This window comes from Embiotoca jacksoni, unplaced genomic scaffold (assembly GCF_022577435.1).
Source record: "Embiotoca jacksoni isolate LCO1_2020_lvr unplaced genomic scaffold, fEmbJac1.0.p SCAF_43, whole genome shotgun sequence".
Classification (NCBI taxonomy): Eukaryota; Metazoa; Chordata; class Actinopteri; family Embiotocidae; genus Embiotoca; species Embiotoca jacksoni.
In genome coordinates, this window is record NW_027185396.1 from 1,527,013 (window position 1) to 1,599,101 (window position 72,089).

The window sequence follows — 72,089 nt, forward strand, 5'->3', positions numbered from 1 at the left end:
TGAGGACACTGGCAAAATGCAAAAGGGACCAACAATCATCCAGAAAGGACGAGGACAGAGAAATGGTCTGTGGTCACCACCTGCAGAACCGTTCCTTTATAGGGTTGTCTTGCTAATTGCCTCATTTCCAGCCGTTGTCTGTTCCATTTGTACAACAGCAGGTGAAATTGATTCACAATCAGTGTTGCTTCCTAACTGGACAGGTTGATTTCCCAGAAGTGTGATTGACTTGGAGTTACATTGTGTTGTTTCAATGTTCTCTTTATTTTTTTGAGCAGTGCAGTTTGAGAGGTCCTGCAAAGAAGAATCGGAGAAACTGCCCAAGAATAGGTGTGCCAAGCTTGTAGCATCGTACTCAAAAAGACTTGAGGCTGTAATTTCTGCCAAAGGAGCTTCAACAAAGTATTGAGCAAAGGCTGTGAATACTTATGTACGTGTTATATTTTCATTCTTTATTTTTAATAGATTTGCAAAAATTTTAAACAAACTTTTTTCACGTTATCATTATGGGGTATTGTGTGTAGAATTAATCCATTTTGGAATAAGGCTGTACCATAATAAAATGTGGAAAAAGTCAATCGCTGTGAATACTTTCCAGATGCACTGTATATAAAGGAAATTAAATTGAACCGAATTGAAAATGTAAGATCAATTTTCTGGCAACAACCAATGAAAAGCTGAAGAAGAACTCAACACAGATCCAGTTAAATCAGTCAATTATTTCTTAGTTTTCGATAAAAAAAAGTTGAAATTGTTGCACCCCTCATCAGTTGGTCATCTTCTGGGTGTCTGTGTGAGTTGTACCTTGTGAAAAATAGGCTGGTATGTGTTGCTAAATGTGTGACTTTCTGAGCCTGACTGCGCCTCATTTCTCCATCCAACAGCTCATGTGTTTACAATAATATGCACAACTAAGCTTTAGTAAAGTTTGAGGTTTGAGCTGAGTAAAATTTGAAAATGATTTAATCAGATGGAGAGAATCTAATCTAATGACAATTGTCTCCATTATACAAATTTTATTATTGATATTTAGTAACTCATTGGAAATAAATTGTCTGTTGTTTGTAGAATATAATGTTTATATGACACAGTGCTGCTTAATTTTGAAAGGAGAAGTTGAGAATGTTCTTAAAATGTGCCCCCACATCAACACCCACCACACCTGAACTACAGATTACCATCGAAATGACTAAAATATAACAGAGCAGAACATAAATGCCTCTAACAATAACTGTATGAGAAGCTTGTAGCTACAAATATTACACTAACAGCATTCTCTTGTCTTAATTGCTGCATGATTTCAATTTGCATGATTTTTATTCCATTTTATATGTCGTATCTACTTCTATTTTTAATGTTCACTTCCTGTAAAAACTCAAAACAGGAAGCTGGAGCTGGTAACAGAGAAAAGTACTCATGTTAAAAGAAAAGCCACAATCAATATTTATATATTCAAAGTTTATTTTGTAGGATTTAGGAGGATCTATTGGCAGAAAAGGGATATAATATTTATAATTATGTCTTCATTTGTGTATAATCACCTTGAGAATTATTATTTAATCAGGAAAATCATTTGCAGACTTTGTGTTGACTTCCTAAAGTCAGTTCATTAAAAAAATTAAAGCTGCTCTGATCACATTTTTTTTAATATCAATTGTGGAGTACTTGGTTACTTTTATGAAGGCAGTAGCTCATAGTAATAAACCCACAGATAATTCTCACCCGACTCCATCCTGAGCTTTTTTAGCATCCTTTAACTCACTGTACTGATTTAATGGCTCATGACGTCACAACTTTACAAGTTTTGTAACCGTGAACCTGCTATTGAACAGATGGTCACAGTTATCACCAACATACTGGAGCATTCAACAACTAAAGAGATGCATATTTACCACAAAAACTGGTGCGAAACAGGGCAAGAAGAGACTGACTAATGGACTTACTTTCCTCAGATTAATGCTAAAGTTGCTCCTTGCTTCAGGGTTGGTAAATACTCACTGTCAGCTTTACAAGGGGATGATATGTCAGCGTTGTATTTACAGTTTGTTGTGCTGCCCCCATGTGGTCAAAACCAATCAGTTAACAGCTTCATGTGAGATCACCAAATCAATATGATATCATCCGCTTTAACTTGGGCTCTTCTCCTCAGTTCACACTGTGATCTTGATCTTCCTCTCACGATGGATGTCTGTGAGGAAAAACAAAGGAAATTCTTCCAAAGGGTTGTTTTTGTTGAGGGAGAAATACTATCTATGAGAATGGATGTTTCTACGATGGTTAGTTTGCAATGAACTATGTTCAGAGACAATGTTTTTTGGAGGTGTTTTTTTTTTTTTTTAATTTATTTTTAAATAAATGTGTTTCTGAGGTGTTTCTGAGCCCAGGTGGTGATTTCCACTTGAGATTAGTAACTGTTTTTAATGCAGCCCGCTGATAGCAGAAACATGACAGGCCTGTCAATCCAACAGACATGCCCCCCAAAATGAATTTGAATGGGAGTCCGTAAAGCTTTAGAAATATGACTTAATTTGAAGAGGGAAAGAACAAAATGAAGGTCAGAAGAAAGACACCAAAGGACTACAACTAAAATGACTCTTACTGTCTGTATCTGAGTCCCTGTCGGTTTCTGTCTCTACAGATGGCCTCTTCCTCTTGCAGCCATTGGCGCCCTCTTGTCCTGACCCGCTCTCCTCCTCGTCCGGCTCGTCCGAGCTGCTTCCCGGCTCATCCGCTGGTGCTGATGACTGAAGAGGCAAAGAAAGCACATATGCTCACAAAAGAGAACAACGTTGAGTTCAAATGAAAATAAACTATATTTCCTTGTCGAAGGATCTAATATCTCAGCAGAAGCTCCACTGAATTGGCTTTGTTTGAATTACCTTGCCATTCGACGATAAGGACTCTTGCTTTTGTAGAGCAGAATTCAGAGTCTCCAGCACTACTACTGTTACAGACACATGACACAAACAAATGTTTTTCACTTGTGCATAGTAAATATATCAACACTCACATGCTAATTTTCCAGTGCAACACAACATGAACATTAATTTCAAGGAAATCTGCACCAACTTCATGCAAATGTTCGTTTGTTTGGGACAAATGGTTCAGTTCGTCCAGTGGAGTGGAAGATTCAGTGGACTTTGAAGTCCCATGCTTTATGTATGTCACCATCTATTTACTAAGTCTCTTTTGATTGCACTCTGTTGCATTTTGATTTTATTGATTCACCAAATTTTCCATTTTAGCCGTGCATCAGAACGTTTAGCGATATTCAGAGATTCATGGTTTTTGCACATAAAAAAGTGGATGGAACCCTACAGACATCAATCTACTCTCTTTACCTGGTCGTAACGATATAGTGAGGACAGGCACCTTCTTCCCGTTGCTTTGATCAGTCTTTCCATTCACCTCCTCTTTTTTCTCCTGCTCTTTGACATCCTGCTGTGACAACACCATCATACCATGAATCCCGTTTGTTCTCTCTTTACCTGCACCTCTCTTAATTTCATTCCCAAAAGGCCAAAAAAATTACCTGGTGGTTCCGATCACTGGGCGGCTCTTTCTCTTGGTGTTTGACTGTGGTTGTACAGGATGATGAGGAAAGGACGACAGGTGAAGGCGATGATACTGGTGTGTTTGCAGATGGAGACGTGTTCACATCCATGTCAGGGCTCTTCAGTACTCTCGCTCCAGCTTGTGAGGCTAAAGACGAATCATCTTTTGGCGTTTGGATGGATTTGGACTTCCCTCGATCTGATAGGTCCAGAGGCCCATCGTATGTGTCTTTAAGCACTTCTCCAGAGACCCTCTCCGCCTTTAATGGCGGGCTTTCCTGTTTCTCTGCAGGCTTAGCTTGACTCTCCGCATACTCGGTCAGACTCTTCAACCTGAAGACCACCGTTGGCTCTCTGTCGGGGGGCTGAGGAGTGCTCGGCTTTTGCCAGGGAGAGCCGAAAACCTGCTGTCTGGGGCTGGTCTGCTGGCTGGTTTGGACCATGCTGGGAAAGTGTGGCAGGTTTAATTTGGACGAAGTTGGCACCACCGGGTTGGTGCCTGCAGCAGCCACAGTAACCCAGTCAGACGATTCAGATAAGGGCCACGGGAGAGAGACAGGATTGCTCTTGATTGGTTGAGGACGGCAGGGGACAGGAGCATGAAGCACATGTCTGGGTTTCACCTCTCCAGTCATTGAGGAGGAAGAGTTCTTAAGGAGAGCTTGATGAGGAACGGAGGACCGCTGGTCAAGTCCTTCTGCCCTGAGATATGAGGAACAAATGCAGGTCTATTAGGGTCAGTAGGACACAGTGCTGGGTTGTAATGCATTACTTAGCAGGGCTGTCACTTTTAATCTGAATGTAAGGCAAGGCAAGTTTATTTATAAAGCACATTTAAACAACAAGGCAATTCAAAGTGCTTCACATAAAACCATTAAAAGCATCAAAACACAAGGCAAAAGAAAAGGACATTTAATGTACCAATATTCATGTGTTCCAACTCTAGTTGTGTGTTGTACAATTTCTAGTCAATAAGCACCACACACAATTTGGAGAAGTTTTGCCTTATGGTGCAGCAGACGGTGCTGTAACAATTCAGCTCCACGTACTGCGTTGCCTGTTTGACCTGTTTGGTTGATACAACGATGTCGGACGCTAATGAGCGAAGTCGCCCTGAGTGGAGCATCTGAAAGGCAGTGTGTGGAAATAAGCTGTGCTGTCGTAGATGTTTATGCACAGATGTTGGTAAAATGTGGAAAAAGCCAGGAAAAGTTCAGACTTGTTTAACCCATATAACTGTTCTTTAATAAAAAGAGGGGTTGTGAGGCTTCTTCTTTTTTGGCAATCGACTTGTTTGGATAGTAAAGTAGGTGCCTAAAGCCTAAAGTGAGAGCTGGCAAAACAATCCAACAATGAGTAAGGAAAGGTAGCCACACAGACCACTGACCGATAGAGGCTGTTTCCACCTTGCATCATGAGATCGGATCTCACTTCTCTCAATGCAAATGAATACGTAGGCTATGCCAAAAAAATATACAAGTAAATAAGTCAGAACGATTCAGTCAGAATGATTTGGTTGACAAGAAGAAAATAAAAGAGGATTTTCACGTGAAAACATTGAATGGAGGATAAAAAAATCCCAAACTAACGAACCTGCTGTAACGTGACGATAACACGTCAGAACGAACACGAGCTGCATTTATTTTCATTCCTTATTCAGAGGATGTCAGCTGAGTAGGCGATCTTCCAATGTGGCTCAGGACGGATTGATGACGCACTGCGTTCCCACTGCTAAACGAATGTGGCCACATGCGTCCCAGACCACCTCCGAATGCGGATCTCAATGCATCCTTTTGCTGCTGGCCACTTCTGATCTGATCATGCCAGGATGGATGTTGGTGCCAGGTGGAAACGAGGTAATAGTCAAGGTCTTTCTGTCTATAAAGCACTGCTGCTTGCAGTTTTCCAATGAGTTTTGCCCCACGAGCAAAACTATATGACGCACATTAAAAATAATTGAGGCTCTTTTACAGAGGAATGTGATGTTCAATAGAGTACAATGAAAAGCTGTGTGCGAGCTATTCACAAAAAAAATCCTTGTCTTTAGCATAGAAAGCCTCGTGGAAAAAAAGCTTCGGATGATGGTGGTAAAAGCAAGTCTAATGATAGGACTTAGAAAAAGTGCACTCAAATGAAGGATTAAATTAACAAACAAACACCCCTCAACAACGCCCTCTTTCAAAAATATCTTCCAGTGCCCCTGATGTTCCCTTGACATCCCCTGGGGGGCAGTACAGCCCGCTTTGAGAAACGTTACACCAACATATCACAGACCTTGACATGTGCCATTGTTATGAGACTCAGCGTTATTGGCTGCATCTCTGAGTAGTGTGATGGTTCGTCTCATCAGTGTAAACCAACAGAATCTGTTTTCTAGCAGAGGACTCCATCGGCAGCCTTTTGAATCCGCTGCAGCTGTTTCCTCGAGGTTTTACACAGCCCTGGTTGAGCCCACTGGAGACAAGTTTTTCTGCTTCATGAACCCTTTAATTCTAGATACAGTATACTCCTAAGGTGATATAACAATGTAGTTGTTGTAAAATGAATGTCACAACATTAAACTTTATGACTTCTGGTTTGAGGTCTATCAGACATCAAAGTAGAGTGCTGACTTTTGATTGTCCTTCTTTGGCTCCCAAACAAATATTCAAGTTTATTTCTGATATTGTTTACATTTTGGAGCACACAATCATTGATTTCTGCGTCTCACCTCCTCTCTCCTGCTCGGGTTACACCGTGGTCTGTCCTCCAGGATGGTAGCACCAGGGTTGACATCGCGAGAGGCTTGTACGACTCCTGTGAGAGTAAGAAGGGCAGGAAGCAGAAAGAAATGACCCGACTTGTAGCTATCGTATCACAATAGTTAAAGGAAGGGTGTGACATTCAAGGCTAACTGTGTGCACTGACTGCTGTTTAATGGACAGATATGAGTGTGGTCTTGATCTTCTCGCTTCTGGCTTACAACCCACAGCATACAGTGTAATTAACCCAAATTTGCACGGTACAGTAGTTTTTGTTCCAACAGTGTACAAATACAAGTACCAATACGTGAAGACATAAAGTTGAAGGAATAAGGAGGAAAGAATCATGGATGTATTAAGGAAAAGTGGAAACTTGACTCAAGTATGGCGCCAGCTCAGGTAGAAAAATTGCTCACTTGGTGCACGAGACGAAAGTTACCTTTTTTTTTGCTTTGCCTCCCTGCCACGCCTTTATTTTATATTTTATATGTGTTTAATTTCATGCATTGTATCTGTTCTCATGCATTTGATTTCTTTTTTATGTTTGTAAATGTTCCTTTATATGTGAAACACTGCATGTAATTTTCTTGCTGTAAATGCAAGCTCCATTTCTTGTATTTAAAGTGCTACACAAATAAAGATTATTATTGTTATTATCTCAAGAAAATAAAATATTACAGTCGAATGTTCCCACATTTACCGAATAAAGTACTGTAATAATATAAAGTCTGCTATAATATAAAGTGATGACAGTTCCACTCGTGTTCCCTAAAGTACACGTCATCTTGTGTCACACCTTAGAAAGAGAGCGCATGATCTAACATTTTGTAAAATATTAGACTAGTATTTGACATGCAAATGTCCCAGAAAAAATACAGAAGTTAAAACGACATTTAAATGTCCATGCAAATGAGTGTGACGTGATTTAGAAACTTACAAAATGGCTTCGGTTCATCCCTCTCACATGTCTGCGTTCAGATTCTGTTTGACGAAAGACAAAAAAAGGAATGAACAAATGTAAAACTGAGAGCACGACAATTGACTATCCAATAATACTTCATCATCACCTCCAGCTCGTTGGTCTGCCTCTGTTTTCACTGCGACATCACCATCTACAGGCTGGTTGCTGACCCCGCTGGTTGCCATAGTGACGAGGGCCACGGGGCCACAGGAGGGAGAACGGTCAGGGGAGCTGTTCAGCTTGACCTCTGTGGTGCTGTTGCAGTTGGAGGAGTGGTCGCTGTAACCTCTACTACTACACACACACACACACACACACACACACACACACACACACACACACACACACACACACACACACACACACACGTGAGTAATACTTTATAACAAATAGTAATAACAAATATTCTGGTTAAAATTTGAAAAAAAATGTCTAAAGCCTCTTTAAAGTAGACTCATCCTATGTAATAGACATCTTACTCACTCATGTGCTGCTCTTAAACTCCTGATCTCATCTTTCAGTCTCCTGTTGTCTTTTTTCAGGCTGTTCATCTCTCCGGCTACAACACAGACCACAAGTCACAATTAACGAGAAAGTTGTCTTTGAATTGTATTTATAGTAGAAAAGGAAAAGAAGAACACATGAAGAGGAGAGGTTTTAGTGGGGATGTGAGTCAGGTGGTGGATGTGTGTTGTCATGACAACACAGAGACATAAACAGAATACCCAGTATAGAGATGTGCTGCAGGCTCTGTATCTGCGAGGCTTCAAATTCCTGCTGTCGTCTCTTGGCCACCTCCTGAGTTACTGTACATCTGTCACACAGTCCTGCCCTCAGCCTGCAGCAGCACCGCAGAGACACACAACATCAGAAATAGGAGTGGGTCATGGTTTTTGAATAGTCATAAAAATAAGGAGCGTTATCTCAAAGATGACAGAAAGACATCAAGCCTGTCCGAGGGTTTTCAAAGTGGTACAGCATGTGTTGAACCTGAATTTACGGCACGAGTGAGTCTCTCTTCGTATGTGTTTGTACGTGCAGCAGTGGGCCAGGGGCTCAACTTTCAAATAATAGTCGATTAGTTCTCTGCAAAATATTGAATACTATTTTTGCTTGAAATGCCCATTCCGAATCAGAAACCCAGCTAATAAGTACACTGAGTTAAAAGCACTGTAATGCTCATTCTTTTCATGTTCCAAACTACTGCATAAATGCACTATACTGTGCAGTTAATTACACATTTAACTATTAAGCAAGACTCACTTTTGAAACAAGAGATGCATCAAGTTTCCACTTAAAAATGAAAAGCTGACGAGCATTAATCTGCACTGCTGCTCAGATTGATGCACTTGATGTGAGAGTCTCTGCTGGTCCGGTATAACCAGGAGCTTATAGTGGCTTTTATTTTAAGTGATTCTCTGGAGACATTGTGAAGCACTGTAAACATTTTGAGTACATAGTAGTTATTAGACTTGGTGTAATTCATCTTTTGACAAGATAAGTATTGATTTCTAATGTAGGGAAAAGCAGAAGGTGACATCAGTACCTGTTTTCTAGCGTCTTGATGTTCTCAGTCAGTAATCTCTGCTGCTCTTTCATCTGCTGGTTTCTGTTGAACAGTTCCTCCATTCGCTTCGTGTCACTGTTGCCATGAAAGAATGCGGCACAGATGAATTCACAACAAAAGGTTCTTTTCTATATCAGCTGACACTGTTAGCCTTGTCTGGTACACAATGATATCATTCAACCCAGTGCCACGGCAATGTGTGAAATAGACACGCCTGTCCACTGTAGGAAAAATGAAAAATAGCCACGCTTTGGGCTGTGTAGGCGGGAAAGTTACACGTTTTGAAAGCGTGGAACTTACACGCACCCAAATGTCATGTGACGTGGAATCACGTGACCATGGTCCCGCAACAGAGGCAACAAAAGACATTTTTTGGCAGCATTAGCAGTCAGGAGCCCCAAACCATGTTGTTTGTCCTAAACCCCAACCATGTGCTTCTTCAGTTACCCCAAACACGTGTTTTAGCTATAAGTTTCATTTTCCTGTAGATAACATGGCTCTACACACGCAGTACGAGTCATTTCCGTCCACTACGGGAAAACGAGTAACTTTCATGCCTGGACGGCGCAAAGCGTGGCTTTTTCACGTTTTTCTGTGGTGGACCGGCGTGTCTATTTCACGTTTTACCGTGATACCGGGTTGTATAATTCTATACTATTTATATACGTTTCAATAAGACACTCACAATGTTGCATTCAAAAATGTACTTGCGTAAAAGTACTAAAGTTTTACTAAATGTTGTTCAAGTATTTGATGAAATACATGATGCAGAATGGCCCCTGACAGGGTTACATCACTATTGTTGGATCAGTAGTATTGATCAGGATGTAATCTGCACATTAATGCTCACTGTAAGTAGTGGAAGGAAGAACAGATTTGAACTGCTTTATGTGCATTTGGATAATTTCCCCCAGAAACAATCTATCATAATTTAGAAATTGTTCATAAAAGGTTAATTAATTCCAGATTGTACTTAACAGTACTTGAGTAAATTGTAGTAAATAGTTAGTTAATAGAATAGGAACTTCTGGCACCGTTTCCCACTGCAGGAACCAGGGTCCAAATTAAGTTCCTGGGGAGATGATGTAACAGGGGGCAGTACTTTCTAAATGTTCAGGAACCTTCAGGGTGGGAATTACTGTGCTGAACGTTTTCTGCAGGGTTATTACACTTTCTTAATTTAAAAAAGATCTGCGGCAACAAACATTTTCTGCTTGTAGTGTTGCTGTTTTTTTTTTTTTTTTTTTTTTTTAAAGTGGATGTACCAATGACAAAGTCCAGGACGTTATACAGTTCATACATGTGGACAAAGGTTGTCCATCTCAACCCCTTAAACCTTTGGCTGTTTTGAATTTTCCACTTTGAAAACATCCTCAGATTCAGTCAGTAACAGTTCCAAAACTGTGAGGGGAACATGAAGAAACTATGGGAGACACTTGGGAGAATTTGGACTACAATAAGTCTCTCTGCCTTTATTTCGAGACCAGAGGTGGATATTAAATTCCACAAACTTTAAATTAAAGATTCAATGACTTCTTTATAATTAGCGACACTGAAGTTAACTAATCTATCCATGAACTTCTCCGCTGCAATTCTGGAAAATCGGACTGAAAAGAAATCATTTCTTGTGACTCAAAGACTTGACTTAACAGGTATATGGTGACTCTGAAATGATTCCACCTCTTTGTTTTTTGCTTCGTTTTAAGGAGAAATTAAACACAGATGTGGTGACTCAGTAACCTGACTGATTGACTTGTTTCAACATGAACTTCCTTCCCAGCTCAACATGACATGAATGAACACAGGACCAGGTGCAGGACCTGCCTGTCTGGTCCCCAAATAACCGGAGGCCTGCTCCGGCTGAACCCGAGCATCGCTAAACTTGAACATCTTGTCAGCGTATTCTAATACGTGATCGTCTGGAGACGTCTGGGAGGTGGAGGATCCACTCACCAGCCCTTCTTGTTGGACAGCTCCTGTACTTTCACCTGCCACCCTGGAAGTCAACAACACGACTGATTAGGGGGACTGGTGTTGAAAGAAAGCCTTCCTCCAAATTCTCCTCCTTCATCACTTCCACTCACCATCCACCTCTCGCTCGTGGACCTCCCGCAGCTTGTGGAGCAGGTCGCTGAAGCTCTCCATGTCCTTTGAGCTTGAGTCCGACTGTACAACAGAAGAGAGAAGATGTTTTTATTTTCCTATTTTTGACTCGACTTGACATTACACACCCTCAATGATAAAACTTGGAACAACAGATGGAGCGGAACCACTGTAAATCCGTCAGTTGTTGAAGACGTTATAGCCCGAGGACTGCAGAGCTCAGCTTGCTGTTAGTTACAAGTGAGAGAAAAATGTGTGTTGTTATATCGAGGATGATTAAAACTAGTTGGACGGGTCCTGCCAGCGTGGGACTCGAGTCTGCTCTTTGCTTCAAGTACATGAAAAACAGCTTTGACGGTTTGAACACGCTCGTATGAGGTCTCATATAAATACAGAACATTTAAAACTGTAAAGCAGTTATTACAAGAGAAACAAATTATTCTTTCAATCACCTCAATTTAACACAAAATATTAAAATATGATGCACATTCTTTGATGCAGAGACAATAAATCTGACATCACCTGCCTCCTTAAAACAAACAACTACATTTGGACTCAGTATCAAAACACAAACACCATCCAATTATCTACATTTTCTTTAACTGAATAATACTTTAATTTCTTGAATTGAACCTAAAATAAAAGACCCAAATTAAACATACTGACAATACACATCGATAATAGTAAAATAAAGTCACACTTCAGGTGATATAGACGGAGGTCTTTCAAGGCAGTCAAAAAGTAAGTGAGCTACGGTACCTACAGATTAGCAGATTGTTTTTTGGTTTGGCCTCATTTTTTAACAAATTACACACATTATAATGTTGTATAGAGATTTTTGTCTTGTTTAGGCATCCCTAGAGCGAACTATGATTAATTTATAATGTGTTCCTGATTATGGAGACACCATGTGTGTCCGTGTTTACTGAAGTGCTGTTTACTAATTTTTCTACACCACCAGGATTCTTTGTGATGTTACAAACACAGGAATGAGAACCTGAATGATCTTTTCTCAAACACAGTCACCTTATATTTTATCATTCCAATCGTCCATATATTAATATCATATTGTTTCAATGAGGTCACATTTTAGAGGGAGTATATTAAACCCAATTTGTAATGTCATATTTGAAATACATTTTCTTATTAAGGAATAATTTCAGTTTAATTCAACTGCTTCCCATTTAAATATAAAACTTAAGCAATGGGTCATGCTGACTTTGCACTTCACACTTCTACTGTAGACATTGGGGAGACCAGGAATCACACCAACCAGCGTATATTGTGCTGATGAGTGTGACCTTCCTCTGCAGACACAGTTTTAACATGACTCAATTTAAACATTTGTTTTCTGGCCTTACCAAAAGTTAAAAAAAAGAAATTATCCACATGAAACAGACATTTTGCTAAGTGTCAGTGTTTTTATTCTTAGCTAGCTCAGTTAATGCATTTAAAAGAAAGCTCAAAACATATCTCTTCACATCAGCCTTTAACTAGCAACTCCTGAAGCTCTTTTGCACCTGCCATGCACTTGAACTACCAGCCTTTGAAATGTATATCGCTCATTTCATATTTTGACTATATATTTTGATCTACTTGTATTAAATGTATGCATTTTATCTGTTTTATCTCAAGATTTTTTCCCCTGGTTTTGGGTCCGTGTCTGTTTTTATGTGGGACACTGTAATTCTGCATGTAATTCTCTTGCTGTGAAGCATTTCTTGTATGAAAGGTGCTATACAAATAAAGTTTATTATTATTATTATTATATTATAAGATTTCTTTTAAATGCGATTTTTGTTTTTACTTCGATCCTTACATTTGACTTATAAAAATAAACTATTGCTTTTGTTCACTGCAAAAAAACTTCTCCGAACTCAAACCTCCAATAAAAGTTTAATAACCGTAATGAAAAAAGTGCATTTCTAGATTTTATTCAAATTTTCATTAATCAAGAAAAATTGTTTTTTGTCTGCTTCCTGTAGCTTTTTACAGTACATGCTTGTATCATGAGTAGCTAGGCTAATAAAACAAATTGTGTCGTAAATATTTTTGAATGCAGCTTTTTTCTCTTGGGGGGGCCATGATCACCTGAACTTTACACAATTTGTTTCTTCAATCTTCGACTTGATACACAGTCTGTTTGTTCCCTTGAATTCATATTATATTTCATTTGTATTGCTCTCTTCTGTAGTGTATAATATGACAGAGATTTCGAATAGTTTGAATATGTGTTGCCTGAAAATCTGCAAAATCAGCGATAACATTTGAAGTACCTTGCTGTCCAACATGTGCTTTTGTTCTTTTGGACAATATTTTAACCTAAAGCCCCCCCCCCCCCCCCCACTCCTCCACCCACCCACACCACCACCACATCCTGAACCTCAACGCTAAATCTTTCACCTTAAACCAAGTCTTGATACCAAAATGTCCCCATTTACATTAAAGGAGATTCACTTTGTGTCCCCAAGTGAAACAGATCCCCACAATGGGCCAGCAGCTTTATTTCACCACAACATAACACACACACGCTCCTTCCTCCCACTAATACACGCACTGAAGACTATTTAGCATTTTGATCAGATTGGATTCGAGTCTCTCAACATGTCAGGATACGTCAGGCAAATGGCTGTTCAGATCAGCTCGACAGAGCAAGAAAAGACCTGTCTGCCTTTATGTGCCTGCTTGGCTATTGCTACATCATTATTCACACACACACACACACACACACACACACACACACACACACACACACACACACACACACACACACACACACACACACACACACACACACACACACACACAAATTAATATAGTTAGCCTGTATTTCCACTTTCCTCTAAACTTCATCAGTAACTGCACCACGGTTCTCCCAATATTGACAGAAGCATTACCACGTTACGTCCTGGATGCAGCACACCTGCACTTCTATACTACTACAGTATCTGTAGTAGTATAGAGAGAGCTAGATATAACACACTGGCAGCGTATCTCCATGCTGCAGCTTTAAGCCCTTCTCAAACACCTCCCATCGGCCTGGGACCTTTGGTGTTTGATCGAAACCAGACCAGAGCTGTGTGAGAGGAAGTTTTTCTGTTTAGTCACACAATATCAGCTGATGCTGCTCTGAAAAAATGGAGCAGATGAGGCGGCTGCTTTGCTTTTACAACTGACGTGTCTAAATAATAATGTCACTCAGAATCACAGGAGGAAGTGTGCATATAATGAAAGACATTTTGATATAAAACCCTCAGTCTGTCACTCACACACACACACACACACACACACACACACACACACACACACACACACACACACACACACACTACATGTGTTATATGTAAGGCCTCTGTGATAACTGAGTACATTTTATAACAAAACTGTGTGAAGTAAATGTGATAACTGACCCTAAAATTCCTGGAACCCGAGCATTTACTATCTGATGAGGCTGTGCTTCTTTCCTGCATGCCAGGACATAGCTGCACCTCCTCACCTGTCAGCCCAGACTATCGTGGTCCAACTCAGAGCTCAATCATTTACAACTCACCACACACACACAGCAGCAGCAGCCAGGGACTCTGTCAGCGTGCTTCCCACCCCGGCCACCGTTCTTCGGACTCCCGCTGCGGACCTCCCGGATGGACGGATTGGTACAGAGAGACAGAGGGAGGCAAAAAGTGCGATAAAGAAGAGACAGAGAGGAGAATGAGGTGAAGGAGAACGCCCCACATACACCCTTCTCCTCCTCCTCCTCCCCTCCCCTCCCCTCCCCTCTCTTTCTCTCATCTCTCCACCCTAGAGAACCGGTCGGAGCGGTTGTCCCCTTGAGGAACACAAACACAGAGGCCTGGGCAAGTTCTCCCTTGATATTCCTGTTCTGCTGAAATCCCACAAAACCGGCTAAACCGGTCCCATAAAGCCCTGAGGAGATAGAGGGACAAAACCGACAGTGCAACACAAAGGTCCAACACTCAGGCCTGGAAATGTAAATCCTAATTACAAGGCAGACAATTTAAATCACACTATTATTGAATACAAAACATCATGATTTATAACCCTGTTATATGGAGTAAAAAGTTTGAAAGGCTTCATAAGGCCAAAGCTTTAATCTACCTACTTAACAAATTTATGGAAGTTTGATCACACATCATAATAACGATTTATAGACAATTGTTCTAATTTATAACAACAAAATCACAGTTTGAATGTATCTCTGTGGATGTATGTGCACACGGCCAACACAAGCTGCAGGGTGTGGTGGAACCAGTGACTGCGGTGCTGGCATGTAAATTTCGATGGCAAACAACAGGCAAGAGTGATGGCATGTGTGTGTGTTGTCCCGAAAACTAAACACGATGCAGGTCTCGATGTGACAAATGCCACTTCCTGATTCCTGAACCGGAATCCCTTCCAACCGGCCGGACCGGGCATCTTCATCGTCACGATCTATCTCCTCCTGTGAACCTGCCACTCCCCGCTGCCACACAGAGGATTAACTGCATGTATGGAGGGGTATGTGTGCCGATTGTCTGGGTTCAGTAATACACGGCGGCTTTCAAAACCCTCAAAGTTACGGCGAGGAAATTACATAACGAAACTTGAATCCAAGCCTTATAAAGAAATCTACACCACTCAGGGCAACTTTCACCCCACTGTAAAGTGCTGTGGTGTAATACTTGATGGCAGGTGGCGGAAATACTTTGACAGCATGAGATGAATGATCCAATGCCAGTTGGCATTGATACATCACACTCTGATGGCCTCCATGCGCAGGTTGATTCCATAGCGTCTACGAGACCGCATCTCTTTCTGTGCGTCTGCAGTCAAATCACAAATTTGCCTAGAAGGACGTCCGAAGCAATTAAACCTACTCAGCCCTTCCACTGTTGATTTGCATTGGGGCGCCCCCCAAAACAAACAAACAAACAAAAAGAAAACAAAAGACAGGAAGAAGGGATCTCTTTTCAAGGACAGACGTGCAACAGTTGTCATAAGTACAAAATCAGCCAAAATAATAATGCATTTGCAAAATGGAAATTCTGAATGTCCCGAAATATGGATCCAAGAAGTCGAGCAACTTCCAGGTGCAGCCAAAAAGGCAGCACCTGAGCCACATGAGCTCCTCCCCGCCAAGAACACCTGCAGAGAGGAGAGGAAAAACACACAAGAGGAAGAACTGAAGGACGTCGTTCACAGTGAGGAAGACGAGACAAGAGGTGAGGCAGAATCTCCCGGAGGACGGAGAGGAAGGTCCTGGACATGTGGAGGGTAACCAAAGTGTGAGAGATCAGTCCAAGGAAAGCCGACTGTCCAGTGCAGATTGAAGGGGAGAGTAGCGAAAGCATGAGTTCTTGTGCTTGTGACTGTTGGACAACAAACAAACTGGTAAGACAGCAGTTTTTTCCAGAAAAAAGTCTGACCTTATCCAGAGGCCTCAGGGATCAGGTCCTCTATCTCTGAACTTCTGTTGGTACAGACTGTCAACATTTCTTAAGGGAAAATTAGTATAAAGAGACACAAGATGGCCATAAAGAGACACAAGATGACCACAAAGAGATACAAGATGACCACAAAGAGACACAAGATGATCACAAAAAGACACAAGGTGACCACAAAGAGACACAAGATAATTAGAAAGAGACACAAGATGATCACAAAGAGAAACAAGATGACCACAAAGAGACACAAGATGGCTACAAAGAGACACAAGATGGCTACAAAGAGACACAAGATGACCACAAAGAGACACAAGATAATTAGAAAGAAACACAATATGGCCACAAAGAGACACAAGATGGCCACAAAGAGACACAAGATGACCACAAAGAGACACAAGATGACCACAAAGAGACACAAGATAATTAGAAAGAGACACAATATGGCCACAAAGAGACACAAGATGGCCACAAAGAGACACAAGATGACTACAAATGACCACAAAGAGACACAAGATGGCCACAAAGAGACACAAGATGACCCCAAAGAGACACAACATGACCCAAAGAGACATAAGCCCTGCGTTCCAGTATCCAGACTACCAAACTATTTAGTATGCTCGAAAAAGATTTAGTACGTCCCAAAACATAGTATGTTAAACGTAGGAAGCCAAAAGTATCAGGATGTTCTACTGCATCCGGTTGTATTTTGCAGTCTGCAGGCTGGCGTGATACTCTGCTGTTCTGACCCACAATCCTTTGCACTGCAGAAGATACATCACATCACCTGAGCCGCCGAGACAGTTGGTAGCGTAAATGCTCCGCCCCCAAGGAGAAGAATAATAATAATAAGAAGAGTCATTAAAAGGTAGTGTGCTCGTTTCAAATCGCATCCTTTATCTTTTTACTACAAACGTCACGCTATGGATTGCGACTGATACGACCAAGAGGGTCAAAGTTCAAGATGCATTTTTATGTTGAAGTCGTACGTCCCAATTGTACACGTACTACATGTAACAGTAGATACTATTTAAGGGTAGCTGCAGTACAGACTAAAAGTAAAAGGAAATAGTATGCAATTCAGAACGGTGGAATGACCACTGTGGTGGCGGGGTGTGGTTAGCTCAGCTGCGGAGGGGAGAGAGGTTCAGGGAATGGTGCATAAAAACATAAAAAGGGCCATCATGGACCGGCTGGGTCTGACCCCCAAGGACCACAGTAGGACCTTCCGGGAGGCTGAAAGATGCTGTGACCAGATGGCTGCAGCCGGGGAGTGCGGGAGGAGCACTGGCGGTGGTGGAGAAAATCGTGGTGGAATAGTTTTTGAAGGGTCAGCCCGCCCGGACAGCAGCATGGGTCCGCTGCCACTGTACGGCGACGCTGGAGGCCGCCATCACCCTGGCCGAAGACCACCTCGCGGTTCATCCCAGAGGGCAGGGAGATGGGGGTCGGCCGCCGGCTTCAACACAGCCGGTTCCCACACCGCGGAGGAGGATCCAGCAGCAGCTGGTGGCTCGGCCCCTGCCGGCCCCGCGGGCACTAGCCCTCCCCCAGTTCCCCGATTCCTCGGGCCCGGCTGGACCCGTCACTCTTCCCGACCTACAGGAGGGTCCTCAACAGCCCGGGCAGGAGTGTTGGAGGTGTGGGCAGCCCAGACACTACCGGAGGGAGTGTCCACTGATGGAAGTGGGACAGAAGGTTCGGGTTGCTGTCCCTCCAGCACCCTCCCCCGGTCCAGGAGCGACGTAAAGTAAGGATCCAGGGGGGTACACGTCAGGCGATGGTGAATTCGGGCTGCATGCAGTCTATGATTCACCAGAGTCTGTTTCGGCCCGGGGCATTGATGGAGGCATCGTGGGTGAGAATTAAGTGTGTGCATGGGGATGTTCACGATTATCCGGTGGTGTCAGTGGAGATAGATATGGGGGGAAAAAGCATAAAGTGAAGGTTGCAGTTAGCTCCAGCCTCATGCACCCCCTAATCTTGGGGACAGATTGGCCCGGGTTTCATAAATTAATGAGGCAGTGTGCGCAGGTGTGTTCATGACCGACAGGGACATGCGGGATGTGTGCTGTGCTCAGCGGCAATGCAAGGTTGTCTGACACTGCAGACAGGGTGGGGGAACCGGCAGAGACCAGTTCCTGAATTACGCTCCATGGAGGATTTTCCACTGGAACAGTCTCGGGACGATATTCTACGCTTCGCCTTTGACCAAGTGATAAGAATTGATGGTCAGCTGGTGCGCCCTGACGCAGCGCTGTCATATCCACACTTTTCAGTGATCAGGGACAGGCTGTATAGAGTGAGTCGTGACACTCAAACAGGTCAAGAAAACACCCAGTTGTTGGTGCCAAAAAGCCGTCGGGAAATAATTTTCCAGGCGGCTCACTATAACCCGATGACTGGCCACATGGGATATGAAAAAACACTGGACCGGATAATGAACCGATTTTACTGGCCGGGCATCCGGGGGGGATGTGTGCCGCTGGGGCGCATCCTGCCCGAAGTGTCAATTGGTAAACCAGCCGGCCATTCCGAGAGCGCCTTTGCACCCTCTGCCAGAGCACATGGGGATATTGCTTTGTGTTAGTTCTGGCGGATTACGCAACACGATATCCCGAGGCAGTGCCGTTGTGCAACATTTCTGCAAAGAGCGTCGCACAGGCTCTATTTCAGGTCATCTCCCGAGTCGGAATTCTGAAAGAGATTCTGACTGACCAGGGCACCTCGTTCATGTCACAAACACTGAGATAACTTTATGGATTACTGGGGGTTAAGTCTATTTGGACCAGTGTTTATCACCCACAAACTGACGGTCTTGTGGAGCATCTGAATAAGACTTTAAAGTCCATGATCTGTAAATTTATCCACAAAGATGAATGCAATTGGGATAAATGGCTTGATCCTCTGTTGTTTGCAGTGCGGGATGTCCCCCAGGCCTCTATGGGATTTTCTCCCTTCAAGCTGCTGTTTGGCAGGAAACCATGGGAGGTGCTCGACCTGCTTAAAGAAAACTGGGAGGAAGGTCCGAGCTCTGGGAAAAATGAAATTCAATACGTCCTGGACCTGCGAGCAAAACTCCACACACTGGGTCAGATGTCACGGGAGAATTTGCTCCAGGCCCAGGAACGTCAACAACGGCTGTACAACAGAGGGGCCAAGCTGAGGCAATTCACACCGGGAGAAAAGGTACTTGTATTACTTCCTTCTTTCAGCTCAAAACTCCTCGCCAAGTGGGAAGGGTCCTTTGTGGTCACACGGCGAGCAGGGGACATCGACTACGAGGTGGTGCGATCTGACAGGGGCGGAGCTACACAGATCTACCACCTCAACCTCTTAAAAGCATGGAGAGAGGCGGAGTCTGTTTCTCAGAGAGAGAGGAGCTGGGGCCAGAGGTTCCAAAATCTACCAATCCTACCTCACTCCCTTGTGACGCCCATCTCTCCGGGACCCAGAGAACAGACGTTGCCCAGTTGCAGAAGCAGTTTGCTGATGTGTTCTCCATCCTGCCAGGAAGCACGAACCTCACAGTACATCATATTGAGACATCTCCGGGCGTGACGGTGCGGTCGCGACCCTACAGGTTACCTGAACACAAGAGGAAAGTGGTTCAAAGGGAATTGGCTGCTATGCTGGAGATGTGGGTAATAGAAGAGTCCAACAGTGCCTGGTGTAGCCCCATTGTTCTTGTTATCAAGAAGGATGGATCTATATGGTTCTGTGTGGACTATCGCAGGGTTATTAATGTGTTATGATTTGATGCGTACCTAATGCCCCGGGTCGACGCACTCCTGGACTGACTGGGCACGGCACGTTTCTTTACGACACTGGGGCTGGCCGGTTATTACAGGCGGTTCATCCCAGGCTTTGCGGCGCTGACCAGCCACTTGACCGACCGGACCCGGAAAGGTGCCTCAGATCCGGTCCAGTGGACGGAGCAGTGCCAGTAGGCGGTTGAGAGGGTGAAACAGGCTCTCTGTGGGGAACCACTCCTCCACACACCTAACTTCTCTCTTCCCTTTACCCTGCAGACTGATGCATCGAACAGAGGGCTGGGGGCTGTTTTGTCCCAGCAGGTGCGGGGGGTTGACCGCCCCGTTCTTTACATCAGTCGAAAACTATCAGAGAGGGAGGCCAGGTACAGTACGGTGGAGAAGGAGTGCCTAGCCATCCGGTGGGCAGCCGACTCCCTGCGTCATTACCTCCTGGGATGCCCATTCACCCTCTGTTCGGACCACGCCCTGCTCCAGTGGCTGCACCGCATGAAGGATGCGAACGCCCGGATCACTCGGTGGTATCTGGCATTACAGCCTTTTAACTTCAAGGTGGTTCATAGGCCGGGGGCGCGGATGGCCGTGGCTGACTTCCTCTCCCGCTCTCGGGGGAGGCGGGAGGGGGGTAGGCCAGCCGGCCCACCCGGTAGCACCCTCTTGCTACAACTACAAAAGGACATAAAATTAACACAGAGACACACAATGAACACACAGAGACACACAATGACCACAAAGAGATGCAAAATCCATCCATCATCTATACCCGCTGCATCCTGAACCTGGTCACAGAGCTGGAGTCTCTCCCAGCTGACTTTGGGTGAAGGCAGGGTAAACCCTGGACAGATCACCAGTGTATCACCGGGCCAACACAGAAAGACGGAAACAGACACGCATGCTCGCATTCACAACCGCAGGCAATTTAGAATCACCTGACATGCATGTTTTTGGATGATGGGAGGAAGCTGGAGTACCCGGAGAGAACCCACGCAAGCACAGGGAGAACATACACTGCACACAGAAAGAGCCACGCCCCAAAGTCCGAACCAAGACCAAGCTGAGGTTTGAACACTGAACCTTCTTCCTGAGAGGTGACAGTGCTAAACACTGCAGCACCATGCTGCCCGGTATGCAAAATGACCACAAACAGTAACAGACACAATAATAACAAATATAGCGAAATGATCACAAAGAGACACACAATGACCACGATATAACAACATTTCCTAAAAAAGACACAGAGTCATTACAAACTGATATTCAGTGACTACAGAATAACCGAGGTTGCAATAAGATTCAAAATAAACACAAACACACAGTGAACCACATATCACTGCAAACCTACAACAAACAATTACAGTGGCACATTTTGTGTGCTGACCTGACTGAGACTGAGACTGAGACCCACCAGGAGGATCATGGTAACAAGAAGGAGGCCACAAAATCCTGGTAGCAGCATTTTGAACCTTGCTTCCACAGCTGTCAATAAAGTTGACTTGAACTGAACTCTGATGTAATGTTTACTTTTGTGCACAAGAGGGCCCACTTGAGCCTTAAAGCTCAACATGGGTCTGATCAGCAGATGTCCGAGCCCAAACCTTCCCACACCACACTGGAGCAGTGGTCCTTTGAGTGGAGTGTGTGCAGGGGGGGAGGGGGGTAGGTCAAAGGTCAAACGCCTGCAATTTATTGATGTCCAGTTTTCCTCTTTTGCAGGGGCCTTCTTACTCCCCATGAAGTCCCTCGAAAGTCAAACTGAAAATAATTACAGCCTAATAAACACCTTCAAATCATTTCTGAACATAATAAACAAATAAAATGTATTTCTGAAAGAATTATTCCCATCAGAAATTTGCAGACAGCTGATTGTGCGAACTTCGGGTTCCAAGTAAATACAAAAGTGCAATATTTATTTTGCCTTCAGTTTAGGGCTGCGCAGGCATCAGCAGATATGGGACAAGTGCAGAATGACTTCCAGGAACAAACAGAGAGCTACAATTATACAATCCTATCACAGCGAGTGTGTATTTTACAGGGTGAGTCTGTCTCAAGAGCTTTCAGGTACAATGACACACACCTGAGTGGAGTCTGTGAGCGGATGGATGTGGGTGTGAGAGTGTGTTTGCCTGTCTGAGCTGATCCATTCAGGGAATTCTGTTCATGGCATGACTTGGTTTTTACACTTACAAGGCTACCGTAAGGAGCTGCACCAACAGGTTGCTCCATATCATTTAGGTCCATATAATCAGAATTATTCATTTATTTCAGAGGTAGAGTGTCAACGACGGCTGGTTCTTTATCCTCCATCTTGTGGGCCTTCTCTTATTGAGTGACTCCAAACAGAGTCTGTTTTTAAAGACCTCAACTGCTTTCGTTTCTACTGAGCTCATTTGTTGCAAAGTTGTGTTTCATCAAACTGCTTCTGTCTTTTCTGTGTTTCAAGTAATTAACACACAGACGACAGCAGTAAAGCTTCATTCCAACGTTGGAGAGCTGCAACCAATTTATTTTTTATCACTAAAACATGTGACAATTACTCTTTTATAATAAATTGATGGTTTCCTATTCAAAAGTATGACTGGGTCATAATAAATTCAAATACCACGATATTTTTAACCGTAAAAAAAATACTTAAATGTTCTTTCATTAAATATTAACTCAATGAGACTTTTGATAAATAATCATCAGTAATGTGGATGTAATGATTACGTGGTTAAAGGAAACATATTAGAACAGCTAGAACAATCTATAAGTTCAGAACAATACATCAATTTACTGCAATGCAGCCTATAAAACCAAGATATGGCAGCACTGATGCCATATTACAATATCCAAAATCTAAGACGATATCTTTACGCATATCACGATATTGATATAATATGGATATATAGATTAAAACAATGAGAAAATAGTGAGATCATTATTTCCCCGAACTTTAAATTAACACATTTGAATGACTCTCAGTTAAAAATACAGTTTAACATTATAAAAAACTCGAAATTTAGAATGATTCACATTTGAGAAGCTGCTACCAGAGAACGTTCATGTAAATTAGTCACTCAATTATCACAACTGTTGCCAGTTGAATTTCTGTTGACTAGTAAACATGTGTTGTGTTTACAGCTGTCTCCTGCTGCCACCAAGTGGCTAAAACATCCACGAAGTACCAAACATCTGTAAACTTTGTTTTATGTCCTTTGTTTTCATAAAATATGTGTCTTTAAAAAATAGGCTAGTTAATTTCAAATCTTCCCTAATTACATTATTGTTGAACAGGATTAAAAGTCTGGTCAAATACGTCAACCGTATCCCTTTACCTCTATCCAAAGGTGTTGAATTAGCAGGCTAACATTAGTTCACTTGAATGATGAATTATGAAACAGAGTAAATAAAAGCAATAAAAACAACCTGTTGGAGGGGTGCAACTTGTTTTGCATTCGTGCATAAATCTCCACAGAGTAAACGCTGAGTGAAGCTCCTATCAAGGCTAAATTTGAAGTCATCAACAGCAAGATTTCTATCAAATATAGACCAAATTTTAAGAAAATCAGCAAAAGATGAATTAACGGCATTTACTACAGGTATATTATCATTGCTGCTACTTCTCCTGTTGGGAGCCTTTAAACTACTGAAGAGGACGAGCACGGTGTGAGACGACATAATTGAAAGCGTCAGTCAAATCTCAAATGGTGACAAGATTGGAAAAATCATGATAAAAACATGAAATGTATGGTTATTTCATATCATTTTCCATATTTCGAGAATTCTTTCAAATATAGGCACTTTTTTTGCTTAAATTTAAATTCTGGATTTCTTCTCCAGAACAGGTACTTCAGATTCAGTGACAAATGTATGTTGCTACAATCTTTTCCCCAGAATTGCCACTAAGAAATGGTATTATGAGGACCGGCAGATGTTTCCAACACACTTCGAAGTTGCCATCAGGCCCACCAACCACTTTCACGGCTCTCTTTTTGGGTCAACACATGTAGCTTTAAGTTATGACACGTACGAGTTGCAGGAATTTGAACCCGTCCCACGACTTGTTATGATGTTCTTCAACCCTCGCTCACTTGTTCAACCCCCCTTCATCCTCCTCCTCCCCTCCTCTCCTGCTCCTCTTATTTATGATCATTACCTTGACCTGCACCAGCCATCATTAAAACACTCACAGGCTTGTAAATCACCTGAGTCCCCCCTCTCGCTGTTACATAAACAGCATTTAACAAATCTGTTGAGGAGGTGATAGGCCTTCAGGGGCACCAATCACAAAGACATTGTCGCCGTCTCTCTGGGAATATTAAGAAAATGTTTGGATATTTGGTTTGTTTTTTTACTGCTTCAATTTATCGAACCGATTCATCTGTTTTCCATCCAGGAGGAAAAGGACTGGAAGAATGATGCTGGAATTATCTGAGGTTTACAGAGGAAACATTCCCAGAGGGAAAATGTGTCTCACTAAAATCTTCACTTCCCGTACTGACTCCGGGCCTCGGCTCGTACTCTGCAGGCCAAAGCTTAAATCACAGTTAAACTTGGAAGAGGAGGGTCGATGTCTTGCTCAAGGGCACACCAGCATGCATTACTGTCAATAAACACACCGGGCCAATGAACTACTACTTGTTTTAAAACGCTTATTATTTTAAGATTCATTTTTGGCAGAATTTATGCTTTATTTCCATCCCCGAGCCGAAAGAGACAAATATCAAAGCTCCCAAAAATGTTTATTTTGTTCCAGAATTATTATAACTTTTTCAACTCATCAGAAACTGTCAAAAACATCAGATTTGGAGATACACGTTTTACAGAGATGTCTGTTACATGTAATGTATACAAATTTGCTTTTCATCAAAGGAATTCTGTACACAAATAATTAAACAATTATCATATTTATTTATGTTAATTGTTTTTGATAGCCACTGTGGTTTCTACTGATAATGACATTGAATTTTAAAACTTTCTCTAGTGATTAGATTGACGACAAGAGGCAAAAAAATTTGCATGGAAATTGTACATGCATAACAATAGGTACACACACACACACACACACACACACACACACACACACACACACACACACACACACACACACACACACACACACACACACGCCCAGCAGATAAGACATCAAAGCAGCGGGCAGATTTACAAGACACTGTAGAGGGCCTTTAAAAAATACTGCTGCGTAAATGTTTATGCAGCTCTCTCCATGTCAGGCACTAGGGGGAGGAGATCATGTCCGAGCAGCAGGACCAGACACTTTTGGAAATTAACGGCCGCCTATGAATCTGCGGACCGCTTGCATTTCTGTGAGGGAGTCATTGTAATAGCTTTAAATGGTCCTCGGTGTAAATCTGTCCTGCTTAGCGAGGCCCGGCCGATCTGACAGGTGCACTCTGGAAACCTCTGAATACAGAGGTGGTGGCGAGGGTGGTGCACGTATCTGAGCCAGGAGTCCTATTAGCCCACATGTCTTGCTCCAATTTACAAATATTCTGCAGTATTTCAGTGGATTGGCATAAAGTTTCACAACAACACCACCACAGATGATATTAAAATAGTTATTTTTCATTTTTCCATGCTACTTTGTATGTGCAGATATTTCACTTGTTGCTTTGGGTTTTCTTTTTTGACAGTAGAGATATTGGACTATTTGGCACTAATGTTTATAAAATGATTACTAAAGGGTTTCATTGAAAAAAGAGGTTTCAAAAATAAATGTACTCCCTTTGCACCATATTTCTCTTCTGAATAATCTATAAATATTATTTATTTTACTCAAAATAAGTTACAATCATTTGAAATAAAGCTAAGAAAATGATCTGTATCAGGTGGTGATGATGTATTATGATACGTTTATAAAAACAGGAAAGCAGACAGTGTTGCCCACTCTTGTGCCGACCAATTGATTTCAATGTTTATCTTCAACAGATCCCTGAAACTATGTGAAGTCCCCTCCTGCTTCAAATGTCAACAACGTCATTCTCATCCCCAAGAAACCCTCCATTACAGGACCTGCACCAGCCCGAGCCAGCTCCACGTCCAACTGTAGTCAGTGACCTCATCAAACAAGGTGCGAAAAGTTCCTTTGCCAACCAGTCAGCCAATCCTTGTGCTGATGTCCTGATAAGGCTGTGTGTGTGTGTGTGTGTGTGTGTGTGTGTGTGTGTGTGTGTGTGTGTGTGTGTGTGTGTGTGTGTGTGTGTGTGCAGATGGAAACTCTCTCCATTCCACCAGCCCTCATACCAGAGTTCCCGATATGTGTGTGTGAGTTGGTGTTTGAGTGCACGTGTCATTAAACCTCGGTCATTGGACTCGGAGGGTGGAGCCCTGATGCTGAGCCACTTCTCCAATATGTCTGCTGGATGCCTGCCCATGTTTAGATACACACTGACGGGTAGCCCAGGAGACAGACAGGCATAAAAGTGTTTGTTTTCACCTTTGAACACTGTAGTGGAACTATTATTGGAGAAAAGCTGTGATCTGGTGCAACAGTAAAAAGACACTTCAAATAGGATTTCCTGCCTCTTGCTCTTTTTGGTGACCTTCAAAATATACTTTTTAGAAGATTAAACTAAAAATATGAGACAAAGAGAATGATTTACATGAAATTAGACCAGCAATAACTGAGCCAGTTGGTCAGCAGCACAAACAAACTTGTAACCAAACTTTGAGAAATGATTACACAGTATATGTCTATGAATTTACACCAACTTATTTTAGTGCTGCACAACAGTAAACGATACCAGGCGAGCAACCCCTTCAGGTATTAAACACATCCGACTGGTCTATAACAACTGGTGTTCTGTTGCTCATGTGGGAGATTACAGCAGCTCATCAATCTCCTTTCCAGTTTTCCCGTTAGCAAAAGTAGCATTTCATGTTGTGCAAAAGCAAACAATGTTGTAGTACATTTTATGGAAGAATGTGACCATTTATAACGGGCGACAGAAGAAATAAAACTGAAATAGTTGGGATTGATGCGGTGCGTTCATGTACTTTATTAGCCTACATTCAGGTCACAGAGCAAAGCATTCAGATGTCCGAAAATAAACCCTTGGCAACCTTCCAAAAACAAGAAAGGTCACTTCAGAACGCATCTCCAGGATCGTCAAAGAATCTTTTTACCATTTGGATACAAAAAACAATCCCATCCGGAGCAGAATATGGTTCCGGTTTTCCCGGTGTATTGAACAGAGAAACCTTTCTTGCATATTTTGAGTAACACATTAAAGAAATCCAGAGCAGGGCCTCCAGTGAGCACTTAGTAGACTATTCTAATTTCAGAAAATGGAATACTTGGCTTTGTGCCTTGAATGCATGCTCAAACACAACAACAGTGTTTATGGACAATTCCACTCATATACTTGTCTGGAGGTTCAGGCTCATGTCACCGAATTTACGATACACAAGTCGGCCTCCACGGGCAGATCATGTGAAATTGGCTTTGAAAGAAATAACTGATATATCATGAGAACCATTGTCCAGTGTAGAAAGAGGTTAATGATTTAAGACAAAAACGTGCACCTTATAGACAGAAAGCACTGGCATTGATAAGATGTCAAAGTGAACAAAGAACACTCATCCAATACAGTGAAATCATGTGCTGGAATGTCGCTGATGTTGTGGTGTCAGTAAACAAACTGCATCGGTGCATTGAGTGTGCCTAATTTAATTTCCATTCATTAAATGAAATCACCACAGCTACTGTGTGTAAAGATTAGAAGAAGAAAGGGCTTTTTTGAATAGTTGCCTCTTTATGTGTGATTTAATTGCAATTGTTGTAGTTAACCGGAGTGCCTTTTATATCAGATGGCTGGGATTGGCTACTGCGTCATGTCGCTGCCTGATTAACATCCAATTCAACTGACAAACTGCTGGATTTGAGATATGATTAAATGAATGAGAAGGGTGCATTAAAACAACAATCCTTCTTTTAATTATTTATGAAATAGGGATTAACTCCGTAGAACATCCACCAAATCTGTCTCTGGGATTTAGGATAGGTGTGTTCATGTGCACTCTGCCTACTGAAGCCACAGAAATAGATCTCAGTTTGCTTCGTTGTGCTGAGACCTCATCTGAGCTGGCGTCGGCGTGAGCGTAACTTTGTCACTAAAATTGCACTTCACCCCCCTTCTTCAATGACATAACCCCCGTTGTACCAAATTGTGATCGGGTATGAAAATAGAGCCCTACATGTACACCATGGCTCAGAGGTTGACCTCGTAATAATGAGTTCTTTATAAATTCAGGACTTTGGGATACTGTATCCTGGCTCCTGTTGGATGTCCTGTATGGCTATTTTTGTATCGATGGCTAATCCCAAACTGCGGATTGTGAGGCAAACCACACAACACCCCATACACACTATATACCCAGATAACCAAACTATTTCCACTCTGTTACGCTTACATTCTGTTCCCATTTGAGAAGGAGGAACATCCACCCTTCTGACCGTTTCAGAACAAGATGCTAATGATACATGCAATTTTCTTTCTTAGCTGTAAAAATTACTGGTGTAGTCGTCCATATTAGTGTGATTGTGAATACCATAGAATCCTCTCCATAGCTGAGCCCGTGAGCATCAGGAGCTGGCAACAAAATCCAGGCCACCCAAAGCGATGAATAAAGCTGCGACTTCAAACAAGCAGAGGTAGAATAAATATTTCAAACCCAAGCAGAGAAGAAGAAGAGAGACCGAACAGACTTCAGCGAGAGGGACAGTGTGTGATAATGAGTCGGAAAAAGGAAGTGAAGTAAAGAAAGTGTTAGTGGCTGAATTTCTGTGTGGAGAACATGTACCTATGTGCACACAGGTGTGTGTGTGTGTGTGTGTGTGTGTGTGTGTGTGTGTGTGTGTGTGTGTGTGTGTGTGTGTGTGTGTGTGTATCTCCTGGGGTTTATGGCCCAATACCACAAATGTTACCATGCCCTTCAGTACGTAGGTACATGGTGTGTGTGTGTGTGTGTGTGTGTGTGTGTGTGTGTGTGTGTGTGTGTGAGACGGTGACTTTTGTTTTCATCGTATGCAGATATCAAATTAAAGTCTGTATACAGTAGAAATACAGGAAAGAACCGAGGAGTTAGACGATGTCTCAAGGTCTCTCCTTGTGTGTACTTTGTTGAACACACACACACACACACACACACACACACACACACACACACACACACACACAGACACACACACGTTAAGCAATGTCCAGGGTTCAAGTGTAGTTAGAAACTTTGTCCTTTGTCAGCTGCATGTGTCTTTGTCTTTTTCAGGGTTACAATAAAGAATTTTTCTAGAATCCGTGCTTTTTCTTCCATTTTGGTTCTGGGAACACAAAGGTTGTAGTAACAGTAACTGTTCCACTCATCGCTGTATTGAACCAAGGAAATGTCATACTGAACTGAACGTCAGGTATCAAGCAGTCCGGGATGAAAACACGTTCCGCTACCGTCACAGCCCTAGTTTTAGCTCAGAAATAAGACTGAAGCAGATCAAAGACATTATAAGAGTATTAAGATTTCCTTGAGTTGTATCTCTTACTTTGAAGCAGCATTTGAATAAGGGCTGGGTGGATTTGATTGACTAATCTTGTTTAAAGCTTGTTCAAGTAAATCAGCCAGTAGCCATTGATAACCTGTTAGAAAAATAGTTGTGCCTCAAGTTTCCAGCAGAACATTGCTCACTGAGAAGCACAATATAATAATAATAGCATAATGAGAAACATTGGATCAGAACTAAGTGTAAATCCAGGCCCATTGGTACTGGTATATACTATATATATATACTGTATATACACACTATATATAGGTTCAGTGGAATTTTGGTGTCAATTTTTAGGTCAAACCAGATCTAAGTGTTGTGCTTCAGTGGACGAGACTGCACATGGACATACCCGTCCAAAATCCCACAGGCTGGTTTGGTGGATGTCCTACTTATTTAAACCCACTTATATAAATATATAAAATAGGATTTTTTTGTTTTGTTTTGTTTTGAATGCAACCTTTTGATTCAGTTAATCATGTAAAAAGTTAAGCTGTCTCTTGTCTATTGAATAGACTAATTTGACACAGTAGCCAATCTCAACCACAAACTATAAAAGACACTTGGGTGAACTACAAATGAATTTCAATTGAAATACACATAGACCCGTCTTTGTGTATTTCAATTCAAAAGTCTTTTGGTCATCCCATCTGGTTGAGTAAACTAGCCAGCCACACAGAGTGTGACACTGTCATTTACACACAAAAGGTGAAGGCAATTTTCGCATACCCTGCATTTAATTAGTGATTGGAAAGTAAATTAGGCCTCACTCAAAGCTCCAGATGCAGTTTATTTATGAACACCATGACACCAGTGACGTTTAATTAATGAAAGAGCATCGGGAGCTTTAAGTTTCCATAATTTACTTGCTCACTCCTCAACATTGTTCCAACACCTGATTTCAATATGCAGTATTGGATGAGTGTTCTTTGTTCACTTTGACATTTAAGTAATGCCAGTATTTGGCGTATCTAAGATGGAAGTCTGTTTCCTATTTTATTGAACCATTTCCTAAACTGGGCAGTGTTTCTCATTATGCGAGGCGAAAAAGCATTTATATGATTAGTTACCTCTTCTTAAGCCAAATTAACATCATCAGCCCTTAAAGGCTGACTCATACAACCATAAATTCTGTGATTATGAGCTTAAATGTCGCAGGTAAGAATGTGAGTTTCCTCCTTCATAAAGTTTGGATGGGGGTGCCGGCCTGCATCTTCATCCATTAGAAACTGACATTATGCTGCGCTGCAGTGGTTTAAAGCCAATGAGATTGGACATGATTGAAGTTGGCTGCTACACAACTAATTATCTATTCCTTTATTCTTTTAGTTATCTACTTCACTTCACCGCCACGCTGCGCCTTGTGCTTGTGTTCACCAAAATACCAAACAAGTTGGACACACCTACTTGCGCCTCCGGCACACCTGTGCTGCTCTTAGGTGGATGGAAATAGGGCCCCTAATCTCAACACCAATGAACATTTATGGGGCAATTGAAACTTGAGAATGCCAAAAATTCCTGACACCACAAGAAGGTCTTTGGAACATCGTCACATCATGCTGGAATAACATGGTCTATCAGGTCTGCATTTGGCCCAATGTAGTCAAGTCTGCGTGACTGTACATCTACCATTTGGGGATCAGTAGTTTAACATTAAGCGTCGTTGATGCAGGACTGTGTACCTTGTTGTGTTGCTGCTGACTTCCCGTCTGTACCAATCTGTTTCCTGTATGCCTGCATGACAGGACGCCCACAGGCTTCCTCTCCTGGATTAGTGTGTGGCTCTGCTGATAAAAGAACCGTGCTACTGTGTTTTTCTCCTTCTCTTAGTCTATTTCTGTTCTACATTTTCTCCTCGCTGTGACTACCTGACTCCATTTTTAGTCCTGTGCACTTGGAAACTCAAAGAATGGTGAAAAGAATGGTTTGAAACTGATGGCCATGGGAACATATACAATGTCCACATCTATCTTCATTCAAACTAATAGAGATGGACAGGGGACTGAGGGTCTGAGACAGAGAATATTTATCACATGGGGGTTTCCAGCCAGACGTGTGGACTGAAGAGAGCCTCAGAGGAGGGAGGAGGGGAAAGGGGGATGGGGGTAAAGGATGGTTTTGAGATGGCCAATATTAAGCATGCTTTTGTCCAATTTTTCCTCCACTTGATACCGCTTCTCTCTCACTCAGAACTTTCTGCCTCAGCAGACAGATTGCTTGGCCTTGGATGGAGTGAGTGTGCTCGAGTAGAGAGAGCGTTGGAGGAGGAAGATAGAGAGACGCAGAGACTTTGACCTGATTTATGCTCTGTTTCTAGGCCACGGCCTTCATCTAACACCCTACAACTTTCAATCTCCTTGTCTTCTGTAACGTTTAAGGACTAATTGATACCTAAAATCCCCTAAAACATATTAGTCTTGTGAACCCGCCTCAGATGCTTGAGCGTCAACTTGTGTGCATTTATACACAGCTCAAATCTTTCTGTTGTTACCATCAATGGTTAACTTGTGTATCCCTGCATTGCAATCCTGAACGCTCTTAGTCTCTTGGGAAACCGAACTGGAAACATTAGAGAGCCCTGCATGTCCCTGACTCCAGAAAAAAAATGCTGTTTACTCTCTCGTTCGCCCTTCTCACCCTGCTGTGGCCCCATTGGCTGTCAGCGGGGCCATTCATCCTGGGAGGAGCCAATGAGCAATAGGCCCTGGCTCGGCGTTAAGCCAATCAAACTGCACAAAATGGTGACATTGAGGGAGATGCTGGGAATAGCTGGCCGGTGTTTATGGGCTCCTGCCTGGCTGACAGAAAGCAGAACCCCTTGACGGGAGGGGAAAAAAAAGCAATTAGGCAATTACACCATCTCGTTCTATAAGGATCCCACATCACGCTGTTTTCTTAGGCTCTTTGCAGGCCGATAAGGGGCAGCCGCCGCCAAGACAGCGAGGATGGCAGAGTAGAGGAATGGAAAGGGAAGAGGGATGGGGAAAGGCCGGACATTGCAGAGGGATAAGAGGGAGAGAAGGACAGACGGGGAAGGAGAAGGAAGAGGCATAAAGAAGAGGGGAAAGTGAGGGATAGAGTTCAGAGAGGGGTGACAGGAGAGAGTCGAGGAAGAAGAATGGGCAAACTAAGAGGTTACGCGCTGAGATTTGTTTTCTTCATGCTTATAGCATCCATTGAACTGAATTTAACTTCAAACCAAGACTACACAGTTGAATGGTGGGACAAAGAACTCTAAATGGCTCACCGAAATGTTACCATGTCATCCCTATTACCACTGGACTGGTTCTCTGTGTGAGTATTTGGGTCTGGACACCTTCCACTGGGGATTGTTTCCAGTCGTTTTCATAGCGTGAACTTCAGGTTAATTTTTAAACTATTGGAGCAACCGTTACTAATTGGCATTGACCTCCATATACTGTACATGTATGTTTTTCCCGCAAACTTAATCTCCGCTGTAATTGATGGAATGACTTCGTCGTGGCACTGAACCACCCGCACTGGTCGCCAATTGGTCTTAATGCCAACAGGATTTCCAGACTATTATCACACTGCCTGAAGCCCGAAGCTGTGAGCAATAGTCAGATGGAGCCAAGCTATAATACCAGAAGATAAGAGGGACATTAGCAAGTTATTGTGCCAATTATATTTCCCATCTATCTATTTTCTGCCACTTGCCCGAAGTTGGTTTGTAGCAGCAGAAGGCTAAGCAAGGTAATCCTAATGTCCCTCTTCCCTGCAACATTTTCTAGTCAGGGTCGAAGAGACTTCTAATGTCTCCAGGATGTTCTTGGTCTGCCCTAAAGTCTCCAACCAGTTGGACATACCTGGTAAACCTGGTATTATTTTTAATGTGCCCTTCCAAAAGCTATGCCTCTAAGGTGACCTACTGAGGCATGCTAGCATTTGATTGGCTGACAGTCACGGAGGAGGCAGAGCTGACAGGCCATTCCTCAAGCATGGGCAAAATTGTTTGATTCAGATGACTTTCTCCTTTACTCCTATTGCCTGGACATATCATCCATGGCAACACATCTTTGTACTTTGACCACTCCTCACTAAAAAAAGAAAAAGAATATCAGAAGCTTTTTCAACACTGAGAGCCTAAGGAGAAAGTACCTGACGCTCCAGTAGCCGCGTTAATTCAAAATGAAAACCTGCCAGCTACCTAACATTACCAGCCTTTTCACTGTCGGGTGGAGGGAATTGGTTGTTGTGTCAAGACCAATACTGATACTAATCCTATGCCCTTGTATGGATCATTGACAAAGAGATACCTGGCTTGAGTTACATTATTCAGCATTTCTGAAGCTGTATTTTGTGGTTCTCATACTCACAGAACTGGCTGAGTGAACTTGTATTTCACTTGGATGTTTATTTCAGTGTTAAACTGCCAGGTAAGAAAGGAAACATTTGAATCCGAGAGGACTTTTCTCTAATTCCTCAATGTTTACCAAAGACTGAGAGGGAGACATTATTTAATGACATCTGCAAATAAAGAACTTGGGCCCAGCGCCAATCTCTGATGTTACTTACCATTACTTTTCATTGCAAGTTGTCAAACAAGGCCGATACATACTTCAGAGTAAGAAGAACAATGAATGGAAGACATGCAGACACTGAGCTCGCTAATCCTCCGTTTCAAGGCAGCTCAGAGGTTAGATATGCAGAGTTGTGGTGCTGTGGATGCGGAGTCACAGGATCAAACCTGACGCTGGCAATGAACCAGAAATCATCCATCTAACAGCAGTGAGGAGCGGGACACCTGGGTGGTCTGCCGGCATCTCTCACCCATTCTCTCCTTGTATGTCTTTCTTTTCATCCTCGGCTGTCCATCACTCCTTCTCTCTTTTACACTCGTAACGCTGCTTTCTCTTCATCCTGCTGCTCTCCATGCTGCCTGGAGCCATTCCTCTGAGAAGCATGCTCCTCCAACTAACCTCACCATAATGACCCAGATAGGAAGTGGCGGGGAGGCAAAAGATGAGGCAAACTGTTTATGACTTCTATCATTTGATTCTCTTTGTTTCGAAGCCAGTTATTCTCTTTTTAAGTATGCCATTGAGAGACACATAAGGTCCTCAAAGACCATTTCAAAACTAATAAACATTTGTCAAGTGAGAGGGAAAGCAGAGCGAGCGTCGACCACTTTAAAAGCACATCAAAGGCCAGAGGAAGGAGAGGCAAGAGGATGGGGAAGGTGGACGGAAGAGGATAAACACACACACACACACACACACACAGATATAGACTTAACATCATGAGCATGTGAAAAGATCAGAAATAATTTTAAAGTCTGGGGTTGTATTTCACAATAAACCTATAAAAATGACATTGCATGAGTTTATTGTCAGGGTTTTCTTCTGCAGTGGCCATCAATTGAAGTTACATTAGCAAGTATTTCTCTATATCTTAGGTTTTATTAGTAGAGGATGGGTCCATGATTCCTGTGTTGGATTTAGATTGACTATCTAAACATGTAGCCGTTTTATCTCACTTATATCAGCCTCACTGTTTACTGTTCAGTTATATCAGAGTTATATTCATTACTGCAAATGGTACATGTCCGAGTGCTGCTGGTTCACATTAAAAACTTTTAACTAACAAAACACAGAGTATTTTATTGTGAAGCAGCCACAGTAATATCAATGTTTTCGCCACCCAAGTTAATGATATATCATTGGAAATTCATCTCCAAGACAAATCTTTTTAAAAAAAATTCAGAAAGCAATGAAACGGTGAGGACCAGCCACACTGAGATGTCATTTTTTGCTGATGAACTTCTTTTTACTAAAACAGTGAGTTGGTTTTGTTGCCCTTTAACTGACAAAGTAGCTGCTTAATGATGGTCTGCATTAGTATTCTACTGCGTCTGCTGCTACCATGGTAACCAAAGGTGTTGCCAATCATCCATCTATTTCAAACTTGTAGTCCTCAACCTCCGGCTGACTCAATTGACATCACTTGAAGACATTCACCAGATGTCACACAGTTCCCTCTGAACACACCAAAGGCTTCATGCAGCTTTTTTCTCATATGCACCTAGAGACAGTTTATTATGTGAAAAAAAAAATGCAGATAATTTCATATTTCAGATTACTTTTTGAATTCTAAATCTTTTTGTCTTTAAAATAATGCTATTGCTCGCTTAAGCATTGCAAGTTCATATTTTATAGCAGAGAAAATTATTGTCAGTACTATTCTTAAACAAGACCTAATAAATCTGAATATTGAGGTCATGTGATGCAAGATGACACAACTATGTTCAGCTGGAGATGTCAATTGCAGGCTGAGTTTAGCTCAGTCATCTTAAAGATGGTTCATGCCGACGGAACTGAGAAACCTGTTAAAAAAAAAAAAAAAAAAGTTGTTGTTAATAATAATAATAGAATCAATAATTATAAACTTTATTTGTATAGCACTTTTCATACCAAAAATCCAGCTCAAATTGATTTACAGAAAGAAAATAGATATGCAGTGTATCTCATATAAAGGAACATTTAAAAATAGAAAAGAAATAAAATGCATACGAACAGACAAATGCATGAAATTAAACACGAATAAGTTTGAATATAAAATAAAGCAATATGCATTTTAAAGACATTATAGCGGTGATAGAAAAACACCCAGCAGTTCTGAGTTTGTCAGGCATCTGCACTGTCTGCTGAAGACTGAGATTCTACTGAAATATGAAGTACTGACTGCAGTGATACAACTAAAAGCCTCCACCGAGTAACATGTCGGCTGGTGATTTGAACACTGTGAGGATACTAAGAAACACTGAGTTACAATACAATTTAAATGGAGAACTTAAAAAATTGTTTAAGCTTTAAATTTAGTTATCCAAAGAAGCTTAAAAATGGTGCTTTGGTGTCTTTAAGCTCAATATGATTAAAGAGTAGTTTTCCGTCAATTTCCAGCATTTTATCTAATTTTGTTGAAGAATGATTATTACTTTAATTTTAAGATACTGTTTCACTTTGAAACATGAGTTGTGCAGTTATCAGTTTGATTGTTGAAGCAGTCCACTGCCAAAACAAACTTTAGGTAAACTTTTCAGTAAAGTTGTCATTTTACCTTTATTTTGATGAGTTATGTTGACTTAATCAAAATAATTCTACACCAGTTTTTTTTTTGTTAATATCTGGTGTACACAGTTTAAAAAAATCAAAACATGCACAGGGACTCTGTATGTAGAATCTGATATGTAAAATTAGTGGAGTATAACTAAGTTAGTGTGGAAATTTGAGTTTCACTCACTTCACTGTTGACATAACTTGTGCACATTTATTTATATAATTCTCCAAATAAAATGTGAAATTATCAGTGATCATCATTTCAGCAGCTCTAAATCTTGCTGACCTTTATTTGATCCCGTACGCTCACACAGAAAACCAGTAACTTACACCGAGGGCCAGAGTAATGCTCGTAATTTACAGGACAGGTGGATGCTCGGAAAGTAATTTTTCTCTCACACCACCACCACCGTCTCACACCTCCTCCCACCCAGATCTCTCCTGTCCCTGCTGGAGGAGCCGGGCAGGCTGCAGACGGAGGGAGACGAGCCTCCGTAGGACGGCGGAGGAGGTGGGGAAGGCGGAGGAGGGCAGGGGGAGAGAATTGGGGAGAGGAGGGAGATAAGTCGACTTCACAGCCTGTGACATAAATCACATCAAGACATGACAGTAGGACATTGACCAGGGCCGCTGATAAAGCCCAGCAGGGAGGGAGAGACAGGCAGAGAGAAGTAAAAAGCAGAGGAGGAGGAGGAGAGGCCCCTTCAGGTTATTATTACCCCTACAAACTCCCACTCTACAGTGATCAGTGGCCACTAATGAGAGCATCTGTAGAGTTCCTACAGTGAGTGGGTGGCATTGTTTAATAGGCGTCTGCTGCTGCTGCACCTCCGTTCTAACAAGGATTGACCCCTGCTTTTGTTATCGCGACGGGACAGAAGACCTCGTATTCTGGGAAGAAATATTATCTGTGATGTGATTGGACGGTCTGGGGAGACGGGTGTCGATTGATGCAGATGCTTTGTGTAATTGGGTTGGACAACTGAGGTTGCTTGTGCTCAAGTGTTATGACCAACATTTATAAGGGTAATAATTAAGCGTGATTAAGTAAAATTGTGACTATACAACAAGTTACCAACTAAATAAAATATGTCCTCAAAATGTGTTCATATTGTGGGGCAATTCGCTCTCAAAATATACAACTTTTTGTTAGTGCGATTGCCGTTTCCATGGCGATACATGGGGTATGACTAAGACCTGGAAAACAATCAGTTACGTCAGTTGATTCAAATAAAAGATAAAATAATTACTGCTGTGATCAATTTCTATAGTTTAAAAAAAAACAAAAAACAGTCTCAACTCTTGTCTCACAACTGTCTGCCAAGATGAGGGTGCAACATGAGCTTCTTTCATTTTGGACTCTCTGTTGCCCTTAAAGGTCAACAGTGTCAAGGCGGCTTGGTATCGATCCAATTCACTTGTCAAAGTTCATTAAAGTTACAGTTTACATGAAACATTCTTATTGAAGAATTTGAACCCTGTAAGCAAATCCTGATTCCATCAATTCTTCTGCAATTAATCCACGTTGCAATTTTAATCACAGATGATACAATACAGGTCATAAAGAAAGCAAAAATGTAATGTCAACTTTGTATAATTATTGGGTGATAAACAGTTTATTTAACTTATGCTAAATTATCTGATAACTCAAGCTAGCTTAAACAAATCTTAAGAATGATTTTGTCAAACTGACAAACAGCTCCTTTTTCAGTGTTCTCCGAGAGGATTTTCTCCCTCAGCTTCTGTTCTCTCACATGTGGGCACACTGGAAGAATGGGGGTATGTAAACTGTTTGACGGCTCTACATTTCTGCCACAGGGCTAAAATTAACAGTTTACTCAAATGTCAAATTTGTTACGAAAACGAAACGTCTCTCCGTGGTTGCAGAGGTTCTGTATCATCGATGCGACAGCCGCTAAAAGCCGAGCACGGTCTGAGGATTAGAAATGGACGGTAGATCATTCGGAGGCTTTGCAACTCAGATGCAGGGAGTGATTTCATAGTTTTGATTTCCAATTTTTTTGAAATTTGCAAGTTAGGCCTGAAAAAGAAATCCTTTGATAAAATACAACAACTCCTCCGACCCACGCGACCGTGCAGGTATTGTTCCTACCCTGTGTTACAATCCACAAGTGTTTCCTAATATAGCGCCTCTGGTTTGGTATAGACCACAGACTGCATATAAAAGTGTTTGTAGGCTCCAAAAAGCCTCCGGCTCCATAGACTCCCATACATTTCTTCAAGGTTTCTGTATGTCGTTAGCTAAATTCACTCTTCCAGATTAGTGTTCTGACGGTCCATCTGAAAATAATCATATCATTCATTTGATCGGTTTTAGGAGGCTGTTCCTTCTGTTTGATTGACAGGCCTATGGTGCAGTCAGATTACGCCAAAAGTAGACTTGGTCACGAGGAGGCAATCAGAGGTCATACACAGGTAAAGTCACGAACACTCGGAGAAACGCTGGAACGAGTGACACGAAGGACAACAACGAACTGGCGCAGGAGGAAAGGGAGACGCAGAGGGCGGGGCGTCACTTCTCCAGGACACCAGATTGTCCTTATTTGCATAAGGACTGCGAGAGGTCGAGTAATAAGCTGTTTGCACAAAAGACCTTTGTGGTCTTTTTAAAAATTTTTTTAAGAAGGACAGTCTCATGCAATGCATTATATTGTCAGATTCTGTGCTCAGTAATCATCAAATAAATAGTATTAAAAACATGCCTTTGTGTCTCCCATGAAGACATTCTACTTAAGAAATGAAGGTAACTTCTTTGTGGATTCATCTGTTCGTTCCAGTTCTGTGGGGTCCGTTGCACTTGGAGCAATGAGTGTGCATCAGTTACAGTACACCCTGCACATAAACGCTATATAAAAATGGACGTCGTCTTCAAGTCTGAAAAGTGAAGCAAATGTATAAATGCCTTAAAGTGCAATACCACTGAGTGCCTATAGGGGCAGGCTAAAAAAACAACAACAAAAAAAACAAAAAACAAAAAAACAAAACTCCAGACTTCCATTCAAAAAACATCAACTTCTGTCATACAATACAAAGTTAGAAATATATTTCCATGAGTTATTATGGTGTCATCAGCTAAATTCACTCTCTCTGGTTTATGTTCTGGTGATCCTTCTGCAAATAATTCTATAATTTATTAGATGATAGGCCTTTAGAGAGAGGTTTATTTGGAGCTCTGTGCCTGGTTTGATTGACATGCCTGGGTGCAGTCAGGTTTTTGGTACGGTTGGATGAGCATAGTATCCTCAGGTTCTCAGTCGGACCCCCCATGTCCTCCTCAGCTCCTCCAAATATGGTGTTAAAAAAAACTAACTGGTAACGCCCAAAATGCCAGGCTGGACGCTTCAAAACAGCAGCTCACAAACCAACACGTGATGTCACTGCGGTCAGATTCGATGACACATTCGTCAGAAAATGAGTTTGACTCATTTTCAGATGCTGGATCAGTATCAGATGAATGTCAGAAAAATTATGAGCAATATTTAGGTTCCAGCATCAGCTCATGACATCAAAGTTCAAGAATTCATGAACCTCCACTCCACTGCGAGACCACAGGTCTTATCAGGGAGCTGTGACGTGAGGCTGAGCTCTCTCTGTGAAGACTAAAACCCTCACAGTGGGACATGAAAAGCAGGAATTAGTGGGTTGTGTTTGCCAGACTTGCTACCGGGGACTGAAACTTTTACTAAATTCAAATCTGGAGCTGCTGCTTTTACTATGCTGCGCATCAAATGCCAAACACTCAGCGGGAGAAGAGAACAGGGTCATTCCAGGAGTCAAATAGAAATGAAGAGAGAGAAAAGGAGGGTTAGATGATTGTAACAGGGGATTTGTGTCTTTGTGTGAATGCGCATACAGTGACGGTGAGTGTGAGTGTGAGTGTGTGTGTGAGTGTGAGTGTGTGAGTGTGTGTGTGAGTGTGTGTGTGAGTGTGTGAGTGTGACGTATTCATGTCTGGGTCCCTGTGAGCAGCGGGGCCTGCTGCCTGTCAGGGTGAGTGGCCTTATCTTCCCCAAACATTTACTTAACCCTTTGTCTTACAGGGCCCAGGACAATGAGCGGGGGATGAGGAATCCCAGCATGCACGCACGCGCACACACACACACACACACACACACACACACACACACACACACACACACACACACACACACACACACACACACACACACACGAGGATGGACGGGCTGCTTGTTTTTTGATACCCAACCTCCCAGATTACACGGAGTTGCCTCCACCCTGCCCTGCACACGTTCAGGTCATCCTTCACCCCATAATAGTCATTAATACCAGTCCATCATCTCATACTGAATCTTACAGTATACTGGATGTATGTTATCTACGCTGAGCGACAGACACACGTGCTTCAGGAATACAGAGAAACAAGGATACGTCAGAGGTTTTGATTTATAAACTAATTTGTGATTTTCTCAGATGAAATAGTATACAGTGTCATAATTCCACTTCCTTCTTATAAATGGGTGACAAAATAAAAGAAATGCCTGAAAAAAAATGGGTGAAGAATCATAATAAATGAAAATGAAACAAGGGACTTTAAACTGAAAGTAATAAAAAAAATATTAGAATTGCTAAATGTGGGAATATTTCAGAGCAGAATTTATATCTCTAGCAGCTCCTTTGATGACTCAACACCGTGCTACAACAGTTTATATTACAATTATTGGAATTATTGTAGACACAGAAATTTACTAATCTAAACAAAAACAACTTGCTCACTTTTGTACTTTGTCAGATGACCTTGGTCACATGACCCCGGTCGTGGAGGTGTGTCCGAGGTAAAACGTGACACGGACACGCTATTCTCTCGTGCACTGACGGGTGTTTTATATGCTTTGGCGTGATGCTGGAGACAATAAAATAATTCATTCGTTTTTCACACTGTTGTTCAATTTATGTTTGTTGATGAAAATGTAACACGTCAATACATATTTTTCATGCTACTTTTTATGTAGTTTTATTCTGGATTATGTAAACATTTAAAAAAATATATTGGATTTGAGTAAACATGAAAGCAAATAATAAAGTTTTCTCCCACTGTAGAAAAATGATTTCTTGCAAAGTGCCTAATTTGTATTGGTATGTTATCATTTCATTTGATTTCCAGATCTCTGATCCATAAACATCCATCAAATTCAATTAAAAAGAGTTGACGATGTCACATGGAGTCACAAAGTTAGAAATTAGACACCAATGACACATCCTCTTGTTTCATGTTGCTGGTGAACTCTTAATGATTACGAGACAGCGTTTGACATCACGGGGCCGTTGGTTTGATTGCTCCGGCTCTCGTTCTGGACGAACCGGCTCGAACTGTTTCTTCCTTCAGTGCGTTTGAGCCGCTGCTGTAAAGACAGTTATCTGTGTGTGTTTAGCTGATGTATGAGAAGAATGCAGCTTTTATCCTTTGTTTCTGTGGCAGCTGAGAGACATTGGGGGTGGCGGAGGGGGCGGGTGGCCGGGGGCGGGGGGGAAGTGAGAGGGGGGAGGGGGTAAGATGTGTCTGAGTGTCATAAAGAAGACATACCAGAGATTAAATATGTATATGCATGTGTTTCTCTTTGGATGCATGTGATTACGTCGTTTCTGTCAAACACACCTTTAGTTTTGAAGGAGAGTCGAGGGTGGTCCTTTGTGTTCATTTTATTGTCCTTCAACTCAGCGACTACATCACCTGGATGATTATCCCTTGTGTACCTGAATGTGTGTGTGTGTGTGTGTGTGTGTGTGTGTGTGTGTGTGTGTGTGTGTGTGCGTGTCGGTGCTTGTCCTTCACTTGCTGGACTCAGGTGTTGCCGTGCAGCCGAGTGAAGCTGAATTTAGTCTCGATGCAGGAGGTGTTGGTTTCGATTGATTAATTGATAATAGAATTGATGTTTGATTGAAAGAGGAGGAGAGACCAGACAGGTTGAAATGCCGATGTTCAGGTTCATTTAAAATGAACACAGTTCACTATAAAAGAAACATGAGGTGTGAGGATGAGGAGCATCAGTGGGGAGTCGTGTGCTAGTGTTGAACGTGAAAGGAAAAGATCAGGTCAAATGTTAAAAACACATGTAATAGTGACATTTAAACACTTGGAGAGCAAAACAGAGAGTCAAGGAAGGGCATCATGGGAGGTCCCCCAGCAGGCGGAGCCCGTTACAAGTGTGGATCAATAAGTTCAGAGACAACTACTGTGTGCAGAGAGGTGGGAGAGACGATTGTGTTGTTGTAGGGCGCAAAATGTGCGTTTTCAACGCGCTGTTAGCGGGTGTGTTGTCATGTTGGAGAACCCAAGACTCATCATGCCTCATTCAGGTCATTTACACTCCACGTTTTCTTCAGAACATCTCAGTAGAGCTCTGTGGTGACAGTCGGACCCTCCGTCCTGAAGCATTTCAAAGGTCTCTGTGGCTGATTTCCAGATTTTGACACCAAACCTGATGTGCGCCTCTGCTCATGTCCACGGACGCATCGCCCAGATCACTGCTCACGTGTAACTCAGGAAGTGATGATGATCAAGCAATGAAATTTGTACGAGTTACTCATTAGGGTTTTATCTTTCTCCTGCTCCGTGCACGTTGCGGTGATGTACTCCGTGCGCGAGCAGAAGTCTCGGAACCTATTGATCCACGCTGGGGTGGTGCAGGGTCACCTGAGTTAGCTCCAACTTAGCATTTATCAAACAAGAGATTCAAGTCCGTTTTACAAAGTCGTCCAGCATCAGATTTCAACTTTGTGTTGTACTTTCCTTCCACTGCCCACAGTACATGTTTACATTCTTGCATTTGCTTTGTGATATCAGAAATGGTGGATGGTCTGTTTAATTACTAAACATGAGGCTGTGCAGCTGCTGTGTTTGTTTACAGTCGTGGTGATACAGACATGAGAGCAGACGGTTTGCACTAGTGAGACTCTGCTTGATGAGGAACTGAAAACTAAAAGACTTTTGAGCTGCTTCAAATTATTTACAACCTGTTTTCCAAATGATATGATGAAATACATAATTTGTTCATGCTCCACAGCAGAAGCTTTTTCTGATCTGATGTAAGCCAACCCATCATTTCACTGCAGCTTCCAAAACTTGTACAAATCCCCGTCGATACATGTCTGTTGTATGAGACAACGTTAAGGCTCACTGATGGATCTGGTTCCATTGTGGCACAGAAACCACTTGGTCAGGTTTGGGGAAAAATCCTGGTTCGGTTTTAAATAATGGGTTAGAGTAATTCCGCTTTCTTATGTTAAGGGGAGCTTTGTTGTCATGGTTACAATATTAGCCAGGTAGTTCAAAATCTGTGAACGCTCATTGCGATGATTAAAAAAACCTGTTTGAAACAAACAGTGGTTCTGGGGCAAATCTACAAACCCAACCCTCCTCTTCTGTTTTTTTCTTACTTTTATTCTTTCATTTTAAACTAATACCTACAACAAGCTAATTTCTAAGAGCACAGAACATTAAGTTTATGGTGCCTCTCTCTCTTCCTCCCTGATTAACCTGACGGCTTGACTTGGCTAAACCCACTGCAGACAGTCAGTCTTTGGTCCGTGCATTCTTTCCCTCATGAAAATCAATGAAATAAATAGGGTGCATCTCGGCGCAGGAAACAGAGGGGAGGCTGCTCTTCGGGTTATCCAGAGTGCACATTCAGAAGCTCGGACAGAAACAGATGAGCCAGAAAGACGGATGAAGGTAGAGGCTGAGAAGTTGGAGCGAGCGGGAGAAAGATGGAGGAAACAAGGCGGCTGACAGAAAGGCGGGGGAGAGAGAGAAACAGATGAAGGCTGCAGGAATGGAGAAGGAAAGTCCGGGGGATCAAGTTAAAATGACAAGACGGAGACTCACTTAGTCTAAAGTGCACAATGGAGAATTGGAAAAAAAAATTAAGATTAAAACAAAAGGAAATCACCAAATACTGGAGCCAGACAGATGTGAGCAGACGAGATTCACAGGAAGCAAATCAGAAGATGAAACCATTCAAATGGCTGATGTTTACAAAGAGGAATCACAAACTCGGAGCTGAATACAAGTCTGACATACAGGACACAGGGAAAGCGGAGATAATAGAGAGGGACGACAGAGAAGTCCACATGCAACACTTTACGATGGCCGTAATGATCATTATTTAGTGCAGCGCTTAGGTGCAGGGGCGGCGGCGGATGGGGATGACTTCACCAACTGGAGCTCGGTCAGGAGATCAAACGCAGCGCCTGTCGAGGCTGCTGGCAACGCACTGCGCTCAGCTTAACTCCACTGATGTATCTTCAAAGCAGAAGTGGAGCAGAGAATATGCACAAGTTAAGACTGCGGCTGTGTATTCTGGAGCAGACAGAAAGAACAGAAAGTGTTACGGTGGAGGAAGCGCTAAAAAACTAACTGCAGTTACAGCTATGGAAACTGTAGCAGCATTTTTTAAGGGAGGAAAACATGATGATGCAAGACAAGCGTTTACAGCCATGCTTGCATCTCCACAGACTATTCTAAGTTCCATTCAAATTTGAGGCTGTGATTGTTACAAATTAAAAATGTTCTGTTTCAATTAAAAAAATTAAAAACACATACACACACACTTAGGAAAACAGCAAAAGTAGTTGAAGTTAGATCAAAAAGAAGGACATTTAAAAAAAGAAAATTAAATGGTATAGCTTACAAGGACAAACTTTAGTGACATCATCAATGGGCGTAACTTATGTAAAAGGGAAAAACAATAGAAAAGGTCTGCAAATAAAAACATTTACATTTTTTTCCATTCGTTTTTCACATCTGCTATTACCCATAATGATCTCAGTAACTCAGACTGGACTGAAGTAAAAGCTGAAAGCATTTTATTGCAAAAACTTCCATACTGAATATGTCAGCATCCATTATTTCGTAAATACGTTAATGGTAATTGGTCGGCTATTGTGTGTTCTTCTGAATAAATGTATATAAAGTACTATATGTAACAGCCTCTTACAGTATATCCATCATCCACCCACCTCCATTATGTTGATGAATTCAGTTAAGTTCTGCTAACGTTGCATTATTAAGTTTATCACAGTCAGTCATCTATATTGTTTACATTTGGCACTTCAAATGTCATCAGGGTTGCTTTAAACTAAATGCTAAAATGATCAGCATGCTAGAAAGTAGAATTTTTACAATGTTCACCGTTATTATTTGCTGTATTTTATTATTTGAGCATGCAAGCTTTTGCAAAATAGTCTAACAAGTGCTGCTGAGGCTGGAGGGAAGATAATATAAAGGATTAGGATTTGAATGAGAAAAATAAAACAGAAGATGAAAATAAGCTGAAATAGAACAAAGCAGGAGAATGAAAATTAGAGATATGATTACACCTCGATGAAATGCAGTGGAAAGCTGAAAAGTTTAAAGCGGATTATCTGGGAGGTTATGACAGAGAAGTGCAACACAAAGTCTGAATCCTGCTTTTCCATATTTAGTTTTATCTTTAGGGACCATTTAAAACATTTTTTTTTTTTTTTGCTGAGACGTTTGAGTCAGTTATTGTTCTTCGACTACACCACGGGCTCGGTTTGTGGTCTAGTAACTGAAGCTGAGTCTGTACCACGTTTTGTGACAATTAATCAAACAGCCTCCAACACTTTTCACTCTTAACCACAAATGTGAATCTCATGGTGGCACTTGAGGAAAAGTTTAGGGTCACCAAAGTCAGTAAGTCCTCTGGGAACCATGAATGTCTGTTCTGCATTTCATGGCAATCCTTCCCAACATAATTGAGCCATTCAGCCTGAACCCAACCGCAGGATCAAACATACAACCAAATATGAGATCGTCACAACGATTGTTTTGTTACAATATGATGCTCACTTTGTAGAGAGCTACTACAAAAACCCATTTTACATGATGGTGTTACAAGCTTGTTCGGGTACCACATAGTTCATCTTTGGTTAAGACAGCTGAGAAGATTTAGAGGATGCCGACGCCCATCAGTCTGTTATTCGGCAGGCCAGTAGAGTTTCATCCGACCCTCCTCAGGCTGAACTCTGACTATGTGCTAATGAATTCTAAGATGTGCTATGGGGTTCCCTTGTGTCAGCACAGTCCTGATCCTTATAATTCATTTCATGATTATCCTCCAGTGAGAAAGGACTCCAAAGATAATTAGTAGACCACCTACTCAGCTGATGTCCTATAAATAAGGAATAGAAATAAATGCAGCTTGTGTTTGATTCGACGTGTTACTCTAACAGTAGGTTTGGGATATTTTCCTCCATTTACTCTTTCACATGAAAATCTCTGCCTGTCCCTCTTTTATTTTTGATCTCTCCTGTGTGATTGTGCCGAGCTGTGCAGAAAGCAGGAGAGTTTTACTGCCAACTCTTTTAAAATTAGCATATACATGAGGCTTGTTTCACCGACGCCTCCTCTGGATTTTCTTTTTTCTTTTCGTTTATCTTGTGTAATTTCCAACACACATTAGACCCACCAGCTGTGAGAGAGCCGCCACCCCCTTCATTGATCCACAGCTGGAACAATTAAAAAATGTGACCCAAATCATTGACGTTCAGGTTGCTGTTGTTGTGACGAGCCGAGATGGGGAGGGCTAAAAGTGTAATTCTAGCATGCTGTTAAATTGGAGATGAACTTCGTAATTGTAAAACTTTCTGTATTATCACTCTCATACTTCCATTTTTTCACACAAGTGCAATAATTTGTGAGCGTTTTTCATTCGGGTGTCACAGGTTGACCCGAGGGGAAACGTGTCATCCATGTATTGTAAAAGAGGTTTAATCAAGTTAAAAGTTCATTTATTCAAAAAAATATTTTCAAATGAAAATTGCACATCAGTCTTTCATTAGAATAAAATAGGTCATTTCAAAATTTTCAGAAATATGTAAAATAAATTGCAAACATTTTGTAAATAAACTATATTTTGTGATGTTGTTAACTTTGTGGAGTGAAAACAGACTCGTAGCCAACAGCGGTCTCTGAAAATCAGGTAGTATTCAATCTCTGATGAGTCAGTGACCTGCAGGCCAAACAGGAGGTGATAGCATGTGTGTGTGTGACTGCATCCATGAGTGTCAGTATGTGTGTGTGTGTGTATATTTGTTAAAAATACCAGCAGACCGTTGGAGCCTCTGTGCCGGCCATCGCTGACGCCACCCTGACATCGACTCCGAGGTGGTGCTCTGAGAACGGCGGTGACGCCCACTCTGGAGGGCTGTACCTGGCACCAATCACTCTGCACCTCTCTCTCTCTCACACACACAGACACACACACAGACACACACACACACACACAGACACACACACACACACACACACACACACACACACACACACACACATTTTTGTGCCTCTTCCCGTCCTCTCTAGCCATTATATATTCCGGTTTTCCTGTCTTTTGCATCATCCCCTACATGTCACTCCCTTCATCCATTATTGGCGGATCAACAATCTTTAAAATAAAAAAAATATTTCAGAGATAAGAAGAATACATTTTCCACTATATTGCTAGTGGTTAAATATGCACCACTGGCACCACTTCAGTAATCAGCTGCTGAACAAAATAAAACAATATTATGCAGTCCAAGGGCTTTCTTGGAGTTTGCGGTGAGCTACAATTCTATTCGTGTGAATCTTAGCCATAGAATCTACAGTGGTGTGAAAAAGTGTTTGCCTCCTTCCTGATTTCCAATTTTTTTGCATGTCTATCACACTTAAATGTTTCAGATCATCAAACAAATTTAAATATTAGTCAAAGATAACACAAGTAAACACAAAATGCAGTTTTTAAATGAAGGTTTTTATTATTAAGGGAGAAAAACAATCCAAACCCACATGGCCCTGTGTGAAAAAGTGTTTGCCCCTCCTGTTAAAACAACTTAACTGTGGTTTATCACACCTGAGTTCTATTTCTCCAGCCACACCCAGGCCTGATTACTGACACACCTGTTCTCAATCAAGAAATCACTTCAATAGGACCTGCCTGACAAAGTGAAGTAGACCAAAAGATCCTCAAAAGATAGACATCATACCGAGATCCAAAGACATTCAGGAACAAATGAGAAAGAAAGTAATTGAGATCTATCAGTCTGGAAAAGGTTCTAAAGCCATTTCTAAAGCTTTGGGACTCCAGAGAACCACAGTGAGAACCATTATCCACAAATGGAGAAAACACAGAACAGTGGTGAACCTTCCCAGGAGTGGCCGGCCGACCAAAATTACCCCAAGAGCGCAGCGACGACTCATCCGAGAGGTCACAAAAGACCCCACGACAACATCCAAAGAACTGCAGGCCTCACTTGCCTCAGTTCAGGTCAGTGTTCATGACTCCACCATAAGAAAGAGACTCGGCAGAAATGGCTGCATGGCAGAGTTCCAAGACCAAAACCACCGCTGAGCAAAAAGAACATTAAGGCTCGTTTCATTTTTTCCAGAAAACATCTTGATGATCCCCGAGACTTTTGGGAAAATACTCTGTGGACTGACGAGACAAAAGTTTAACTTTTTGGAAGGTGTGTGTCCCGTTACATCTAGCGTAAAAGTAACACCGCATTTCAGAAAAAGAACATCATACCAACAGTAAAACATGGTGGTGGTAGTGTGATGGTCTGGGGCTGTTTTGCTGCTTCAGGACCTGGAAGACTTGCTGTGATAAATGGAACCATGAATTCTACCGTCTACCAAAACATCCTGAAGGAGAATGTCCGGCCATCTGTTCGTGACCTCAAGCTGAAGCCAACTTGGGTTCTGCAGCAGGACAATGATCCAAAACACACCAGCAAGTCCACCTCTGAATGGATGAAGAAAAACAAAATGAAGACTTTGGAGTGGCCTCGTCAAAGTCCTGACCTGAATCCTATTGAGATGCTGTGGCATGACCTTAAAAAGGAGGTTGGTGCTGGAAAACCCTCCAATGTGGCTGAATTACAACAACTCTGTAAAGATGAGTCGGCCAACATTCCTCCACAGCTGGAAAAGACTCATTGCAAGTTATCGCAAACGCTTGATTGCAGTTGTTGCTGCTGAGGGTGGCCCAACCAGTTATTAGGTTTAGGGGGAAACACTTTTTCACACAGGGCCATGTGGGTTTGGATTGTTTTTCTCCCTTAATAATAAAAACCTTCATTTAAAAACTGCATTTTGTCTTTACCTGTGTTATCTTTGACTAATACAGTATTTAAATTTGTTTGATGATCTGAAACATTTAATTGTGACAAACATGCAAAAAAATAAGAAATCAGGAAGGGGCAAACACTTTTTCACACCACTGTATATATATATATGATATGATGATATATATATATATAGATGAATGTGAATGTAGAGGTGGTAAATTACACTTTGAGGAGTAACAATTCAAAAGCCTTTTCATCTCCTCATCTGGTTCAGTGGTCTACCAGCCGTGCCAGACTAAGAGTGTGAACCTGAGTCATTTACACACAAAAGGTTAAAGCAATGTTATGCACAGCAGCGAAGACCAATCAATTAATGATTGGAAAGTAAATGAGTCACACTCAAAGCCCAGGAAGCTTTAAGTGTACATACTTCTGCTCACTCCTCAACATCGCTGCAGCACCTGATTTCACCGTATTGAATGAGTGTCCAGTGTTTGGCATCTATGAGAAGCAAGTTTTTGTTTGGCCTTTCATCTTTTATCATTGAACCTCTTCTTCCATAATATCAGGGGAAAAAACATTTATAATCTTTAGTAACCCTCTTTCCAAATCAATTTAACATCAGTTCGTGGCAGTCGACTCATGGAACCATAAACTCAGTGATTAGAGCCTGAACCTCCCGGACAAGTATGTCAGTTTCCTTCTGCGTTAAGTTTGAATGGCGGTCTGCTCCTTCTTCGATGATTAGAAACTGACAATAGACCACAGTGGTTTTTAAAGGGGATGAGAGGAGCTGATTTAATTGGCCATGATTGTCAGCTGGGACAGATCTTCTCATCATCTAATCCTCCTGTTCCACCACTGCGCTGCACTGCTCCAGGGTTGTGCCTCCACTTGCGTTCACCAAAATGCCCAAGCAAGACTCAGTTATATATTAAACGCCACAATATGACAAGTGTCACAACACACTGATGATTTTCACATTTGCCTTGAGAGCTCAGTACACTGCAACTTGAAACAGTCTTTTCCAATTTGACATCACAGGAGAGGTGTTTAATAAAAGGTAATGCAAATACAGAAAACACAGCCGAAGACAGAAATAAGCTGCAAACAGCACAAACTTCAATGGAAAGGTTTCCAGGTGGCACTGAAAAATGGCGTGAAATAGTAAATTTCAGTAATTTTATGAGTCACCATGGCAACAACCAGCGTATCCCAGCTCTTTTTATCACTTTTTAGAGCCTCCTGGAAGCAGTTCCATTGTAGTTTGTGCAATTCTGTATTTTGTTGTGTTTTCTGTATTTGCAGCGTTTCAAGCTTTTGCACGGCTGTTGTTCAAATTGTTGAGGATGTTTTCTGACTCATCTTTTGTTGATTTGTTCTCTCAAGTTGCAGTGAGTTCAACTTTGGTGCTCTGTGCATCCGACCAATGACACGACTGAAAATGTCAAGTTTGCCCTAAAGATGGAACAATAATAAAGTTCAGTCTTCATCAAATTAGTATGTTTTTTTAGGTCCATTTTAAAAATATCCACATTTCATTTCATTTCAACCTGAACATTCTTTTTTTTTTAGATATTTTACGAGAAGGTGCTCAGAAGTCAGACTTTATTATTTGAGTTTTGCTGAATCAGACTGATACCGGGTGACTTTGGGGTTAAGGATCAGGAATGACACCTCACCGCCATCTTGTCTCCTCTCCTCTCATGTCCCCTCCCCTCCACTGAGATCCAGAGAAGCTCCTGGATCAGCTCCTTGTTGTAATCTATCAGATTTTAATAACGTTACATAACACACTTGTTGATTTCTTCACCATTGCTTCTGATTCAATGCCAGACGTCAGTGATGCCTTTCCACCCCGCTGTCTCTTTCCCAGGACTCCTCATCAGTCCTCCTGTCTCCACATGTATCTCCCCGTCTTTCTCTCCATATATCTGCTCCTTTTCACCAAGAATAATCCTCAAACCTTCCATTCCTCAATCCTCCCCTCTCAGCTCGCTCTCTGTTCATAGATCTCCTCCTCTCATCAACTCTTCTCTTCGGCCGCTTCATTCCACGCCTCCTCCTCCATAAACTCTCCAACTCCCACCCCCTGTTTGTCCCTCATCTGAGGGGTGATGGAGAGAGGGGGGGTGAGGGGGGAAATGGGGGGGTGGGGGGGAGGGCCTGCGGGGGTTGAGTAAGCCTGGACTTGACCCCTGCGTTCTGGGCTCCGAGTAGTCTCCTCTCCACCCTGGGCCAATGACGGATGGAGAGACAGCTAGGGACACACACACACACACACACACACACACACACACACACACACACACACACACACACACACACCTTCCATTACACATTCACACATTCACACACATTCGTACACACACACACACACATAGAATGAGAGTGATCTCTTTTTACTAAACTGCACTCCCACAAGTAAAATACAGATAGCACCCATCCTTGTGTTAAGTCTTAAAGACACACACACACACACACACACACACACACACACACACACACACACACACACACACACAATTTCTGTCTTGGAAACGGGAGACGTGAACTCATGTGATGGATGTCCATTTGGGCGCCTCCTGACAAATCCATCTGTCTTTACATCACTTTGAATCCACATGTACGTGTGTGCATGAAAATGTGTGCACTGTAAAACGGTACTGAATATTTAGTCACAAAGAATGATTACAAGTTACAAGATACGTACAGAATGTCCAGAACGGGATCTAATGCAAAAGATGTTTGTGTTCTTTGTTTATAAAATGTATGAAAACCAATTTCTGGAAACATGAAATCAACGTACAGAATATTTTATCATCTACATGGTGTTTTACTTCATTTAAGTCGTTAACTAAAGTTCATGTTCTGAACTTAAAATAACAACCTCAGTCTTAAAATAATCAGATGACCAAATTAACTCATCAAGCGAAGCTAAACTCCAATTTCTGAATTTGTTTTACCTCTAGGGGGATTATGAACGAGAAAGCTTGCTAGCAAACAGTTTTATATTTACACATCCTGCAGTTACATTAGGATTTATTTGAAATCACTGTTTCAGAGTCTGTCAGGTCGACTACTGTGAGTTTGTAGATCGTTTGCACTGCTGTCGCTGAAACTGACACTGAAGGAGCAGTGAGAGTAAACCAGAACAGAAACAGCTGAAAGTCCATGAAGTTGGGTGGAGCATCAGAATCAGGTGAGAAGTCTCTAACATCTCATTGTCACATTGTTTTTATATTGTCATTTCATACATTGAAATTGCAGTTAGAGCTGTATCTTAAATCATATTTCTATCTATCTATCTATCTATCTATCTATCTATCTATCTATCTATCTATCTATCTATCTATCTATCTATCTATCTATCTGTAAAAATGTTGATTAAATGTGGCATTTGACCTCCTATTTGTGTTAAAATGGTCTTTTGCCTGTTTTTCTGTTTATTTCCAGTGGAAATTTGTAAAATGTTCAAAATATATCAATAAAGATATAAAAGGTGGTTTGCTACGTAACCCTCTTTGGGGAACAATAAGAAGATGGTAACCCTCCTTCAATGTGGCAAACTGAGTCGAATAGAAACATCATATCTCTGTCATGTTTTTCCACAGTAGAGTATTTAGACAGAAGGTCGTGACAACATTAACTTATGAGTAACTACTCCTTGGAGTAGTTGAATTACAGCAAGGGTTTAACAGGAATCCCACCATAGGAAGTACCTGTGGTGTATGTATCATTAATAGTTGATCTTCAGATTTACTTGTTGATACCACTTCAATGCTGGACACGAGTTGTCTGTGAGCAGGCAATGTGGTGCTTTTTGTTCCCCACAGTAACTGTCTTTTATTCACTTTGTGACACAGAGCAGCGGTGAGCTACACAAAGAGTTATAACACCGGAGTTGCAGCTACAGGTAACTTTTAGTCTTATTTTGCAGTCCTTAATGTTTTCTTCAGGGTCCAACAAACTCCACCAGCATCAGAAACATGTACAGGAAGACACAAGCAGCCAATCACAGTTCAGTTCACAGTGTGGTATCTCCGTTGATGCCATAATCCTGAGTTACATTTTTCAGGTGGCATGTTGAGAAGTTTCTTTTTTTAAAATTTTATTTCATGTCTGTGTCTAACACCTGACACATCGCAGCTTTCACCGCGGTTCAGAGCAGCAACATGAGCTACGGCTCGGCTTGTTTCAACAACCTTAAAGCCTTGTTTTAATAAAGAATGGAGAGGTCAGGATAAAGAGAACACCACTCATGTCATTTCTGGACAGAAAAATCCTGGCAAAGGAATCAGAGTGAGGAACATGAATCTGGCTCGTAGGCACTTTCACTCTGAATCCTGCAGAGCAGCTGGTGCCAACTGATAATAAATATTACAGTAGTGTATACAGTGCCATCGCCGGTACCGGGTGCTTAAAGTTGGACTGTTCAGGGCTGGTTTATATGCTGGTGTGCTGTGAAGTAGTATGGGGTGCCACAGAGCTATGGCTCTCGGAGTGAGGCAGATGTTTCTGTGTGGATGAGAGTGATTGTTCATGTGGCTAACTGTGTGCAGTCTGTGCCGTACGGAGAAATGCTTCTCTATTGATTTCCCCTTCAAGGCTAAATTTAGGGACTCCCTCCCTCTTTTCCTGTAACCTTTTTTTTTTTTCTCTCAAGGAAACAATCAAACTCACGGTCAAGGAAGTCATCGTTCTCGCGTGTCTCCGCGTAATCCATCACCCCGTTGTTTTCCCTCTTAATTTAGGCCTCGCTCGGCTTCTCCTGTTGTCGTGTTTTGTGTTTTTATACCTAAAAATGGAAGAATACATCTGTGTACAGACCCGGTCCAGCTGAAGAGCTAATAATATCGGTGGATTGTGTGATTCATGGTCTTTGCACAGAGAGAATAAATACATGAGTTGTTCTTTCTCACTCCAAACAAATATTCAAGGAACAAGGTCATCGGATGCATGATGAAACATTTACCAGACTGTGAGCTCCCTGCTGCTCGGTCTGTGCAGTATTACTGGTGTGCAGGGTGAGTATTGTTGACTCTAGATAAAAGTATGAATGAAGCATGTGTAGCTGAAGTGGGTTCACTGTGTCCCTCAAATAACCTGTGACTCGAAGCATCAGCTCGTCAGGGCTGGGCTAGTGAGTTATATATAGACTGGGCCAGACTAGTATTTGGTTAGTGTTTGTATTTGCCTTCAACAGGTCATGTAGGCTTTTTGTATATGTTGATCCAGTTCTAAAGGGTGGTTTGTAGTTCTGGTCTAAGAACTATGTTTCTATGTTTATTTGTTCTTTTTTTGGGGGGGATCTATCCTTACATCCGGTTTGGATGTAGTGAACAACACAGACTGAAAACAACAGGCAGAGCAGGTGGAGGCCAACCTGTTCTCATCTAACTGTGTCAAATACTGCTGTTGAGTCACAATGTGCCTTAAGTTTAAACACCAAAAAACAACGTGGTTCGTTTTTTAATCATGAGATCATGAGGATCATAATTTGGGTTAAAAAAAAATATTTGATTTACATAAGTAACATTACGTACGTTAGGTAAGTTAAATACAGTATATTAGGCTACTTATATAGTACTTGCGTTACAAACAATACATCCACATTGGCTCAAACACTGGTCATCTGGGTAAAATCTTGTGTTTGAAACACCCTCCCGCCACAGACCGTCTTTCTAATGTGTCACTGGTCCTCCCTTTGATTAGGACAGTCTTTTATATGTCAGTGGTGTCAACGTCTTTGACAAAACAGCAGCATTTGATGACCTGAGAATTAAAATATCCGTGGGAGTCATGTGACATGATGACATATAAAGAAAATCCAGGAATCCAGGAAATCCAGGAAAAGTTATAAACAGATTTATAACTTTGAAGGCTTCTCAACAGCTTAACCCTTTCTGCACAACCAATTTACCAAAACAGTTGGGACGTTTTGTAAAATGTATAAAATGATGATTTGCAAATCATATAAACCCATGTTTAATTAAAAATAGACCAAAAACAACATAACTGTTGAAGCTGAAACATGTTGGGGACAGGGGCAGCAAAAGAAAGTTGTGTGGTACTAATAAAAACACCTGGGGCAATATCTCTCAACTAATTAGTTTAATTGGCAACAGGTCAGTAACATGATAGGCTATAATCATGATCCAGAAAAAATTGTCGCCTTCTCTGGGCCCGAGCTCATTTAAGATGGACTGAGGAGAAATGGAAAACTGTCCTTTGGTTTGACAAAATCAAAAATTAAAATTATTGTTGGAAATCATGGAAGCGGAAGAGGAGAGGGACCATCCAGCTTGTTATCAGCGCACAGTTCCAAAACCAGCATCCATGGGGGTGCATTACTTCACATGGCATTACCAGCTTGCACATCTGGGAAGGAACCATGCATGCTGAATGATATATTCAGGTTTTGGAGCAACATATGCTGCCATGCAGACAATGTCTTTTTTAGGGACAGCTTTGTATATGACAGCAAAACAATGCTGAACTGCATTCTGCACGTATTACAACAGCATGGCTCTGTGGTAGAAGAGTCCAGGTGTTCAACTGGCCGGCCGGCAGTCCAAACCTGTCACCCATTTAAAACATTTGGCACATTGTGACATAAAGAAATACTGTTGAGCAGCCAAAATCCTACATCTGGCAATAATGGCACAACATTTCACTTTCAAAACTCCAGAAACTGGTCACCTCAGATCTGAAATGTTTACAGAGTCCTGTTAAAAGAAGGTGATGTAGCACAGTAGTAAACATCCTCCTGTCTCAAACTAAATTCAAAATGAGCAAATTTGAACTTTTGCTGGTGCTGCCGGCCTGCAGGGCCATTCATTTATCATTCGTCCCCATACTGAAGAGGTAAACAGGAGACATACATGACATTTAAGAAATACGCTTCCTGAAGAAATACAACCCGAATGTTCATGACCCAGAGGTTAATGAGGGGGAGGCACGACACAGAGAGGTGAGGAATTAGGAGCATGCTGAAAACAATGCTCATCACACCTCAGAGCAAAGCAGAACAATGGTGACATATCAGACACCTCCGTGACCCCGAAGCAGAGGTCAGGACAGAGCTGCAGTACATGGCAGCCAAACACCGAAACCCCAGGAAGGAAATAAAATCACTTCATTAATATGCCCGTTCATCATTTCAAAATGTTCAACTTTGTCCACCTGCAAATTCATGTTATTTAATGAGGTAGTACACATGTTTTGGTGGGTTTGCTTGCTTTAATAAGCAATATCTGATATTACAATGTTACCAGAGTGTTTTCCTGTTATCCATACAGGCGAGATGTACTTTGGTTTATGGAGCCCTTGTTGCATTACAAACTTTGCCCTGCTCATTCAGTGACCTTTGAACTGTTGTGGACATGTTCCCCTGTCCCTGTCTTTATTCAGCCTTACACACGCGTACTTAAAGTTATTAGTTTATATTAAAACGACTTAATCTGGAGTTGTAATAACGTCCCATTTTACCGTTATTAGTTAATATTCACTCAAGAATATTGATGAGTGGGTACTAGAAACAGATGTGCCTCTGCAGAGGAGCTCATCAGTGAAAAGAACAGTAAATCACAACCGAGTGGGGGTTTCTAGGTGAAACAAATCACATGCCGACAGTCCCCCCCCCCCTCTCCCCTCACACACACACACACACACACACACACACACACACACACACACACACACACACACACACCCCCACTGCCACCCCGGCTTGACCACATAACACAATGTGTATATATGCTTGTGTGTTTGTGTGTTCTGTGGTGATTTCAGAATTGAGGCAAAAAACAGTTTGAGCAATGTATAGACGTCAAAGTAAAATAAAATATGATCACTGCACTACAACTAGAGTTTTGTATCTAGAATTATTTATCTCTATCTTACACTGCTCTGTAGCTACACGATCATTTTTACTCTATTATTTAATCTGTTTTACATCAGCTTCAGGCTTCACAATATCTTTATCTAATAAGATGCTCACTGTGCCAAATTAAGTGATTATAGAGACAGAAGTTCTTGCCATGACTCGGCTGAGAGACATTACAGACTGTACAGCCACTCATAAGCCTCTTTTCCACTGCCAGTACCGGCTCTACTCTGTTCCATTTTGGTACCAGGTACATTTCCAGATTGTGTGTTTTACTGCAGATACAATGTAATATAGTTGTTATACCAAGACCATGATGCTCCCGTGACGTCATCTTCAATGCAACGACTCCCTGGATCTTTTAATCGGCAACCAATCATGTGCTTTTGCCGGTTGCCTTTAATGGGCTAATCCAGTGAATAAAAAAATTGTGGATTCTATAATATCTTGGCTCGTTAACAATGGAGGGTTTGTGCAGGACTTCCCCCGTCATGCCCACAGTGATGCAGCGATTGTGCCGATTTCTCCCTGACAAATTCTGCAGCGTCATCACGTCACCTTTTAGTTTCAGCTCAGCTCGCTTGGAGTCTTGAGGTGACACCATAAATAGTACAGGTGCGAGGAACTATCCACAACTTTTGGAAAACATGGGAAAACAAAAATAAGAAGTAACGAGTTGAACCAAGCCAGTACCGGCTTACTGTCTGTCAGGAAGGTGGTGCTGGTGACCTGCTCCCCGAAACAATTCAATTCAATTTTATTTTATTTTATTTATATAGCACCAAATCACAACATAGGTTATTTCATGGCACTTAACACATTAAAGTCCTTACAGCAAGACTTTACAATATTATACAGAGAAAACCAACAATTCAATAATTACCACATAAGCTAGGAGGGAAAAAAACTCCTCTTTAAGGGAGAAAAACCTCCAACAGAGGGAAGAAAAACTCCCTCTGAACAGGAAGAAACCTCTGACAACAAGATCGTACACCAACAACGCTGTCTGAAGAGATTAGCATATCTATCTTCATTTTTGAAAAGCTTTAAAAAAAAAAAACAACAGTTTTTACAGTGCTAAACCTGCCTTTCAATGATTTTACATATGTTAAAACAGTTAATACTAATAATAACCAAAGTTTCAAAACAGTCCACCATCATTGTTCCTCTGATTTTGGTCCAGAAAAGCAACATTGGCAGCCAATGATTCCTAAAATAATTTTCAAGTCAAGTTGAAGCTCTGAACTTAAATATCCAACCAAGATGAGAATATCAACCAATGTATGGAAATGTGTGTTGCTGTAATCTATCTATCCAACTTCATTACAGGATGACTGAGGCTGTTTTGTACCTTTTGGAGCTCTGGTGTTTGAGTGATTTCAGTGTTTGTGGTTCATCTCTTTTGTCCTGAGGAAGCAGTGAAGCCCAGAGATGCCACAACAAAGAGCCCGTGATTAGAGCTGTGTGACACAACACATCCTACAAGAAGCACGTCAGGCTTTGGCAAAGGAAAGAAATCTCAAATATACAGGATATTTCAGTGCAACACACACACACACACACACACACACACACACACACACACACACACACACACACACACACACACGTTTTGTTTCTGAGTGAAAAATGGGACCTCAGGGCAAATCACTGAGCAGACAGCTGGCGAAAGGTTTGATTTAAAGGCTGAGAGTTCGTTGAATAAATGTGAGTGCTACTTTCCAGCTCACTCTCTCTCACACACACACACACACACACACACACACACACACACACACACACACACAAAAAGCAGTAACTCTAAAAGACGACGGTACAGAAGAGAATATCCTGTTTGGTTGGAGGCAGAGCTCTGGGAAAGACTGCAGCTGTAGACAAAGGAGAAAAAAAAAAGGCCATTTCTCAATATTGGTGGCTGATATTATTGCTGGACTGTGGCCCTTTTTCCCCATGTCTGTCCAGGAACTGAGCTGTAACACCACACACACACACACACGCACACGCACACGCACACACACACACACACACACACACACACACACACACACATTTAGCTGTCTTGGAGCCGTCCAGGAAGACAGAGAACATGTAAGTCAAGGGAAATGTAGTAGTCTTTGAAGAACACATACAGTGAAGGATGAGTTCGAGTATGAGACCTCTGACAAGCCAAACTCAAAACTTGTTGGAAACGCAGCCGTTATCACGGCCTTGACATCAGTCTGACCCCCAACCTTGATGCTTGCAGGTCTAAATCAAATCCAAGGTTCCTCTGTGAGGACCGACTGTCAGCTGATGTTAATGTATTAGCTTACTTAACCTAACAATAGTAAATTAGAGAGCATTTGTATGGAAGGAAACGCAAAGGTGGGCAGAGAAAATAAACTACAGAGGGAGAAAGGGGGTAAATGCTCAGCTACAACATTTCACTTTAAAAAAAAAAAAAAAAGCACATTCTCATCTTTTTTTTAACATTCTTTTGTACATTCACTTGATTTAGAAAAAAATGAACACTCATTTTAAACAAGACGTGGTCAGGTTAATGCTTCTCAGACACACCTGTTGTCTCATCACATTATCAGTTGTTTTAAACAGCAACACTGGAAGGTGGAGTGAAAAGGTCTCCTGTAGGAGGGGAGTGATGTTGAAACATTTCCAGACAGTCCTTTCAGAGACACTGACAGTGTTGCACTCGGTTGTATGAATGAAAAGTGCTACATTAGCTGAAAAGTCCAGTTCCCATGGAGTCTTTCCCAGAGTGGTGAACCTCTCCCCATCTCCAGTCATGTTACTGATCTGTTGCCAATTAACCTGATTACCTGTGAGATGTTCCACCAGGTGTTTTCATTTATCTTTTCACAACTTTTACAATTTTGTTGACCTTGTCCCAACTTTTTGATCATTAGTGGGCTTTATACTGTGTTGTTAAACTAAGGCCTTGCTAGCCAGCCTAATAGCTACATGGTTTAGGGAAAAGGGGAAAAAAAAGTTTAACAACAAATAACTTGAGCGTAACATTGCTCAGAGGAGATAAAGCTGCTGTTTCGAAATGCTTACAGAGCAAACTTCACTGTGTTGTACTTTTGGGACATCGGGGATTAAGGCAGTGAAATTGCACACACAAAGTACGATATTTAAAAGCATGCCAGCAGATTCCAGTTACACCATTTCCACCACAAGCCAAGATGTTTCAATCGATGTTATGATGGGAAATCCACAGAACCATCATCTGATGTTGGAACAACCTGTGGCTCGACACCAACGGGTGATTTTTGTGCTAAGGACATGGGACAAGCCACCACTCACAGGTCAAATTATGGGATTGAAAAAGTGTTCAAATCCATGTTTCCAGACATGCACAGACATTTACACATTATGAAGATAAGCGATGTGGCTGAATTATGATTTCCCGCATATATGTTAAAAAACAACTGGACCTTGATGTGCCTTATTGGTTAATGGACCTTCAGTGAAGACAGAGATCACAGTTCCTGAACCATGGAACTGTTCTTCCTCAAACCTACTTCAACATTTCAAAGTAGGTTTGGTTGATCCATACCTATCAGTTTCTATACATTTGATTTATCTGAAATACATCTATTTAACTTACTTATGGTATACATTTATGTACACAAGAGGTTTTCCTGTCTTTGGTAAAAAAAAAAAAAAGAAAAGGTATTTTCAGTCACTTTTTCTTCCACTAATTATACAATAAAGCTGAAGAAGTGCACCAAGGACTTTCAAAGCCTGTATGCATCTATAAGAAGATTGAAATGTGTTCCCTAATTTAGTTAATTATGTTTATGGTATCCTGCTGCAGGAATTTATCATTTAGAGTACCCTTTTAAAGCAACAAAACAAAAAGTCATAAAACCCACAGCCAAGGCAGGGGCCAGTTGTTAGTACAGATAACAAAGGAGGTCTTCAAGCATCCTCCAGTCACACTCCAGAGGTTTTACTGTGACACGGGTGTAATGAAGCCTCTCAATTCACAGACAATTGAGTGTAAATGCGGCCGTAAGAATTGTTTGTGAGTGGAGGAGATGTCTCTTTAGCACTCAGCCCTCACTGGAAGAAAGGAGCTGTGGCAGGTCGCACTGTGTCTCTGTTTACTCAGGGATTGTGTTGGTCTGAGGGTGCAAGTATTGATTTTGAGACTACAGCTGTTGGGAATCTTTACTGTAGCCTGGCAAAAAGTCAAAGTATTTCAATAGCAATACTCAACTATCCAAGTCAAAAACAAACTCTGTTAAGTTGCCAATGTTGAAAACAGTTACAATGTCTTCTGAAGATTTGTCTTTAGACAACACAAAGACCCACAAAGACTGGACAAACCACGCAAAAACTGTTTCACCAAATTGTATAGGAAGGAACACCATGAAAACAGTTTTTGTGTGGTTTGTCCAGTCTTTGTGGGTCTTTGTACAAATCTTCAGAAGACATTGTAACTGTTTTCAACATTGGCAACTTAACAGAGTTTGTTTTTGACTTAGTTGAGTATTGCTATTGAAATACTTCAAAATGTTAACATCAGGTGAAGCTGTTTATTAATCTAAATGATCTGTATGAGAACGACTGACAGTGTCTGGATCTAAAGACCTGAGATTAGAACCTTTTCTTATCACACACACACTATGACTTTATCTGCACAACTGTAAACACAAACGGACCCAGACTGGAAAAGACCTCAACTTGGTCCAGTCAGTCATCATATTTACATAACGTTTTGTATGCTGCATGTTCTTGGTCAAAATGATACAACACAATTTACAGAAAAATAAGTGCATGCATTGAATCCAAAGGCAAAGAGAGAAAAGTTGAGGCTGTTGGGAAGATCAAAATTTTCCTCAGATGTAAGCTATTATTTAAGTTATGAAGACAAACTCTACATGACTGAAATTATAATATATTAGCTTAATAAAAACGTCCGTGCCCTATGCCATCTCCGTAAACGTCAGCATACGCGTCACAACTCATGTCGGGGCATATGTGAATACACATGTTCATATGTTCTCTTCTCATGTACACAGTAAATACGCAGAGTTAGAGCCACTCGTAGCAGCAAAAAGTCTGTTGGTTTCATTTGCATCTGCAAAAATATTGATTCATTTTTTTGTTACACTTCCATGAAAAAAGGAAAATCCCATAATTTTCTCTGACATATTTTAGAAACTGACAAAAGTAATCTGCTTCGATCATTGTTTGTTCCATACTTAATAAAAATCAGACTTTTAATTCAACAGAATATTTTAGATAATAAATAAAAGGAAAATGGTAATGACTAAATTATTGGGACACATAAACTAATATTTTGTTCCCCAACTTTCAGAGGAAATCACTGCAAACAAAGGACCTTTGCACCTGTGCGAAGGTAGTTTGGTCCACTCTTCCATAAGTTTAAGGCATGCAGCTAAACGTGACGACAATTCCTTTCATTTCATTTCTTTTCAGGAGGAATGAAGCATATTTTCAATGAGCTTTAAGGCTAACAACAAATTCATCCACATGTCCATGTGTGCAACAAAGTTGCAGGAACTGCCTGGACTCAAATGCATGACTCTCAGACACGAAAAGTAAAAGCAAAGTCTTTTACTGACAAAGTAGCAAATGTGCAGGCGAGGCAGCAGTAATACAAAAAAAAAGACAACGCATAATCAAAACCAGGAAAAAGGCCAGGATGAAAAAAACAGGAAGCGTAACAGTTGGAGTAGCAAATAAACACAAAGGAGATAAACGGCTGAATGAAGAGCACTCGGTGCAACAACAATCTGGTAGAGAAGGGTTGAAACACTCGAAGACAGTTGGACACAGGTGGAAACAATCAGGGAGGGGCAGCCAATCACAGGCAGGAGACACACCAGGGCAGGAAGTCCGGATTTCTGAAATAAAAGGACATGTGAATTACCAACAAAAAAAACCTGGGAAATTAAATACTGAAGAAGTGAAAAAGACAACAAAAAAAACTTTACATTCAATCACATTATACAACATATCTTTGTAGTGTTTCTCATATTGTCAGATGAGATGAGAAAACAGCTGAAGTCACCATTGGTCAGCCGAAAGCAACAACTTCCTTTATCTGTTTCGAATTAAAAGCTCTTCATTGTTTCATGCAAGGTTTTGATCTAATCTTGTAACTTTTTAATTGAAAGTTGTACTTTGATGAAATAAATGTATGTTGTGAACATCAGCGGAGTACGGACTTATTTTTTTCCACCTCAAAGCACTGGTTAACTTATAATTCTTGAATGTAAAGTTGCAGTTTAAATTTGAGTTTGTTATATTCACTTACAGACTGAAAAGTTACAGAATTGGTTAAGTTCTAGAATTTAAGTTCACAATAAAATAATAGGAAATTAAAGATCGTATATTTAGGATCCAGATTTGTGGGGGCTTGACTGACAAAGTTAAGATGTCTCAGGCTTTAATGCTGCATTCTGTCTAACAGTTCATTTGACCATCAGAAAAAGAAAATATCTAATATGATATATTACAACAAGTAACAATAGTTTACATTAGTGCCTGAAACACATTTATTTGTTCAGAAAATTCTTTAAATCCCATCTCATTCTCTAAACTTCCTGCAGTTTATTTCAAACATCTAGTTTATTCGCCTCCCTATTCATGTCTTCATCTTTACATCATTCTGCAACAGGCCTCTCCCAGCAACAAGATAATAAAGCAACATCCCGGCCAACAGTCATAAAGCTGGGCAGTGTTGTTGGTACAGGGGTGCCTGAATGTCGCCACGCCGGCAGTAAAGCTGCAGCCTTGTAGCTGACAGGTCTGTATTTTCCTCGTCTGCGCTGCGTATTCGGACCAAGCTGCCATAAAGCGGAGTTGGAACACAACCTTTGCTCGACACTGTCGGCTTAAGCAACCGGCAGGAGAACACGCCCTGCTTGCACACACAGACACGTATTAATTCACACACACGTAAAAGACACAAACCTCTTTGTTAAATGCCAAGTAGGCAACGCAGTGCAGGGATGTGAATCATGACGGTAAATGTTAGATGAAATATTGAGATTTGGACCTCAGCTGAAAGGATTTTACGAGATATAAACTATTGGGATGGTTTCAATTTAAGACTTTTTTTTTTTCTTTAAGACATCAGCAATTTCAGGAGGGAACATGAAATGTTGATCTAACTCATCTAAATTACCAAACAATTAAAATACATATTTACTTATCTGTAATGGAGGAAAACAGGCTGCTTAATATGGTTACAATTTGGTGCAATCCTAATCATAAGTAAATTTACAGTAATCAGGGAGATGCCCATTAACCTGAGTCATTTGTCACCACATGGTGCAAACAAAGTTCAAATGATCAGCTGGTTGAAATAAATAATTAAAGTAATGACTAACAGGCTGAAACAGAAAGCCTTCAGAGCACACTGTTACCACCCAGGAGTGTGTGCATTTAGACCAGAAACACAAACATGATGATGAACTAGACACTGTTTTCTAAAAGAAACTCATCCTCCAACCTGTTACTCTAAAATAAATCAGTAACGTTGAGCAGTGATGCTGCATTTTAAACACATTGTTTTATCTGTGCTATAGACCTGTGAGTGTATGACGTGAGGAACAGGACAAGCAAAAAGTTTGTTAGTGCTCATAAGCTGCGTGTATAACAAATGTTGATTCATCAACAGCAACATGAAGCAGGAATTTAGAGAGCCTGCAGTGTTTAAGGTTCAGTTTAACTCTCAATATTATTTTAGATTTAACAGATAAACAGCTGAAACAGGTTGAAATAATCAGCAACAAATAATGTATGAACTGTGGACATAATCGAATGAAAGGAGGGTATTGACAGTTTAACTATGCTGGCAGATTATCATTTAAAATGCTTGGCTACAAATATATCAACCAAATGCTGAGAATACTCCGCAAAAAAACAAAACAGCAAAGAGCTGAATTAGCACGCTGAAGTCATTGATTGAAACGGTTAACTAAAGTCAATGTGCAGCTAAAACTAGTTGGTTACAGTTAAAGTTTCCTACAAGATTGATATTTTAAGCAATTGCCTAAAATTAGTAGAAGTTAAATTAACCAAAAGTAATGAGATAGTAAAGTAATGGCCAATTGGTTGAAACTGTCAACTAAAGGTAATGTCATTGAAATAGCAGCTAAATGTAGGGAATTAACAGTTGAAATAGCTAATAATAATTAATTATATACTCATCTGACAGAGCTGTGGTGCCACATCAGACAGAAACTCTAAATGTGCAGGGAATGAAAACCATTGTTTCAAGCACACTGAACACTTTTTTGTGAGATTCACTCAAAAAAATGTCACAAATCAAATATATAAAATGTGAATCAGTTTATTAACTGGAACAAATTCCAAAGAGCATAAGAAAAAAAGGAGGAAACACAGAGCTGTTAAGAAAATTAAAACAATAACATTCCCTTAATATTGACAAAATACAGATAATAAAGTTAGATTATTATGTTTAGAATAATTTCACACTTTTTTTATTCGTCTTTCAATTTTTGAAAAGAAAAATTGAGTCATTGCACGTTCATTAATGTCAAATGGTAAAATGGTAAACTTCTGATATGCAGTCATGATGTCCGAATCAAAACAACTGACTCTTACAAAGATGCAGTTTACATCTTGAAAAAACAAACCTAACATAATCTATCTCAGATAGAAACAGTCGTTGTAGGAGGCGGACGGTGAGCGGCGGGTTTTAACTGGCTGCTTTTAGTGTCCACAGTGACTTTTAACTGTCCTTATCTCAACATAAATAATGTGCCTATAAAAGTTAATCATCTACACGTTTGTAATGAGACTTGTTCAACAGCCATATAAAAGGTCTTTTCTGTCCATTTTCCTATTGTTGTTGTTTTTTTCCCCCCCGCTGTGACATTAACGTGTAGAAAATGTTCCCCACAGAAAGCAGCGAGGACGATATCGACGAACAACAGTGACAGCTACTAAAAACTTAAAGACACTGAAGTCAGTTATATAAAGGGGCTCCTGTACCCTCGTCTTTTTACATTCCACTCGGTTGACTTTGCATTGGTGTGCTTGTATTTGGTGTCGTTTTTCTCCAAAAATAGACATTTCTTTGAGCAACAGGTAGTCGTTGTTGTGGCTCACTCGATGTGAGTTCAGGAGAGTCGAGGTCTGTCTTGTGCTGTGGATGATGCACACCTGCATCCCGTGTTAAAGTCCAGTCCAGGTGAGCTTCTCTAACAGAGTCAGTGAGTTGCAGTATATCGTAGAGCTGGCTGAATTCATGCAGCCTGCAGATACTGTCGGTCCCATCTGATGATGCGTTATTTCTCCACAGCTCCAGAGTTGCGGCGACCGTGTCGCAAGACGGAAAGATTACCTCACCGATGAAGCTAAATCGAGACAGTACGGCAGTCCTGTTGTCTCTCATGCTTGAGACAGAGTGCACCAGGTGTTCTGTAGGGCCATGGAGGCCTGGGAAAAGGGGTAATCCTCGTATTTAATGTCCACATGTCCCGATGCCGTGCTGTCTAACTGAGTTTGCAGGAAGGAAAGAGACATTTAAAAATAAATACGTGATATCGTCGACAATTCAAATTCACAAAATGATAATTATTGTGGTGTAATGTCTTCTGGAGGGAACTTTCTAAAGTCTGAGAGGGTAAAACTGATGATGTCATCAGGGCTCTTTATCTTGAGATATGGCCCGGCCGCGTTTCAAACCAGAAACATGCTGTGAAATCTAAATTCTAGATCTGTGAAGTGAACACAGGTCTAGTTTTGAATTGAGTTTTTGAGTCTTTGGTGAACTTGAACTCGTAAATTTGAATTGTTCACTAAAATCTAGCCTTCTCTTCATCCATACATTTGGTCCTTCCAGGTTACACTACTGTAAATCTTTGATGTCAGGCAAAGAGCTGGCAAGAGAGAACACATTTCCTGTATTTTAGCTTTTCTTCATTGGCTTCCTATAAAACTGAGAATCAAATTTTTAATTCTGCTCCTGACATACAAAGAAAAAGCCCTTCGTGATCAGGTTTCATCCTACGGAAGCAGAGAAGAAGATAAACTGATGCCGCAGCCGCGAGGTGCAAAAAGTCTTTTCCCTTCGTGGAAAACTGCAACAGAGAGGTGAGAAGGTACCGAGTCGTAGGTGTGTGTGTTGGGAGTGAAGATGAACTGTACAGAAAAGCCCTTTCTGTGGGGGAAAGTTTCTTATGAGGCGTGAAGTGTCGCTGGGCGTCCCCGGTGTGGGTTCACATAGAACTCCATGGGAGTGGCTGTTTTGCTGCGTGTTGTTGCTGCCAGTGTGTTTTTTTTTTTGGTTCCTTGTTTCCAGGAGGAGAATAGGAGGCCGAGCGTTCAGCTATCAGGCTCCTCCTCTGTGGAACCGGCTCCCAGTTTGGGTTCAAGAGCCAAACACGCTCTTTATTTTCAAGACTGAGGTTAAAACCTTCCTTTTTGATGAACCTTATAGGGGCTGGCTAAAATGACTCTGAACCGTCCCTTTACTATGCTCTCCTTAGCTTTCCATGCATTTGCAATGACTGCATGTTGTTTAGTCTATGCATGTTGTTCCATGTCAGCAAAAGGCTTCACAACTAACCAAATAATTTGTAAAGACGCTTCTATAAATTTCACTGCCACTTACCGATGTGAATAAACCATGTGCACAACAATTGTTAAAATACTGAAACGCTTTAGTACCTATTTTCTGTTTATCTGCTTTATTCCATCCTACGAAGAAACTGTACAGGAAGCAGTTTCACCTGAGTGGCAGAAGTGACGGTTTGTCCAGCGTAGGGTGACGGAGCCATGTTGGGTTCACTCTTAATGGTGGAGGCGTGTTCAGAGATGGACAGAGAGGTCGGCGAGCTGGTGTCAGAGGTGATGGAGCCTGAAGAGTTAACAGCACAATCAAATGAGTTATCAGAAATTAATACACCTTTCAAAAAATTCATGCTTCAGCAATTCAGATTTCTGAACACACTTTTCACTTTTTTTAAATGGAATATTTTATTCTGATGTGTCTTCTGATTGGTTATTAAGCAGTAAAAATCAGATGGAGGACTGATTTTCCTCCACTCACACTTTACTATTTACCCTCCCTCTCTGTGTGTCTCCCCTACCTGTGGGTGTTTTATTCTTGGGCATCTTAGGTTTTCGCTTCCTGGTCTGAATGCTCTCTTTCTTCATGGCCAGAGGTCTGGGCACCTGGAGGGAGGACAGGAACACACATTAGCTGAGCGTACCTCCCAGTCCACGGTGTCATGACAACCCACACGGGCTCTCCTCCCACACCGCCGCTCCGATAACAGTCACCACAATGCCCTTGGAGAGGCTCCACTGTGTGTAAACACTGAGGAGCTGCTGGGGGGGGGGGGGGCTGTTTGGGAACGTGTTGGTGTGACTCACCCCGTGGAGCTTCATGTAGAGGCCGCAGGCGTTGCAGACAGGTTCTCCCTCGGCGTTGCGTCTCCACAGTGTGGTGGTGCTGGTGTGGCAGTTGGTGCAGCACAGGCCGGCCCGGCGGGACGTGGTCTGCTGCGAGGAGGGACGGGGGACATTTGAATGGGAAATTATGAATTGGCTGAAATCCAAATGACAAATCTCAAGTCTGACAACACATTTTTGTATTCTTGAAGTGAAGTTTGAGAAAGTCGAGTGAAATGTTTCCCTTAACATTCACAATGAATCGCAGGATGTTTGGAGCAACAATGATGAATACCTCCTGCCCCGTGAACACACACAAAAAACCCAACTAATAATTCATGAGTTGTACGAGCTGCAATGACAACATGAATGACTCTACTGTGAATATCAGCTGGTTCGGTGAAGCAGCAGAAAGTCACGTTGCTGCGGAGAGCCTTGTCTAAAAACGTTCCGCACCAAGGGCAAGGTCAGAGCAGGACAAATAAAGACAGAGAAAACAGCAGATTGTTGGGCAACTCTCAACCACAGCTGCTCTGGAGAGGTAAGTTCCTGGGAAAGATACAGCCGTGAAGCCTTGACACCCGCCCTCCTCCGCCGACATGGAGCTGTTCCCCTTTCTCTGAACACTCTCTCACCAGTATCCTCTCTGAACTCAGCGTACAGTTTTAAACTCCAGATTTTACGTGATAGAAAATGTTCTTAATGTATTAAATGCTTTAAAAGTGAAGCAAATTTGAACTACTTTATGTTATGGAAATTGCAGTGACGACAGTTTGACTTGTCACTTTAGAAAAAGCATGTGTCATTAACTACGACTGAATTCCACAAATATGCTGCAGTTCTCACATTTGTTTATTTAATGAAAGGAAAAATTAACCAAAAGCTGCATTTTTTTGGGCCCAACAACCCCAAATGGGAGGATTTTCTGCATCACATGTTTCTATCAGAGCTGCAACAATTAGTCAATTAATTGATTAGTTGGTTGACAGAAAATGTATCTGCATCAAATATTTGTTTTAATCATTTTGTTTGTGAGAACTTCATGAATTTATTTGTTGCATGTGATAATAAATTGCATATTTTGGAGGTTTTGGACTTTTGCTCCATTAAAAAAAGACATTAAAAGATGATATAGCACTGTTGGAACTTAAACTAACATGTGGAAAAAAGCAATGAATGAATTAATCAAGACAATAACTAGTGCATTAAAGGATGATTAGTTAAAGAGAATTTCTGTCTGGAGTGTCGTGGAGAGGAAATAAAAACACTGACGGGAAGAACTCAAACTCACACTGACATTATAGGACTACTTCAGTAAATGTACTCAAATGCTTGCCTGCACTGTCAAAATGTAACTTTTCTCTTCATAAAGCTAAATTCAAATGCAAATTAATGTTCATATTTCTTTGTGTTTTTCACCCTTAACTTTTGCCTATAAAACACACCTTATTTTCTAATGAACTGATTATTTTTCACTTGGAAACTATTTGCTATCGTGCACCCTTTCATATATTTTTGCCCCTGAAATTGTATTCATTTTTATTCAATAATACTCTTGAAGTTGCTTCACTAGTCATCTCTGCATCGGTGGGAACATTTCCGTCCTTTACGAAGTTAAAATAGCATGAACAATTTCAAGATACAAGTTAAAGCATTCCAGGTGTTAAAAATGATGAAGACACAACGTGTTTAAATAATGTGGAGTGTCTCATCTGGAGAATTACAATGTGTTACTTTTGGGTTATTTTTAATTGCATTTTAATGTTGGAGCTGGTTGGACTAGTTTGAATTAGCCTGTAAGAATGACAGATAAATAAACTCAATTAAATTGCATAACTAAATACATTAAATTTCTACACTGCTGTAATTCAGAAGGAAATAGAAGTGTTCTAATAATGTAAATATTCAATAGAAATACAATCATACTTCAGTACTGCAGTTACCTAAATTACATTTTTAAAGGCTGTCAGTCGCTGGTGGTCCTGTTTCTTACTGTGTCCTCCTGTGTTTCTTACTGTGTCCTCCTGTGTTTCTTACTGTGTCCTCCTGTGTTTCTTACTGTGTGTCCTCTTGTGTTTCTTACTGTGTCCTCCTGTGTTTCTTACTGTCTGTCCTCCTGTGTTTCTTACTGTCTGTCCTCCTGTGTTTCTTACTGTGTCCTCCTGTGTTTCTTACTGTGTCCTCCTGTGTTTCTTACTGTGTGTCCTCTTGTGTTTCATACTGTGTCCTCTTGTGTTTCTTACTGTCTGTCCTCCTGTGTTTCTTACTTTCTGTCCTCCTCCTGTGTTTCTTACTGTGTCCTCCTGTGTTTCTTACTGTCTGTCCTCCTGTGTTTCTTACTGTGTCCTCCTGTGTTTCTTACTGTGTCCTCTTGTGTTTCTTACTGTCTGTCCTCCTGTGTTTCTTACTGTCTGTCCTCCTCCCCTGTTCCATACTGTCTGTCCTCCTGTGTTTCTTACTGTCTGTCCTCCTGTGTTTCTTACTGTCTGTCCTCCTGTGTTTCTTACCAGTCGTTTCTGCGGTTTGATGAGCGGCCTGTTGATGCCATTCATCCTGTGGTAGAGGCCACAGGCGTTGCACAGGTAATGTCCGGTTCCGTCCCTGCGCCACAGCGGCGTGGACACAGAGCCGCAGTTGACGCACTCCCTGCCCTCCATGCACATGTCGTCCATCAAGTCTGAACACCGGAGAAAAGAATAAATAAAAAACGCAAAGGGAACGTTTTGATTCACTTCATCACCCACGAGATCCGAAGTCATTATTTCAGCGTATCACCATGACACCACAGGATCATTTACAAATTTATTAATTTAGTTATCTTATTTCAGCTCTTCATGATGAAGTGTTACATCTGCCCTCCCACTGCAGTTTGTGCAATCTGTGAATCATCAAACTTTTTTTTTTTTTAAATGTTTAAGTAATGTTTATAATATTCATTTGATA

General features: G+C 41.4%; 2 protein-coding genes across 5 annotated transcripts in view; both read right to left on the reverse strand.

Moving 5' to 3' along the window:
- Positions 1-1,459: 1,459 nt before the first annotated feature.
- Positions 1,460-14,579, reverse strand: rbbp8l (retinoblastoma binding protein 8-like). Of its 4 annotated transcripts, none has more exons than XM_069169243.1 (14): positions 14,477-14,579; positions 10,908-10,989; positions 10,777-10,819; positions 8,803-8,898; positions 7,982-8,094; positions 7,740-7,815; positions 7,363-7,547; positions 7,233-7,276; positions 6,265-6,350; positions 3,533-4,256; positions 3,342-3,441; positions 2,880-2,944; positions 2,600-2,744; positions 1,460-2,188 (listed from the first exon to the last, which is right to left on the reverse strand). In XM_069169243.1, the coding sequence occupies exons 2-14, from the start codon at positions 10,966-10,968 to the stop codon at positions 2,151-2,153; spliced, it is 1,776 nt and encodes a 591-aa protein (XP_069025344.1). In that variant the 5' UTR covers positions 10,969-10,989; positions 14,477-14,579; the 3' UTR covers positions 1,460-2,150. The 4 variants fall into 4 exon arrangements, with proteins under 4 accessions (XP_069025344.1, XP_069025346.1, XP_069025345.1 ...); XM_069169245.1 differs by having other exon boundaries at positions 3,342-3,438; positions 7,363-7,550; XM_069169244.1 differs by having other exon boundaries at positions 2,880-2,941; positions 7,363-7,550.
- A 51,591-nt stretch (positions 14,580-66,170) lies between these two features.
- The window catches only part of gata5 (GATA binding protein 5), a 9,009-nt gene continuing 3,090 nt past the window's right edge, over positions 66,171-72,089 (reverse strand). The window contains exons 2-6 of the mRNA XM_069169169.1: positions 71,654-71,823; positions 69,129-69,257; positions 68,843-68,927; positions 68,483-68,610; positions 66,171-67,247 (exon numbers count right to left, since the gene is read on the reverse strand). Of these exons, the coding sequence (XP_069025270.1) occupies positions 67,140-67,247; positions 68,483-68,610; positions 68,843-68,927; positions 69,129-69,257; positions 71,654-71,823 (620 nt within the window). The 3' untranslated portion in view covers positions 66,171-67,139. The remainder of the gene's footprint in view (positions 67,248-68,482; positions 68,611-68,842; positions 68,928-69,128; positions 69,258-71,653; positions 71,824-72,089) is intronic.

Excerpts from the sequence above, each read along its gene's own strand:
- rbbp8l (XM_069169242.1), bottom strand. The coding sequence starts at position 10,968 with ATGGAGAGCTTCAGCGACCTGCTCCACAAGCTGCGGGAGGTCCACGAG. Across the intron at positions 7,551-7,739 it reads AGTTTAAGAGCAGCACATGA|TAGTAGAGGTTACAGCGACC; the intron begins GTGAGTAAGATG and ends GTGTGTGTGTAG. Across the intron at positions 4,257-6,264 it reads ACCCGAGCAGGAGAGAGGAG|GGCAGAAGGACTTGACCAGC; the intron begins GTGAGACGCAGA and ends CTCATATCTCAG.